Source organism: Pollicipes pollicipes, unplaced genomic scaffold (assembly GCF_011947565.3).
Source record: "Pollicipes pollicipes isolate AB1234 unplaced genomic scaffold, Ppol_2.1 Scaffold_4740;HRSCAF=5597_pilon_pilon_pilon, whole genome shotgun sequence".
NCBI classification, from domain to species: domain Eukaryota; kingdom Metazoa; phylum Arthropoda; class Thecostraca; order Pollicipedomorpha; family Pollicipedidae; genus Pollicipes; species Pollicipes pollicipes.
Window position 1 is genome coordinate 5,277,423 of NW_023596545.1, and position 69,344 is coordinate 5,346,766.

At 50.4% G+C, this 69,344-nt stretch overlaps 5 protein-coding genes across 20 annotated transcripts; 1 reads left to right on the forward strand and 4 right to left on the reverse strand.

Annotated features, from left to right (window-relative positions):
• Positions 1-1,235: 1,235 nt before the first annotated feature.
• On the reverse strand, positions 1,236-7,796 carry LOC119099471 (uncharacterized). Of its 3 annotated transcripts, none has more exons than XM_037222627.1 (4): positions 7,667-7,796; positions 6,630-6,686; positions 2,907-3,084; positions 1,236-2,036 (listed from the first exon to the last, which is right to left on the reverse strand). In XM_037222627.1, the coding sequence occupies exons 2-4, from the start codon at positions 6,672-6,674 to the stop codon at positions 1,972-1,974; spliced, it is 288 nt and encodes a 95-aa protein (XP_037078522.1). In that variant the 5' UTR covers positions 6,675-6,686; positions 7,667-7,796; the 3' UTR covers positions 1,236-1,971. The 3 variants fall into 3 exon arrangements, with proteins under 3 accessions (XP_037078522.1, XP_037078523.1, XP_037078521.1); XM_037222628.1 differs by lacking the exon at positions 7,667-7,796 and adding an exon at positions 7,484-7,625; XM_037222626.1 differs by lacking the exons at positions 6,630-6,686; positions 7,667-7,796 and adding an exon at positions 5,468-6,238.
• Positions 7,797-8,626: 830 nt separating this feature from the next.
• Positions 8,627-35,511, reverse strand: LOC119099096 (RNA-binding protein 39). Of its 8 annotated transcripts, none has more exons than XM_037222167.1 (12): positions 35,369-35,511; positions 17,137-17,205; positions 16,844-16,904; positions 15,281-15,336; positions 14,278-14,649; positions 13,556-13,688; positions 12,873-13,025; positions 12,359-12,574; positions 11,727-11,934; positions 11,036-11,174; positions 10,064-10,251; positions 8,627-9,590 (listed from the first exon to the last, which is right to left on the reverse strand). In XM_037222167.1, the coding sequence occupies exons 3-12, from the start codon at positions 16,895-16,897 to the stop codon at positions 9,478-9,480; spliced, it is 1,632 nt and encodes a 543-aa protein (XP_037078062.1). In that variant the 5' UTR covers positions 16,898-16,904; positions 17,137-17,205; positions 35,369-35,511; the 3' UTR covers positions 8,627-9,477. The 8 variants fall into 8 exon arrangements, with proteins under 8 accessions (XP_037078062.1, XP_037078061.1, XP_037078055.1 ...); XM_037222166.1 differs by having other exon boundaries at positions 14,278-14,652; XM_037222160.1 differs by having other exon boundaries at positions 14,278-14,655.
• Positions 35,512-42,275: 6,764 nt separating this feature from the next.
• Positions 42,276-49,355, reverse strand: LOC119099095 (uncharacterized). 2 transcript variants are annotated; one of them, XM_037222158.1, is made up of 3 exons: positions 48,943-49,355; positions 46,519-46,742; positions 42,276-44,196 (listed from the first exon to the last, which is right to left on the reverse strand). In XM_037222158.1, exons 1-3 carry the CDS (start codon positions 49,286-49,288, stop codon positions 42,757-42,759), a joined length of 2,010 nt encoding a protein of 669 aa, XP_037078053.1. In that variant the 5' UTR covers positions 49,289-49,355; the 3' UTR covers positions 42,276-42,756. The 2 variants fall into 2 exon arrangements, with proteins under 2 accessions (XP_037078053.1, XP_037078054.1); XM_037222159.1 differs by having other exon boundaries at positions 49,310-49,349.
• A 149-nt stretch (positions 49,356-49,504) lies between these two features.
• Kaz (E3 ubiquitin-protein transferase Katazuke) lies at positions 49,505-57,979 on the forward strand. Of its 6 annotated transcripts, none has more exons than XM_037222171.1 (9): positions 49,505-49,718; positions 51,027-51,095; positions 52,194-52,379; positions 52,680-52,922; positions 53,267-53,427; positions 55,069-55,160; positions 55,768-55,918; positions 56,634-56,826; positions 57,079-57,979. In XM_037222171.1, the coding sequence occupies exons 2-9, from the start codon at positions 51,030-51,032 to the stop codon at positions 57,178-57,180; spliced, it is 1,194 nt and encodes a 397-aa protein (XP_037078066.1). In that variant the 5' UTR covers positions 49,505-49,718; positions 51,027-51,029; the 3' UTR covers positions 57,181-57,979. The 6 variants fall into 6 exon arrangements, with proteins under 6 accessions (XP_037078066.1, XP_037078069.1, XP_037078067.1 ...); XM_037222174.1 differs by lacking the exon at positions 49,505-49,718 and adding an exon at positions 49,824-49,844; XM_037222172.1 differs by lacking the exon at positions 49,505-49,718 and adding an exon at positions 49,852-49,905.
• A 950-nt stretch (positions 57,980-58,929) lies between these two features.
• On the reverse strand, positions 58,930-61,360 carry LOC119099099 (uncharacterized). Its single transcript, XM_037222175.1, has 3 exons — positions 60,979-61,360; positions 59,871-60,117; positions 58,930-59,143 (listed from the first exon to the last, which is right to left on the reverse strand). The coding sequence occupies exons 1-3, from the start codon at positions 61,087-61,089 to the stop codon at positions 59,091-59,093; spliced, it is 411 nt and encodes a 136-aa protein (XP_037078070.1). The 5' UTR covers positions 61,090-61,360; the 3' UTR covers positions 58,930-59,090.
• Between the last annotated feature and the right edge of the window lie 7,984 nt (positions 61,361-69,344).

Genomic DNA, 69,344 nt, shown 5'->3' on the forward strand with positions numbered 1-69,344 from the left:
ATTTTTTCTTTTTGGACCGGATCCCAAACTTCAGGGGGTCCCACAATGTTGCGTGCCCCCCCCCCCCCCTTCCCCTGACGAAATCCTGGATCCGCCACTGACTGCATCTGCCATGTTTCGATGCCTTCCCGTTTTAGTTTCAGTTATGGAACATAAGAACTGAAATAAAACTGCAGCCTGCAGCACGACAAAAATAAACCTAACGAAATCGCATTCTATAAAAGCAAGCGGGCTAGCAGTAATTTTTCGGGTGGCGGACGCACGGCAAACGGCTTCAGCAATATGCTTAGGTCTGCTCATCGACCCGCCATCGGGCCGTCCAGGCGTGTATTGTAGAAGTCTCAAGACCCTCTGATTGCAATGGGGTCTTTTGTCCATCTTGGGGGCCTGTGGTCACCCCATGACCGTGAAACCGCTATGAAGCTGCGCGGCTGTCTCGGCGATCTATAGCACGGGGCCCCGGGATTACCTCACTGACGTCTGGCTGTCCTGGGGCCCTGAGGCTGTCTTGGGGTCCTGGCCTCATCCAAGGGACGTCTGATGCTGGGCTCCGTGGTCATGCCAGAGCGCTGTGCTCACTCTGGGGCCCCATAGTCGTCTCGGGGCCCCGTGGACGGATTCCTCAGACCTGTGGGGTTGGCCAAAGCATCAGGTGTTCCTTGACATTTTCAGGCTAACAAGGTGGCAATTCTACTTCCTGCCCTGTGGAGGAAGACCTATCGATCGTAATGCATACAGGCGAGTGTTACACGTTGCTGTACTTCAGTGTTACCCGTGGCTGTACGGTTATGGCCTGGAGCGGGGCTCGGCCTTTGCATTGCTTGGATACAGACACGGGTGCTGCTTTACAGGCATCCAAGCACGGTTGGCGCTGGCCGAGCCGCGTTATGGGGTCTTGGTCACACGGCGAAAAGGAGCGCGGAGCGATTGTTGCTGTTATCTTATACCCAATCTGTCTGCTGTCCTCCTCCGGATCTCAGCTGGATTGTTATAACGAAAACGCATCCTGAGTGTTGAGTTCGAATGTTTGCCATATACATGTATACACACAATTCATCATGTATGCTCTTGCGTGTGTATGATGCATGTTTCATGCTGAGATCATATCTGCCGTGTTGCAACGAGAAGGCAATCTTCTGTGCTGTCGTTCGTTCATTTGTTGCTGCACGTGCAATTGACGCGGACGACCGAAAATCGATCATATGGAGGGTCCTATACATGCATATCATGCATAATGAGTCGCATGTCAAGGCCAGGTGCCATACGAGACCTTTCCTTTTATTCCACACAGCCCCAACCGTGTTCATGCCACGCTCGCACTTCAAATGATATATTTGTAACTTAGCCTTGGGCGCGCTGCTCTCGCCAGGTGCACCCGACACGGTCGTACATCCGACGCTGACGACCGCGTCCGCAGTCTCCCTGGTGACAATCGGCCTACCGGACACCGCGTGCGAGTTCATCACGCACGCTGGGCTGTGCCTTAGCTAATGGCCTTGGCACACTGTCTCTGCATTCTGAAGTTAGCTAAATATGGCGGTGAATGCTGAATCCCTCCCATGGGGACCAGCAGGCGAGCGTCCCGTTGTCGTGGCGCACCCAGACATTTCTTATGGCGCATCACCGTCAGCTACGGAAACTGGAGCACGGACAATGGTTTCGAAAGGCGCATCTCATGCTGCACCCCGAACTAGCCACACGTCTACGGGCCGCGCAGTTATGATCATATACGTAGAACAAAACGCACAATTAACACTTCAAGTACGAAAATCCGACGCCAATGACGCGGTCTTGGCAGCACCAACCACCTCGGCTAAGCCAGGGCAAGCCAGTGGTGGGTTAAGACGCGGTCTGGTGGGCTATGCAGGCTCCCGAAGCTGGTATGTCTGACGCTGGTGGCGCGTCCACACAGAGCCCGATCGCGCGTCCCTGGACTCGGCCTGGTAGTCGTCGCGTTCATCCGAACGGCCGCTACTCGTCATCGTCGTCCCGCTTACCGCACAAGCAGAAAATGAGGCCGATCACGAAGATGATCACTGCGGAGAGCCGAGAAAGATAGTCAGTGGGGTCAGTGGGCCCATCGGCTGGCATGTCCTGGCTAGAGGGATCCTAGCGCGCGCTAGTCAGCATGTCCTGGCTGGAGGGATCCTAGCGCGCGCTAGTCAGACAGTGCGAAGGAAGAACGTGAGCCAGATGTGGTTCTCAAATCGTGCGAGATGCGCACAACTCTGGCGACGTGAAAACCACACAGGGCCTGCGCGTTTACGTCCGCACCACCCCACTTGGGCGCTCCTTATTATCTCCACTAGTTGACAGATGCATAATGCTAAGGCAGCACAACCTCATGAGCTCACAACGTGCATGCATGTCAAATTCGGATCAACACGCTAAGGAACCTAAATCAATAAGCGTGAACTAAATGGGCGAATAAAGCACAAGCGGCCCAACCAAAACGTCAGCTAAAACCTCGTGATGTCGAAGGATTGACAGTCTTACGAAATGGCAGCGTCCTCGCCAGCTGGCTATTATTGCGAGGCTCAGCAGCAGCGTCCGTCCACGACCAAAACGTAATGATGCAGCGATGGTTCAGAACAGAAAATACATTCAACTGTAGAACCAATAAACCGGGTTCATTAATCGCTCGCTGCGTAGTTCACCGCAGCCACCGACAGAAAACACCGGCCAGACCGAGTGGCGACGTCTGCTTTTTATCTGAAGCAGCTAGAAAATTTCGCTCCGTGCGGCGGATGGTACCACACGCCGTCCATGCGACACCACACGCCGTCCGGACGATACCACACGCCGTCCGGACGACACCACACGCCGTCCATGCGACACCACACGCCGTCCGGACGATACCACATGCCGTCCGGACGATACCACACGCCGTCCCGCTGTAGACTCACGCCCGATGACGAGCGCGACGGGTCCGACGAAGCCAGCGACGCCCATGTCCTGGATCATAACCATCAGGTAGCTGTCGGTAGGCGCGTAGGCCAGCACGGTCAGCACAAAGCCAGACACGAGCAGGGAGAAGCCCAGGTAGGTCAAGATGATGATGGGCACGGCGCCGATCCTCGAGAACTGACGGCAGATAAGGGGACATTAGAGGGGCAGCCAGACCGAGTTACCGGATCAGTCAGACAGGGCCACAGGGTCAGTCGGACTGATCACAGGGTCAGCCAAACCGGGTCACGGGGTCAGCCAGGCCGAGTCACAAAGTGAGTCGGACCGGGTCACACGGTCAGCCAAACCTGGTCACAAGGTCAGTTGGACCGAGACACAAAGTCAGCCAGATCGAGTCACAAAGTGAGTCGGGCCGGGTCACGCGGTCGGCCAAACCTGGTCACAAGGTCAGTTGGACCGAGACACAAAGTCAGCCAGACCAGGTCATAGGGCCAGCTGGGTTGGTCCAAACGGTTGATGCGGCCGGGTCATGGCGTCAATCGAACGCGGACACAAGGCTGGCCACAAATTAGGTGATAATTTTTTCCCGGAAAAGAGTCAGGTCTTACAGTAATTTCATCGGAAAAATTTCCTCGCCACTTTTTCAACACCTCCTTTGGGAACATGTCAAAGTATACGAGATGTAATGGTGGTAATGACAACCGATGGGTGTTATTCCATGATACAAACGTGTGCAAGTTAACAACATAGTAATCAGGTTTGCAGAACATAGCTTGCCCACCGGCGTACAACTTGTCAGAATAAACAGTCCCATTCCTTGCAATAAATGCTAATGAAAGCAATGATGATGTTCTTTACGCACGCTCTAACTCACACACTACAGTAAGAGATGGTAGGATCAAAACCTCAGTGGGAAGGTTGGATTCAATCTTCTGGTCAACTATTTTGGAAAAATTTGAACGTGCAATGCAACTCTGCGACGCGTCCGCCCCCGACCCACGTAGTTCAGCACAGTGGTCATATATTTGCAGGCGTGTCAGAATAGTCATGGTACCCTAACTGCTCTTGTACCCTTCTCGCAACTTCCGGTTCTGGTACCTTAGTCGTTCGCTAGAACTACGTTGGCTGTTCAGTGCATTATCGAGGAACATTATTCACGCAGATAAGACGGTAGTAATAGCCTTATTCCTCGCAGAAAAGCCAGGATAATCGAGATATAGTTGGGTTGATACTTCGGCGACATGCCTTTATCGAAACAACAGCAGAAGTGAATTCAAAATTGCCCGCCGATGATCCTACTCGATTTTTTTTTTAAACAGCATGCCACAGTTTTCACGGGACACACCATTGAGGGAACTAAGCAAAGAGTAATTGCCAACCATTACCACGATACAGTGTCTATCTAAGAATTAGATTACGCGAACACACGCGTACATGCAAACCAATTCAAGTGAATAGGCATCACGCATCACGCCCCATTCAAACATGCAAGCGAGTTGTAGTAAACAGGCATCACACATCGCACACCAAGTATACGATTTCAATCGCAAGCGATTTCAATTAAGCAGGCATCGCACATCACGCGTCAGGCACCACTTACGCATATAAACGATTTTAAGCTAGCACACATCACACATAAAAGCACATATCACGTTCGCATAAAAGGCATCACATTCGCATAATAGGCGACCAAACTTTTCATACAGGGCTCATTATGACTGATTACGCAAGCATGATATGCGCTTTATGCGTGATGTTTCCTAACTTAAAATCGTTTAAACGTGTAAGTGATGCCCGACGCGTGATGTGCGATGCCTGCTCAATTGAAGTCACGTGCAGTTGATGTGCAATTGATGCGCAATCACATCACACTTGCACACCATGTGCAATTGATGCGCGATGTGTGATGCCTGTTTACTTCACCTCGCTTGGATGTTTGAATGAAGCGTGATGCGTGATGCCCATTTACTTGAATTCGTTTGCAAGTGCACGTATATTCGAGTCTTATAATTCTTAGATAGGCACGGTATCGTGGTAATGGCTGGCAATCGCTCTTTGTTTATGTGGTGTCCACACATGGTTTGCTGTGACAAACTGTACTCTTAGTATCCACCTCTTAAAGCACTTACGGCTCCACCCATGCTCGGCCATCTTAAAGTGCAGTCCTACTTTGAAAACCCACGCGTATGACCTCGCCTGTAGTCCTGCCGGCTCGAGAACGCTATAGTTTAATCTGATGAATGTTGGTGTCCTGTAAAAGCAGTGGCTTGCCGCTTTAAAAAAAACTGAAAAATCAAGTAGGATCATTGATGGTCAATTTTGAATTCACTTCTGCAATTGTTTCGATAAAGGCATGTTGCCGAAATATCAACTCAACTATATCTCGATTCTCCTGGTTTTTCTCCGAGGAATAGGGCTATTACTACTGTCTTCACTGGAACTAGGCCAAATCCCTTCTGATTGCAATATTCACCCGTTCAATTTTAGAGATATGGCACAGACAAACATCACGGGCTCTGTCCGGGGGGGGGGGGGGGGGGGAGGGAAGGATGAAGCATACCGCAGTAGTCAGGATAATCCACACCACCTTCAGGCGCAGCGAGGCGTAGACATTTGCCATCACTCGATGCAGTCGAAATTTCAAATGGAAGTGAGGCATGTTTCACCTGTTTGACAGCTTCAATCTTCACATTCAATGGAAATACCTGAACAATTTTGCTCCAATGTTGGCATAAAAAGGCTTCCGTCAAAAGTCACATTGAGTTACCAAGGCTTGTCTGATGTCACTCTTGCGAGGGTGGCGTTTCTGATCATGCGTGACTCGCAGACGTTCAATCTGAGACGCATCATAAGATCTTGAAGCAAACTCTACACACTTTCACCACTTACAGCGTGACGAGATGGACGTAAAATTACTCATCGTGATTTAACGTCCAGGGTACGTTTTCTCCCACTTTTCAAGACTGAACCAACAGACGAAAAAACCTGATCATTTAGCTTAGGTTTTGTGATCATTCGTGCGGGTTTGTCTTCTTTTATTCATTCTTGCATGCCATGCATGTTGCATTCAAAGATCACAGACCGTTCGTATCGCCTTTAGTTTTGCGATGATTAGTAGCCGTGATCGCTTAGTGCAAGACCTGCTTGACAGCGACTCCACACTCTAGTGTCGCAAGAATAACGACTGCAGCGCGCAGGTATGGTTTAGCTAACTGCGTGGCCATTATGAAGACACTCGATAGACTGGCCCAGGGCCAAAAATTCAATTTCTATTAACCTGTTTTGCACACGACAGATCCAACCATTCTAACGCATTGGCATATACGTATGCAAATTCCTTGCATGCATCACCAAGTGACAGACCAATGCCACAAATGTTTGGTTTTTCACGTGAAGTTGATGCTTACGATCCGTCCATTTACCAGAGGTTTTGTGAATGACAAATGCCATAGACTTCGAGGCGACGACGAATCTATCTACACTGTTGATATTACCATCAAATCCGGTGCTGAAGCATGCTAGAATGAAGTGATTATGATTACAGTCTATCAGCTGTGCATGATTAATCAATATGGTTCAATCCTAAGGATCCCATTGCATTGTGAAGTAGGGTCCTGGTCGGACACCCGTGCTCTCCGGTCAACAATGAATCTTTAAAGTTGCCGTAAAAATAACTTATTTCGTAGATCCAGTTCATCAACGGCGCAATAGCGTCGGCTTACCGAGGACAGCGCTTCGAAATCCTCCTCATAGCCGCTGCGCTTCATTTTCCTTGTGATCTGTAAAGTACAACGCAGTTAGAGTTTGACAGGTCAGACTGTAATAAAGCGTCACTGGACATTCGTGTAAGGCGCTAAACAAGGAGAAATCAAGGCATTCGGCTCAGTGGTTTTACGGGCATTTTGAGAGAGGCATTGATACGAATGGACAACTGTTTGTACTATCGTCCTCGTCTGATGCGCTGGTATATACACAATGAACAGTTAACCCTCCGGCCGTTGTCAGGTGATGAAGTCTTCAGAAGGAGTGAATGATGTTCGGCATAAGGCATTGCAGGACCGAGGAAATGTCATCAGCGATTTTGACACAACTAGTAAGAGAGAACTAAACTACCTAAGAGGCGTACTACAGGAACGGCTTCCCGAAAGGCTTTATAGACCGGAAGCCCAAAAGACATGATTAACAAGCTGGGAAGCCAAATCCAAAGAAACAACCGACAATAACGGTACCAAAATCATGCAGCAAAGGTTTGTCAGAAAAGATCGGAAGGATCTGTGGACTATGCAACATCAGGACTGTCACAAATGTCATCAAGTTCTAACACCTGGGTAGCGTCATTTCCGGTTGGCCCAGTTGGTGGAACACTGGACTCGCCGTCAAGAGGTTCTCGGTTCGAATCATAACGATTCCAAGGAAAAAAATACGGGATGTGACGCGTGCGGCGCTAAGCCAACCGAGTCCATCATCCAGCCCGTTTGAACATTCAAGCACACGCCTCGGTAGCCAGACAATATCGAACAGTAACGGTCAGCAGATGCGGACACACCAGACAAGGGCGCTATTTCCCAGCAATTACTCGATTCTATTCTGCACGGCGCCGCTGTCGGATAATTTGGTGCAAAACACCACGCCCGTCTTCACGGGGTCGGGTCTAATGCTCAGCCGTCGGGCAGGGCAGGGCAGGACGCGGATCCCGCTCTCTCCACCCTCCACGCTCACGAGCCGCACCGACCCGCAGCGATGTCTCGCTGCCACTCACGAGACACTGGCTTCAGACGGATCGGCGGCGTCTGTTGCGCGACCGGCAAGTGCTGACAAAGCGACCTTCTTCGCGAGCGGCCACTTCCTTTGTCGTCGCACAGTTCTGCTGCCCGTCTGGCAATAGCGGCGACACGGCACCGTATCAGCACCACGGGCTGAGCCATAGCCGATAGTGCGGCCGATAGCGACGTATCTGCGCACCTTTTGAACACCCCCTCCCGCTGGTCGGACAAACGGCCTGCTCGCGACTGCCATGGCTGCATTCCTGCAGATACGGCTGTGCGGGGGTAGTGACGCGGAGGTGGTGGCGCTGCTACTGCTGCACTGGTGAAGCCATGCCGATGCCTCAAGATGTCTGATGCAGCGTGGAACACTGGCGGCGCCAACTCCCACGACTGAGCTCTGTCAGGTCTGGCCTCCCTCATCCCTCGTCCACTGTGCTCTGTTAGGCCTGGCCTCCCCCCCCCCCCCTGCCCTGGTCCACAGAGCGGGATCAGCCCGCGTACTCCCAGGTCGTCACTTTCCGGCGGGAGCCCGGGGCCGCGTAGCACCGCGACGCCCGCCCGATAGGCTATCAGGTACTTTGTTTGCTGTGACACAGACTGAGCAGCAGTCGGGGCCCGGAGGTGTGCAGAGGTGTTGAGACATGATGGGCCTTGGCGAACTTTGCAGAGCGCAGGACACAGCACGAGACGGAGCAGCTATGGACAGACAATTAAATGGGTCTCTATAGGATACCAGAAGACAAGTGGAATCAGTGGCAAATGGTGCAATTGGTGGCAGGAATGAGACGCAATTCTAGTTACGTGTGTCCGCTAATCATTCTTTGACTGAATCGATCTGGACTTACATACCCTTGCAAAATGCAGTGCACCGGGTACAGGGGTAAGCCGACCGCCTCCATTATCTCAGGAGCTTGTATGCAAACAATTGAATACATGTGAATTGCAAAGACACGTTGCTTTCCTTCAGTGTGATTTTATTCCACTCGTGTTTTTTCCACTTGCTAAGTAAAATAGCCTGAATATTCTACGGCAACTCCTGGCTTGAGCTTCATCCAAACGAATGACTTTTTCACAAAAGTTGCGAGAAAGAAACATCATTCGCGCAGCTAACATTTTGGCACTGTTTGGCAGCTTCAGGACGGAAAACCGGGGCAAGCAGCAGCAAGGACACCAGTCTGCGTGGCCTCATTTATTGAATACCATGTAAGATGACATATGAACGCTGCCGCCCACCGGTGCGCGGGACCGACCCTCATTCGCTCTGTCGTGCGCACCAGCAGCGATCTGCCTGCCGCCGAGAGCCACCGGCAGGCGGCGGCACTGCGACGGGAGGGCGTGACGCCCCGGCCCCAGCGACCCGTCCGGTCCCGCCGGGCCAAACATCGAGACTCTCACCCGGGGACGCGGTCACGGCCACAGCGGCTCGCGGGCAGCGCGTGGACCCGGTCACGAGCGGGCGTGGCCACGTCCCCCTTATGATGTACACGACCGCCACAGATTCGCGTGCCACGCCACCCCGCACATGGCGTCCAGGACTGTATACGTGGCGCGTCTTCGCGGTGCAGTTCGGCTTCCGGAAATGTCATCCGGCCCAGGACCGCGCCTACCGGACGTCACGCCGTCGCCAACACTGCGCGCAGGTCGTTCGCCAGGCACGGCACGTGGCAGGGCGATGTGATCCGCCGGCCGGCGCGTCGGCCGCCCGCAGCCCGTCCTCACGCCCGGCCGTCCCGGTGCGCGCTCAACGCCTGCCGCCGTGGCCAGGCCGAGCCGCCGCCCCGGCGCGCCGGCGGCAGACGCCCGCCTACATCATCCGCTGGGCCCGCAACGGCGCCAGCAGCGTCTGCGCTGTCATGGCGTCGGGGAAGAGGCTGTGGTAGTTGATGAGCGGCACGTACGCGGCCGTGATCACCTTGCCTGGGGAGAGAGGGGCGGACGTAAGACTGCGGTGACGACCGCCGGCTCGGCCCTCAGACCACGCAGCGTTGCGTCCGAAACGCGGGCGGTCTTCTAGCACACTGATGCAAGCCGGCTGCTGTTGGATGCTCTGGCATTCTTGGGCTTCATACCGCAGGGTGGTGTCTGACTGTGCGGCGAAAGTTAGAGTACCGGGTACAACATCCTGCTTTCAAAAGTATTGGAAAGTGACTGGCAGAGCCGTCGAGTAAAGGGGGACACAAACACTCCCAAAAAGATCCACTAACTGCCGATGAATCCGAATCACGGGTATTTCACAGGCCCTTTCCACAAGCCAAAGGCTGTCGACAGCAGAATACAACCAAACAATACTTGAAATCGGTATTGACAACCCCAGCACTGACAATCTCTCAGAAGGGGGTCCGGAGTGCCCACCCCCCACCGGCAGTGCTAGTCCCCGTGCAACTGCTCACCGGCGAACCAGCGTCCGTGCAGCGAGTTGACGGAGGCGGCAGCTGACGCGATGCTGGGACACTTGACGTAGACGTTGCCCTGCGGCGACTCCTTGTCCACGTAGATGTGCGTCAGGCCGCCGTGTTTGTTGCACTCCTCGACCACATCGTCCCGGATCTCGGAGTCGAAGGACGGGTTCTGGGCGACGCTGCAACACCGCGGTGTTGACTGTTGCGACTCTGACCGGGATGGGTCGCCCAGAGCCGCGGCGTCCCATCCCGCGGGGAGGGCGCCAGGGAGGGCGCACCGCGGCGGCGGGGTTCCCGCGAGGTGCGCTGGTTTCCGCCGGCGCGCGACTAATCATCACCAGTTGTGTCAGGACGCCCACACTGGTGAAATCACACAGTCGTCCCCCGACTGTTTGTGGGGGAGGGGGGGGGGGGCAGTGGGGGAGGGATTGAGGCACTGAGCGATATCATTATATAGAAGTCATGACAGGATCTGCTGAAGCAACATTGTAAGCCCCATGTAACTGAACCAAAGCTCCGACGATTATACCCCTCCTCATCCCCGAAGACAGAAAAAGGGCTCAGAGATCCATATTTCATACACATCACAACTAGCTAGCAACACGCAGCAGGGAGCAAGACGAGCACATGCAACGTCCGCGCTGAGCGGCAGGCAGACAACATTCGGCAGACAGTCGGCAGAGGCGGCTGCGGTTCGGGGCGGTCCATCGCAACCGGAGGGACGTCCCAGTCAGCTAGGCGCGCTAGGCGCCACTAGTTCCCACGCGAAGCCGACCCAAGCCGCGGTCTTCTCCCCATCAGTTACCCCACACATGGCGAACACGGCCTACTCAAACGGGCATCCACCCAACCGCAGTCGGCAGGCCGGTGGTGGCGACCATCCGCCCCGGCACGGACTGCCACCCTGAAGAAGTCCGCCCACGCCTGCACCCTGCCACGTCCGCTCGGCGTGTGCCCACTCACGTGTTGGCGTCGAACATATTGGAGAGCATAAAGCACTGCGTAGCGATGGGCGGCGCGATGCCTGAGTGGGCCGCGATGCCGCCCATCTGGTTGTGGTTGAGCGCATTGGCGGCGGCCGTCGGCAGCTGCATGCCGGTGCCTGCCGAACGCCAACCGTCGGTCACAGTCAGCGTGACGCGGCAGCGCCGTCGGCGGACGCCGACCGAGGCCCGGCCCCGGCCGGGCTACTCTGTGACGGCGAGCATGGGTGGGCGTCCATGTGGCGACACACTCCATGAGCGAATCACGAGTGGCAGTGGTGGTCACTACTGACGGCTACCGAGGCGGACCGCAGAACCGTGCCACCCCGCGATGTCCGGCAGCCCCACGTCCGCCACCGGCATGGGGACGATAGGGCCGAAGTCGCTGGTTTGAGCAGCGGGGTTCATCCCTGGCACCAGAGTAAGGCGGCGACTCTGTGGCTGATGCATGCACAGACACACCTTCCGACATCTGGCGGCATCTGCAGTTTACGGAGACCGCATCGACGGCTCCCAAGACAACAGCGCCAACAGAGAGGCCCTTGGAAACGGACACAGGTAGTTCACATCACGTACTGCTACACACATAGAATCGATGCATCAATACCCGCCCCCTGGAATCCCGCACCCGCCGGCCGCCGCCGGCCCGCGACGCCGCGCGCCTCACTCACCCTCGGCCAGCTTGGCCATCAGCTGGAGTCGGCCGGTGGCGCCAAGGTCGACGCCCGAGCGGTCCATCTCATCCGAGTCGAGCAGGTTGGGCCCGCCGGCGGCCACCTCCGAGCGCTCGGTCACGTGGCCCACCTTCATCGGCCGGCCAGCCAGCTCAAACCCGTTCAGCTTCTCCAGGGCCCGCTTGGCATCCTCGGCGTTGTGGAACTGGCGGCGGCGGCGGACGTCGGGTCATAACCGGCAATGAGTGCGCACCGTACCACATGCCGTGCCCCTTCCATGACGCCTAGGGCAGCGAGGCAGTCGAAACCAGTTGTGGTATATAGTTACATCGACCACACAAATACTGCAACATTTCCCGCTCACCACCAACTCAAGGCGAAATTAGATTTGGACATTGAAAGCAGGAGAGGTTCGCATGACACACAATCACGCTGGGCTGTCGGCAAATATTAATGACCACCAGCAATAGCCGTCCAGTGTCAACAGCCGCCGTCCCACGTGCCCTCCTCCCCTCCCTGGTACCAAGCCGACTCCCGGACTTGACCGTGGTCCACTTAACATCGGGGGCAGCCGGCACCGCGTCCCACCGCCAGTCCCGTGCGCGGCCGACCGGCGGCGCCGCGCTCACCGTGAGGAAGCCGTAGCCGCGCGAGCGACCCGTCTGCGAGTCCATGATCAGCTGGATGTCGTCAATCTTGCCGAACGGCTCGAAGATGCCCTTGAGCATGTCCTCGGTGATGTTGAAGTGCAGCGAGCCCACGTACAGTCGCATCGAGCCGCTGGCGTTGGGCCGAGGCGTGGAGCCAGCCGCGGCCGCTGCCGCCGCAGCTCGGTTCTTCTCCGCCTGGGAGGGCGAGCACAGGTGCGTCAGACGCGCGCCAACTCCCCGTTCGGGATCGTGTCACGTGTGTAGACAATGTAGGGCCAGGCCGCAGGATCGGGTTGACGAGATGCGCTGTTGCTGCGCTGAAAGGCCGCATCTGAACACTATGAATGCGTGTCCGACCCTGGCAGGAGCTGGGCAGGACGAGTCTGACCCTGGCAGGGGACGAGCAGGACGAGTCTGACCCTGGCAGTGGACGAGCAGGACGAGTCCGACCCCTGACAGATGACCAGCAGGACGAGTCTGCCGTGACACTTACCTGAGAGGGCTGCACCATGATGGGCACGCCCAGCAGCTTCTGGCCGGTCAGACCCATGGCCAGCGGTACCGACTCCACGTCCTTGAACTCGACGTACACGATGCCCTTGAAGCGGCGGGTCTTGTTGCACATGATCATGCGCACGTCCGTCACCTGTTGGAGGATTCGCATGAGAAGTTAGGACCAAAGACACACACTGGTAATTGTGAAAAAATGACAAAAAAAACACATACCCACCTGCGGGACAGGGACTGACCATGGATATGGAGGCAGAAGCAATTATACTGATCACATGCAAACAAAACCTGACAAAGGAGAAGAGAGAAAACACATCACTTACAAAATCATGGGCAAATGCATTGCCACTTACAAAACGAATTCTGCCACACCTGGACGCACATCATATACAACAGGCACAATATCATTAATTCCCCAGACCATACAATGCGCCAGGACATTGCAAAAACACCTCTTCTCCAGGCCTCACCAGCGCGTCACGCACGTGTGAGAACAGGGCGGGGGAGAAAGCCGGGCACCAAGTCCCGCCCATTCTTTACGAACGCTCAGCATTCACCTTAGGCGAAGCACGTACGCACACCACACCACCACAAAGCGGATGATTCCACATTCTCCTCGTGGTGTTCGTGCGTCGGGGCGCGCGGCCCACCACCGCCAACTCTCACCTTGCCCACCGATGAGAAGAACTCCTCGACGTCCCTGGTTTTGAGCCGCTGCGACACCTGCATGCAGAGCACGGTGCGCGCGTCGCGCTCCTCGGGCGTCATATCCACGCGTCCACGGCCGCCGCCACCACCCCTGCCGACCGCGCGCCGGCAGGCTGTCAGCCGGAGCACGCGGCGCCCCGGAGACGTCCCCCCCCCTCAGATGGCGCCGTGGGTCCAGCCAACACACGGCACGCTCACACAGCACGGAAAGAACCGACTCGGTGGGGCAACAACCAATGGCCTCTGGTGGGCACTTCAAGGGCACAAATACGCCGTGATGGCACTTGGCTGTCGATCGTTTAAGCAACATGCACGCTCCTTGCAACGTTTTCCCCAACAGGCTCCTTACAATGCAGCAGTTTTGTGCCGGAGGGCGACAGCCCTTCAGCCCACGCACGGCACGGTCGGCTCATGCCCAGCAGGGCCTAAACAAGTGAACACTGGTGCAGCATGAAGCAAGAGCTTAAGGACGTCTGATCAGCGCTTGGTTCTTGCACCGTAAATAATCCTTCCGTCGGAGTATGACGCATTTCACAGCGGCATTGGACACCACTGGCAGATCCCCTACCGTAGATCACAGCCTGATAAACCCACTTAAAGCTGATCGCAAAGTGCGAACCCACGACTCGGGGTTACCAGTCGAGCCTGCCGCCGCGGCGCCTGCCGGCCGCGCTACTCACCCTCTGCCGCTACTGTGTCGCGGCGAGCGGCCCTGCCAGCGGCCATGGCCACGGCCTCTGTCCCGATCTCGGTCTCGGTCTCGGTCTCGGTCTCGGTCCCGATCCCGGTCCCTGTCACGGTCCCGGTCCCGACTGCGGGAGCGGTGTCGCCGGCTGCGGTCCCGGTCCCGGTCCCGGTCCCTGTCCCGGTCCCGGCTGCCGTCCCGGCTGCGGCGCCGCTTGCTGTCCTTGTCTCTGTCCTTGTCTCTGTCTTTGTCCCTGTCTTTGTCCTTGTCTTTGTCCTTGTCCTTGTCTTTGTCCCTGTCCTTGTCCCTGCTGCGTCGCCGCCGGTCGCGGTCTCGGCTCCGACTTCGGCTTCGGTGACGGTGACTGCTGCTGCTGCGGCATAGGGCCGTCGCTTGGTGTCAACAGACTGCGCATGGTCTAGTGCATGTCATGCCGGTCAAACCGAGACGTATATTTCCCACACCTTCGCCAGCCAGGATAAGTCAAAGCACGTCATAAATCTGTTGCAGCCGGGTCCTCACTCGACAACACCAACCTACGGCAGTGCATGATTCGCGACAGCACGAATGATCCGCTGTAAAATAGTTAAGGATTTTGATTGCTGTTGTTGATTGGAGTTTTACCCTAGTCTCTTAACTGTCATGATGAGCTTCGAGGAATGCCCAACGTTGGCGTTTGTAAAGACCATCGATATCAGACAAAATATGCTAAGACATCCTTATATAATGCGACTATGCAGCTACGAAATGCAATTCGATGTTGGGGAAAGCAAATGTGAATCTTGAGCGCAAATCTATACCTCGAATTTCAACACATCCAACTTTCGTTTTTGAACAAGCGAAGGACATCGACATAAAACTTCATAAAACCCTTTTACGAACGGAGAGTGGAGTGCAGTCACGCTTCTTTGCTACACCAAGTGCCACGAACGGATCACTAAGCTGCGATAGCCACCGCCGACGGTCCAGTGCACGCGTCACGCCACAGCCGGCCTCACCTCTTGGTGTTGCCGCTGCTGCTGCGGCCGTTCTCGGCACCCTTGACGTCGACCTCCTACAGCAGGACAGCACGGTGAGCACGACGCGCGTGCGGGGAGGAGGAGCAAACAGATCAGCAGCGGGCGGCGGCGGCGGCCGCGCCCCACAACAGCCGGCAGAGAGCGCGGCGAGCGAGCGCGGCAGCGGCACACGCGCACTAAGTGGCGGTTACTCACGAGCCCCGGCCCCGCGCAATGCGCGGCGCGCCCCGTACAAACCTGGTAGTAACGCGCTTTCGCTAAACGCCGACGAAATGCAACACACAATCTGCAAAATATTCTCATTTCAGTACTGGGATGAGACATGACGAGCGAAACACACAACAAATCACACCACGTTATGTGGAGAGAAACAACACCATTTTGTTTTGAGCACGACCGTTCCAGACAGTCAAGGAGAGGGGCAGCACGAGTATACATGAAGTCATTTCAATTTATTATTTGGGCTTGATGAAGCTGCAGCTGCCTGGCCAGAGCATACAATCACTTTGTTTGCTGTCCAAAACAACTGAGACTCAACTGGGATCATCGTGTTCCGAGCCGGATGGAGCTAACTGGCGTTACTGTTGGTAATGGTGCCTGGGCCTTTCGTCGACCGACACACGCAATGAAAAGAGAGACTGGCATGCACGCTACATGGGGACACACGACAGGAGGTGGCGCCGGTCGCTATCTGCCGCCGCGGCCTCGGCCACCCGACAGCCTACGCTGATAGGGAACGGTCTTCATAATCCTCTACACTATTAACTCTCACAAGTGATCTGAAACACAGACGGAACGGGCGCGGCAGTAGGTGATTGTGACCCACGTCTGGTGGCACGTCCACTTCACACACGGGGCGACCGGCGCGAGCCAGAGCACGCGCCACCCAGCCGCGCCGCCAGCATGGCCACACGCCGAGCAACAAGTTCAAGTGGCAGGGTTAGCCTCCAAAATATAGCGACTTTGGCGCAAGCTGGACGGCCGATTTAACCAGGGGAGCTACAAACTCTATTTCCAGTAATTCAGTACTCCCCTGCGATATGACGCTCATAATATCTAACCTTCATAATTTATGAAAAATGAGTAACATAATATGAAACGTATGCTTGCATTTTCAAGCCAGAAATGGGATGCCTTGCCTTGCCATTCTAATGTTTGCTTACACCGCACTGGCAGCGTCGGAAAACGCGAGCAGTCCACAATTTTGTGACGTGCGTTATAAAATGGCATTACACCATGACACATCACCAATGTATCCCTAGACCAGCAATGACACTAATAGCATTCTGCTGTTCACGGCATAGGGGAATAGCTAACAAGCACCAACAATGCGCATTTCCGCGTGACGAGGGAACTGGAAGCAGACACGCTGTTGGAGTCGCATGCTTATCGTGAATTTGCATCTTTTCCAGTGCTGCAGAAACAGCCAGTGTACCCCTTCACTTCAACTGACAATGAGTCACTAACTTGTATTCAACAATGCAGGTCCAAGTCACAGCCATACAATGTACACAGAAAGATGGACCATCACAACGCACATACCTTTTTGGAGTACGGTGCCTCCAAAAGTTCGTGCACGTCGAGGTCGTCAGCCATCACTGGTCTGTTGAGATCAACAACAGAACAACTTTGTGAATGTTTTGCACAAACATCTATTAATCTGAACAGCAGGAATAATGGCCATATGTCATTCACCTGACCATTATGAAAATGTGATTTGAAATGGCAGGATAGTGCGTGAAAACTGCACATGGCAGGATATTAGAAAGTTACATGCTCATAGTTCACATATTTTAGTCTACTTTCATTTCACACTCTTTCAAGATACAACTTACCAAAGAAAATATGTACTGGACCGCTGGACTATTTTCACAGTTCTCCTTTATGACTGCTGGGCGAATCTCCTGCAAATGTTGTTGTTGTTAGCATGTGACAATAAAAATATGGTACCATATCCAAACTAAAAAATAAAAAGGGAGCCTTCAAAACTTCACAGACCCAGTGCATCCCATATGATTGGATGGAGTTCTGGGCATGTGTCAATCCGAGGCCTTGCTTGTTGAGTAACCCTGACTCCCCAATACATTATGACATTCTGAGTCAACGGCAACAGCATGTGGTGAAATCTTAACATATCACAATGCTCTGTATTGTTGTTGTTGGTTGGAGTTTCAGGGCGCGTCGACTACTGCGGTCATTTTGCGCCCATAACAGCCAAATGACTAGCCTCGGAGTGTGACTATGAAATGACTAAAAAATATGTATTATTCAGAAATATAAATGGCTGAGTTGTATCAGGAATGCGTCATCGATACGAAACTTTTGGCAGCCTAAAAACTTATTGGGCCACCTTGAGGAGAGAGCCATACTGTGCTGGACATGTTTGACTACTTGCTGACAACATTCACATTGACAGGCACAAGGCATTGTAAACCACCTGATGAGCAACAACACACCAGAATGTCATGCCTATGTGGTTTAACTGATTACATGGGCAAAAGTGGTGTTCTGGGTTCTGGGGTGCAAACAATATGAACTGCAGTGTTCAAACCATTCAATCAACTGGATCACTGCAGTTGTCAGGGCATGACATCCTGCCCAGTACCTGTTGCCATTGTCAGCACCCCTATTACTAATGTGAACATGGGCGTGAAAATGTGACCACATGCCTCCCAGTTACACATAAATCTATGATTTCAGAAGATATTGAGTTTCAAGAAAGCTGTTATTTCAGTGATGTTAAGCACAAATCTTTCATAGTTGTTATAACCATGTTTGACAAACATTTAGCTTGGTTCTAGTTACAATGTCTGCCTAAAATACAGATGCTTGGTTTTTACAGATAACTGCTTATGAAATGAAAATTTTCAGATTTCAGAAGGCACCTGAACATGTCACAAACCTCCATGTAACACTGCTCTGCCACAGGGACCCAGATGAAATGTCCCACTTCACAAACTGCAGGAGACCATACACCCTATTTTGCACCACCAAAGTGTCTTGTATGTGGCCAAGTACTGTGGGCACAAACCAAAACTATCCTTCAGGTTGAGAACCCCCCCAACTGGTAAACATAATGGCAGTGTGTGACTGACACCTACCCAGTGGTTTGAGCAGACTCTGCTCACATCCCTCCCTCCATGCCACATAATAATGACAGTGTGTGACTGACACCTACTCAGTGGTTTGAGCAGACTCTGCTCCTATGCTTCCCCCCATGCCACATCAATTGAATGGTGTGTTAATTTGCTTAAGTAGTGGGGAAAGGGGAGCCCTGCCTCACACCAGCCACAAAATCTGAAAACCACATTGCAGAGAACAAAATGTGATTGTTTGCTTCATCCCTTTTGATGGATGAGGTGGTGCTAGAGGTTATTCAATGGTCAATGCATTGTGACATGCCGGAACTGCTAAGCCAAGATAGAAGTGAAATGATGATGCCTCCACAAGTTCTGTTTCATGCCAGCATTTAAGCTGATGCCACCAACTCTTGCATCAGATATATCAACTCCATAGGTTAGGTGAGAACTTGCAACATATCATCCCCAGCATATTAAAAGATGGGCAGATCCAGCAATTCAGTCTCATGGAGCTAACTAGTTGGCCCTACTCCCTGATGCATCACTTACTGGAAATACCTTTGCCTGATGCAGCATGAAAACAGCAAAAAAAGAATGTGCATAAAATTAAGTTATATGTGGTGACAAGAGAGAAATTGATTGAAACAAAACTGAACTGTAACAGGGTCAGAAAGTTTGGGGTGAGATTAAGCTTGGATGCTCTGGCAAACCATGCTAAAGCCTTTAAAACTTACTACAACCTAAAAGAGAGGGGATAAGGAATATGGAACACAATCCCAAGCAGACAGCTGTTAGCTCTCCCAACAAACAGCACATTCTTATTTGTATTGTTGTTATAGCAGCTTTGTACATGGTTCATCTTCATGAATCATCAGCTGAGGTTATAAGGCATCATCTCTCTCTCACCCTAGTGCAGACATGATGTGCCACAGTGAGTCAGTACCTGCACATATGGTCCCATTTCTGTATGGCACCATTACCTTAATTAGAGGTCAACAGATATTACCTTCTTGAATCTTACACCAACATCCCACCAATAATGAGATGGGCTGGAGTCACTTTAGGTCCTTGCTCTTTGGCCAACTGAGACAACCTATTGCCATTGGCAACAGTTGCTTTAGAAGTCTGGTGACTGGCACAGGTAGGACAGACCAGTGGTGCATTGCCTTGTGCCTTGTGGTGCATTAAGTTTTTGCCACAACATTATGCTATTGAACAGAAATATCATGACTGAAATGTGGGGGATCAGGGATCTCACAAGCATTGTTTAAAATAAGCACTAATCCCAGAAACCCTTTCAATCAAAAGGGTTTAACTTGTTTTTTAATGCACCACTCAGCATGAGTCACCCCACACACTTCAGCTCTAAATAAATACTTGAGGCTCATTAGTAGCATTTTCCACACATCCTTAATTGTACAGCAGCCTAATTTGGTACAAAATCTGAAATGCCCAAAATACGATCAGCAGGAGCAGAACCACGGTTCATCATCAGGGTTGTCAAAATGCAGAGACGTTTCATCAATGCTTTTTAATTCTTTGTCTGTCAACTTTCTGCTCAGCTTTCATGTTTGAGGTACCTCAAAATGCAGTCTGATGCTACAAAGTACAAAATGTAAGTTGATGGGCCGACATGTTTAAACAAAAACAGCTCCAGGGTGAAAAATTTATAGGTTATTCTACAAAGCCCCACAAAAGGCAACTGGCTTTCCTACACTTACAATTGTGTTCCACACATCTCCAAATTTGGTGTGTTTGGAAATCAAAATAAGGAAGACCCCAAATAGGGTACATGCTGAATGAACTTAGCATGCAAATAGGTTCTTACATACCATTTATCAATTGGTCTGCACCACTAAAGAAAAGAAAAGAAAAACCAATGGAAAGGGCTAGATGCACTGGATATTGATGCAACAATGTTCTTTGAAGCAATGCAACAATGTTCAAAGCAACAAAGCAACAATGTTCTTTGAAACATTCCTAATGGCTGGTTAACTGCACATAACTTTTGTGGAGATGCTTTGTGCTTAACTTTGTGCTCACTTGTGACCTAGCCCACAGTTGCATTGACCTGAGACAAAGGTCAGGTGGAACTGTAAAACGCACTGAGGTGCATACGAAATTTTCAAATATCATTTTATACAGGCAGGCACAGCCTTGACGTAAAATACATCACATTTGTCTCAACTGGGCTGTATCTGTCTTATCTCTGCGATCTTATCACGCCTGGCCCTGGATGTGGCTGCTCATGCAACCCACCGTAAGTTCCGAGATCCACCAATCCATGTGGTGTGAGGTATTTTTTGCTTGCCAGCTTCCACTGCTTATGTTGAACAGGTGAACCAGCTACAAACAACCTGATGCACGGTGGAATACGGCCAGTACAAGGTTTCGTTTGGCTGGGTTAGGATAGGTCGGGTCATCTGAAACTGTGAAACTACGGTCTCGTCGTTGCGGGATGCTTGATACATTTTTCGAAAGCTGCAAATGTTGTTATGTTACTAAATGTTGCACAGTGGTAAATTGTAGATGCAGTGAAATTTCTCATGTTGAGCAGAGCACACGTGGTTAGTAATTTTACGTGTAAAAAAAGGTCGGGAAAATCTTGAGAGCCCCAAATCATAAAGGCTGTGGTGCGTATACACCCTCCAAGCCAGTCTTGAACAGAAACAAAAGCAAACATGCATAATCCCACGTTAAAAGTCAGCTCAATGCGTTCTATGCATAAAATGATCCCTAAATCCACCAACCCACTCTGAGCCAGTTCTTTTGATATTACGAATTATCGGCCACCGGGCCCGCACTGCCAGCGGGCAGATGGTTAACGCGCTGATCTTGCACGTAGTACACCCGTGTTCGAATCTCAAATATATTCGCTCTTAAGTAAATAGTCAAGTGGTCTATCGCTGTGGTATGGTGACATCAAATTGCTTCATTTCCGACGGGAATAAACTCCACCTTTGGCTTTCCACATCAGACAGAAGCGTAGTTTCTAATGCCTGGGGCTAGCGATATTGAGGATCTTGTAAACGCTGGCCGTAAATCTAAATGAGGCCAGCAGCTTGTATAAACATAGGGGTCCTATTTCATTTGCTAACACGCGCCACACAATAACACGCGCCATAACAATTTGACCCCCCTCCCCGAGATCTCGGGAGCTAAGAAAGCTAGAGACACCAAATTTACAGTACGCGTTGACCTGTACGTGAACTCACTTAAGTCAAAGTTTGAGGATCCTAGGTCATGACCTTCCGGTTAAATAATGTCAAATTACCGGTTCGTCTCCGAAGTGCCCCCAGATGCCAGGTCAGTGTGGGAAAAATCTGTTTCTTGGCGGATGTTGCACCAGGAAATTTTGTACTACAGGCTCTTGACTGGCAAGAATAACAATTTTTGTACTCCAGACAAACGCTGCAGTCCGCCCCACAAAGCACAGGCACCATTACAAATGTATGAGCCGAGTATAAGTACCAAGGCAGACAGTTTTGTTTTCTCGATAGCCAGGTGGGTGCATAAACTTTGTTTTCATCAAGTGAGTTATAACTTTTATTTGATTTCCAGAGACTAAACATATGGAGCACCAAGAAATGGAAACAAGCATCTGCAATCCTGCAGGAGCTGGCCAATCCAGGGTGTTCATGTCAATGTCCTTCATCATTGTATTACGTGGGTTAGATGCACTTGTACAAGCCTATGCCACTCCCGAAGGGTGATGACAACTCATGTGAGTTACTTCTGTGGAAATGAAATAAAATGAAATATGAAATGTGCTTGTTTTAAGTACCTACCGCTGCCACATACCTCACATGTCACCTGTGGGGAAAATATACGACGCTCCTGAGCAAGCAAGACCGCATTCTTCACGACGCACACACCTACCGGTGCCTTTTTCAAGAAACGGACAAACATCACGGCGCCGGCTCCCGCCACGCGACGAACCCATAGCCTCCCTTACCCGAAACTTGTGGCAGCCCACAGTCCTGCAACTGACGAGTGCATTCTCGAGCAGTGAAGGTCCGCGTCGGAACAAAAGGACACCTAGAACAATATTCGTTCGACCGGAAAACCACTAGCAGCACCAAAATCACCAATGGCTCATCTATTTCAACTAGATCATTCAAAGACTTGCAGAGCAGGAAGTCCAGGAAGCCAACTATGCTCTTAACTTACCTCATATTAAGAAAACATGTTGCGATTTTACCAAAGGGCGTGCATTTTGCAAACGGTTTGGTGTGAAAATTCCAAAATATTGCGGCAATGAACATCCTTTTCAAAGCGCTTGTTTCATTCCTGCTCCTGCCGAACCAACCACCAATCACCATCCAACTTGCAACTAAATTGAAAATCATAGCATTCAAACGCACCACATATCGGCACTTTTAAGACAGAATCATGACATTAAATGACATCTAAATATCACGTTTGTGGGCGGCACTTTTGGTGGTAACGGCTTCTTTTAGGTTCCTAAATGTCATCGGAAATTACATTCCCAAAATGGGAGTTTGTGGCATGCAGCATTCCAAAACTTATCGTTACTATTGCATAAATGATAGTAAGTCAACCACCTCTTACGAAATCGGTAAATGCCGGCCTTTGGATATTCGAGGATATCTTACTTATTTAACAACGGTATCACGTCTCCAGGCTCAACCAGTACCTGTACTTGTAAGACAGAGATGGTCCATAACCCGGTGGGAAAAAATCGCAGCACTTGGTTGCCCTTTTCACAATGGGGCCTATGAAGAGACCTGCGGAGAACAAGCCGGAGCACAAGCCGGAGAACAGCAAGTTTTTGGCAAGGCTAGCCAAATTTTATCAACAAATTTGCGGGTTTTGGTATCGCCCAGACACGAGCCTTCCTTAGAGGGTGCTGAAATGACGTGATATGCCTTAGAATGAGAAATATCTATCGATTTGTAGTACAGGTACTGCATTATCTCGGCGTTGTCTTGCGCGACCAGAAGATAAGATATATTTATAGGTGGCAAATTACAACTTGAAATGCATGGCTGTAAAGCTCTGTGATTTTTCAACCACGAACTTAACAATTTGTGTTGGTGCAACTGGATAAATGGCTTTTCTTAGACTATTCATCACAGCCTGTCATTTCAGGAACGACCAGCGGGACTTGTACTTGGTTGGCCCCTTGACGAGTGCTAGAATGCCATCACAATGTCTGGGAATGCGCCAGAACTCCTTGCGTGGCTTGGTTGTTCGTCTTGATGTGGTGGGAGTGAGGAGGCCGGAGGGTGAGTGCAGCTGCTTGGGATTATGTGCATCGTGGTTGCGAGTTTGAGTTATTCAGTGAGGCAAATTGGAATTGGCTGCCTTCAATTTTCACACAGCATGCATCCACACTTCTAAAGTTGCTTGGGATTTAGTTTTGGACCGCTTTAAGTCATTCCAAAAAAGGTAAATAAGTACCTGGGAGCTGATCTACAAATGTTTACCACTGCAGGCCGATGCAAAATCACCTTGTTATAACCTGCCCTACCTACAGCGTGGTGGGTAGGTAGATAGGTACTAAGGTATCTATATACAACATTAATGCTAGGTTTGGGTTTCCCATGTGGGATCAAATATGAGGCTGACCTGTTTTCAGCCTGTGGTTATATTGCTGTAACATGACAGGTGGCAATGCTGCCATGTTCCTTGCTGTCAGGCATAAGGTCCTGCAGTGACACTGTTAAAATTTTCTCTGCATAGGATCATAGGGGACTTGGAGAAGAGGAGAGGGATAACAGGAGGTGCAGGAAGAGAGGAGGAATGGAAGGAGAAGAGTGACAGAAAGAGCAGAGGAGGAAATGAAAGAGGAGAAGAGCAGAAAGAGGATAATAGGAAGAGGAACACTTTTGGTATGTTTATATTAATTCTGTAAATGCCTCAAGGACTACATGTTAGTGATGTCACATACATAAGGCTTTCATAATCGGTTGCAGCTGCCTAAGAGTTATTAAAAAACCAGGGTGGCATGCAAAGTGTCTGTCCACAACTCAGTTTATCAGTAAGCAGAGATGCATCTGATTTATCATTTTGATATTGTGTAAGTTTGCATGTAGATGGGTAATGATATGTAAATGAGCTTTGTATGATGCACATGTGAATGTATATGCATAAAGTTTTGTTGTTAACCTCTCTTACTGTATACTTCTCATTAACACATACCCTTGATCAATATTTGCGTGTATAGGCGAGCTAGTAGCACTACCCAGATATGGATGGGATCAGCGCGGCGCCCTCATTCACAAGAAGTGCTCTGTTCCACTGAAATGCAGAATGGCATGCTGACACTAATTTTGGCCAGAAAAACACTGGGAAAATGTTGATGCATTAAAGGCAGTGTGTAATGTACTCCAACCAAGGCCCATTGTGCAGACACTCATTCCACATCAGACAGACTTCTGCTTGCAGACAAATTTGTACTCCGACCGCGAAAATTTTTGTACTCCGCCACCAGCAAAAAAAAATTTAAATTTCCCACCCTGTGTCAGGTAACTGTTTCCACGCAATCACATGCTCAGTTAACGTCAGTGACCTTGTTTGACCTTTCAAAGTCCTAGTGACCAAAATCATACAAGACCACCCTGAGTTTTGCATTTGAATAAAGGACAAACATTACGCTAAGCAGTATGTTCCTAAAAATAAAATGCTAACCCGGGTCATTTTATGACAATGACCTATTGTGACCTCCAAGACGTCCATGTAAGATGTATAATGCGGTTCCTGCTATCAATTCATTCAAAATGAGCACCAGAAACTATCCCATACAGCAAGTCCTAGAGTAGTCAAACAGGTTGGTTTTGACCTTGGTCTGACCTTTATACCTGACCCTAGGTGAACGTAATTTGCTCATTCAATATTTGTGTTGCCTAAGAAAGCATCTCAGATATGTATGGCTTCGTCTAATACTGCGCTGTTGCTTCAGATTGAACGATTACACAGAAATTGACTTTGCTGAAAACATGGCCTGGCTTTGACCTGCCATAGGTCAGTAAACTTACAGGGAACATCTAAATTTCTGATGCCAAACGATCCGCCATTCAACTGTCTAAAGCTATGCAAAATTTGGCGTGGTTACACCGCGCCGTTCGGAAACCATTCTGGAAAAACCTTCGGGGGATCAGTTTGACCCCCACCCCAGCGCGTGTTAATGTTCAACCGCAGGTCGAAATCAATCAGTAAAAAGTTAGGTGCCCACTACCCTTCCCAGCAATTGCTGAAGGGAATGTCCCACATTTGTAGGGGGTTTTGAACTGAAATAGGCATCTTGGGGACCTTTTGATGCAGTTCACGGCCATGTCCTTTTTAAGACCCAAAAGGCTCTGATTTGAGTTACCTGAGCGCAAGGTCACTCTCCCGAATGCCATGGAAAAAGAAAATGTGACAGCAGGTCTGTCTTTTTCCCCTGTTGGCGTTTTTTTCATTTTCTTTGGCCTATTTCTCACAGACAACCCGGTTGGCGCCTTGTGCGCCGGGGAAAAAAACCTTGCACGGGTTGATAGGTTAATGAGGGATTACAACATTAGGACAGCATTACACGATATATATACATATATATATATATATATATATATATATATATATATATATATATATATATATATATATTACTAAATACTCCACACAGATTGTACAACTTTAAACCTTGAACCAAAAATTGTGTCCTACAAATACAACCTCTTCAGCTGCATTACCATGAATCCCCGTTGGGACTTTGTCTTGGACAATGTGCTCGCGAAGTTTGTTCTTCACGGCGAGAACGTTGTATTAGTGTTCTTCAAATCTAAATCTAACCCCTAAAATGTGATGTATTCATACCTGCCTTTATCTTCAGGCTTAGCGTTTCAGCATGACAAGGTAACGATGTTGGCAAGCTGAAAGAAACACTTGCACCCATGCTGCAGAGGTGTTGAAATGAGACTTGCTATTTCATTATCATCTTACCACCATTTTTAACTTATTGAGGCACTACAGCTGGCAATTACACCATTGCATGCCATTGCATTAGCAATTCATTTTGGCAGTAGTGGCAAGTCTGTGCAGCGCATTAATGCAAGTTTAGTATAAGCTTGCATGATGCGGCTCTGCCAAATTTATTTCCCTTAAGAATTCTGGAAATATAATGATGCTTTATTATATCTGAACATACCACTGCCTTCACAAATTTTGTATGCAGGCAAGCATTGCTTGTGAGTCATCACTTGCATGGTCACTGCAACTTGTATGAAATGCTTGGTGCTGGGAAAGGTGGCAAAGTATTGCTGTTGGTTTGGATGCGTATTGAAACGTCCAGAGTTCACGAAGTTCAGTGGTCAAAAAGTCCCGAATCGCAGCATCCAGCGCTCATAAGAAGCAGAAAACGTCCAAAACCCCTGGACGGAGGAGAATCATAAAGTCCAGTGTTCATAAAATCCAGTGTTCGCAAAGGCCAGTGTTCATAAAGTTCAGTGTCCATAAAGTCCAGCGTGCGCGAGATCCACGGTTTGGGATATTGTCCACTTCCTCGCAACCTTCCACATAATGGTTCGGATATTGCCCGATAGAGGGCTACCGGAGTCCATTTCGCCCGCCCCAGCCGACGAGTGACGTCATGCGGTGCAGTGCTGCCCAGTTCAACCACTGTGCGTGGATGTGGACAAGGTTTTGTTTGTGGGATATTGATTGTATGTTGTAAGATATAGATAAGATTCTCCGCGGTATTTGGTTCCCTTATCAACTGTATGTGTTGGTGATATTTCTCATGTTTTTGAAGGAACTGATGTCTGATGCGTAAAGCCGACTGATTTGATGTCTTCTCCCGGTAGGCGCGCATATATATCCCCAGCTCCTGTCACGTTTACCTATATTGTTAGTGATTTTATTTGCCCCCCCCCCCCCTCCCCCAATTGCAAATTCTTTCACGCGCTCCTGCAAACGGGACTTATTCTGAATTCTACATGCCTTTACTCTCAAAGAGAGGGGATGGGGGCTATCTCATCAGGTGAATCCACATACTGCTCCCTGGTGAGACACGTTCAATGGCCCAGACTGCCTGTTCCTTCGATTAAATACGTCTTAAACGGAAGCATGGTTTACCTAAGTCAGTTGGTTGGATGAGTGATGAAAATACAACGAAGAGTACCGTGATAATATGCCAACGAATTGGTCTCTATCCGAATTTGGCTCACTTTCTCACAAATCTGAAGGCTGCGACCCAAGTCACGGCGGGGGGTGAAACCCCTGCAACTGAAAAGGGAACCGCACTCCTGGTTTCAAGTAAATAGGAAGCAAAAAAGCAAACGTTGAATGTGAATGTGTTGAACTGCCTGCCAAACGTCACGCAAAATACTACGCACGTGCCGCGCTTAAAGGCGCTGTTGATTCACCATCTGAACAGCGGAGCAGAGTGTATGCCACTGAGCTGGTTCGCGATAGATAAGCTGAATGAATGGGGAGAGCCGTGAGCTTGTATTCGCCATCTACCTCATCAATCGTGACGCGCTTTTTCCTTCCACGCTTCAGAACCTCTTTAGTATAGAATTTGAGGTCCAGCAACACCAGTTTGGAGTTTATCGAGACGGGTGCAGTTCGCGTCGCAGAGGGGCGATGGCGGCATGGTGGATGGTGGCTGGTGTGCTCATCTCTGGGCTTTTCTATCCTGGGATGGAGTCCTGGCCACATCATTACCGCATCCCACGTACCTAATGCCTGATCAATGCGTAATAGAGGCGTTCCGCCTCGAAATAGCCATAGCAACCGGTGAGGCGTAAAGCCCCAATCGATATTACAGCCCGTCCCGACAACCAAGCCGCCGCCCGCTAAATTCGCAGACAATGTTTCCGCTCAATCACTGTATATATGTGGGAATAATGATGTGCAATCGGTTGGACGCGGAGCTTGGACACAGAGGCCAGCCCAGAGGCTGCCCAGCTCGACGGTCCGGCTGGCAGCCACGCCCGCGGCGGGCCGGCGGACGAGGCAGCCCAGCCGCTTGAACGCATTCAAGCGCGCACCGTCCCCCGCCCAGCACCGAACCCCGCCACACGCGCGCGGGGCCCTCCGTGGGGCAGCCCATCTGCGGCCGAAACGCTGCCAGCTCAGTCGGGCACGCCGCCATTTTCTCGTCAAAGCCCGAGGCCCCAGATTCGGTTTCACTGGGTTCGCCGCGGTACACATCCCGGCCGACCGGACATCCGGACGTGTCGGAGATCTCAGGATCTCGCTCGTGCTGGACCGGAACGGCCAGACCCCGCCCCCCTCCTCCTCCTTGACGGACGCCTTAATGGAAGAGCCTCATGTCCGTCAAGAACCAGCACCGGACAAGGTCCCTCTCCCATTTTCTCTAGGGCCCAAATGCGTCGAACTAGGATCCCTGTGCTATTTATTAAACCCGCTACTCTTGGGATCTTTTTGAAACGGTGAATGGCCCCGCGTTGGTGCAAGGTCAACCATCCCGGTCAGAGGGCCTTCGGCGTCAGAGAGGGCAACAATGTATCATGTGTGGTAATAGTAACTGATTGGACAACTGAAAGGGGACGGAAAGGCCCTTCAGCCCCAATCAAGAAATGCATGGGATCTCAAGTCTTGGCTGAAAACTATTGAAGTCTGGCTGTTGAAGGGGCGGGGGGGGGGGGGGGAGACGGGCGAGGAGTCCAGGAGAACCTCTTGGGAGGAGCCCCTTTCGGAACCATGAAATCCAAAAAATGGCCATACTGAGTGAGACGAGCAAAAATATTGCCAAATACAAATTATGAAAATACCGTAGCAGCGTCTAGCAGTCCAAGACGCAGTCACTGATAAACTCGTGGACCTCCTCTGGCCGCTCAGTCGGGACATGCGGTTAAGTCATGCATCAGATTTCGCGCCAGGTAGTGATTACGAATCGGCCAAGACAAAGGGCCATTGTAGGTTAATTCGATCGGATTTGTTATCGAAAATTAGCTTTAATGCGCGTTCCCGTTCACTCACGACAGTTCCATGGCAGGGCAATGTGAATACACCTTCAAAAATATTTACGTCTCAAAAACACTGCCACGCCAAATGCTCACATGCATCATGTATGTTTTCGTGATTGACGGTGACAAGTTGTTTAGATGATGACTCTTTCGGTGAAAGTGAGAGCGTATCATGCAATTTTCTGTCACTTGTGAAGATTGTCTAGCCTCCGGAATATCTGGCCGAATTATGATCAGAGTGACATAACGGGAGAGCTTTGGCACCCACAGATCGGGGTGCAAAAATGTGGATTCATGTAATGTTACGCTCAGGAAATATGTGGCTGATAGTGATATCCCTTCTCCATGAGCGTTGTGCGTATGCTTAGGCACCTATGCTCGCTGTATGTCTTAACCATCGCCCTGATTCGCCGTTTTGCATAACACAGGCTGATAGGGGATGGGGTGTTGATGCGACCCTCTCCGGCGTTTCCAAGCTTGTAAAGATGGAGCTTACCGAGAACAGCAGTATATTGTTATGAACACGATCACACGATTGGTACTAGTTTTTATGTTGTTGACAGATCAAAGGTCGAATTTCACAGAAAACCGCACTTTGTAACTTTATTTTATGTTTACGAGAACAAGCCTTGTAGTGACACGCGCCTTAAATTGGCGTGTCTTGTTCAATTCTGTGTACATTCTGTAGGGCAGTTCTCTTGCCGCCCGCCGCCTGAGCGAGCCATAGATCGCCGTCGAGTGCTCATCACAAACTGCCGCTGCTCGGAAGCCAGAAAATCTAGAAACACGTTTTGGTATCAAAACGCGCGCCATAATCACCGCCTATCATGGCGAGGGTTAAACGTCTTGCTTATGTTTTGCAAACTTCTTGCTCATTTTGCTAATAACTGAAGCCATAGCGGGCGAAACAGAAAAAAATCATGCTTGCTTCCTTCCATAATTACTTGCTCCTAGCTTGACCTCACGCTGACCCCGTCTCAAAAGACCAAGTATCTCGCAACACGTTGTGCTCTGTCCATGGGCTGGCACCGAAAGGTCCCGATGCTCGCGAAACATTCCCCGTCCAAACAACAAAAACATCTTCATTGACGTGCCAGACTGTTCGCACGCGCTTGGCGAAAGGCAGGTTGGTGCGAATGAAAATGGCGCGAACGATAAATGATGGACCAAGACAACCGATCGTTGTTATCGCGTAAGAGGAACTGCAGTAAACGCATACGCATCGAAGGAAATATGCCAAAGATACGGGTATGTAATTTGAATATGATCTAATAGTTCTCAATGTGTTCAGCTCCTTTCATCGTTTCGCAGTCTCTGATGATGGATGTAGGAGCACAGAGTGCGTTTACGGCAAGCCCAGTGCGTGGGGCATGCTACAAATGCTCTTGAAACGGGAAAAATGTAGGGGTTAGGCAACAAACGGCCGAGCGCATATAGGAACACCGACACAAATGTCAGAGCATCATGTTATTGTCGGTATTTAGCGGATACGTGGCCGGTAGGCAGTAGGGTTGCGGCAGGCTCTAATGTTCAATTTGATGTTTTCCGCCATTTCATGCGGAGGCAGATTTTCTCTGATGCATGTCTCGATTAAGATGACAGCATACCGTGCATTTGTGTTTCTTCTCACATTTTTCTAGTCTCCGTAATATCATGCCTAGCAGTGAACGGAATTATATAACGGGATATATGTGTCATCAGAATTAGAGCGCCAATGTGTAAATTCATATGATGTAATGCTTAGAAATATGCGCTTGATGGTGATATCCCTTCTGCATGTGTTATGTCGTACGCATGTGTAAGTACCTACTCTCGCTGTCTTACACATTATCTTATTGCTGCATTGGATATCGGCAATGATGTTTCGTGAAAAGCTGATCCCCTTTTGTCGACAATTGCAACCATGTGAGGCAAGAATGTTTGTTTACTTCCATATTTACTTGCTCCTTGTTTCATCTCACACTGCTCCCGCCTCCGAAAACCAACTCCCACGTGACAAGTCGCGATCTGTCCGGGGTCCGGTGCTAGACGACTACGGCGCTTGAGAAACTCAAAGCGCGAAACGTCCCCGTCCGGGCGATTATGAATGCCGTTGGAACATTTTCAACCACGCGCCGAACTTCACGTGCTTGACAACAGGCAGGCTGGCGCAGATGAAAATGGCGCAAACGATCAGCTGATCGGCCACGGCAACCAATGGCCGTAACCGCCTAAGTCAGAAGTCAGCGAACCAGACTTCGTATAAGGCCAAGGGAAATACAACCACGATACAAGTATGCATGCATACATACATACATACATACATACATACATACATACATACATACATACATACATACATATATACTATATATATATATATATATATATATATATATCCATCTATCTATCTATATCTATATCTATCTATCTATCTATCTATCTTGGAATATTTGGGCAGAATTCTTTCTTTGACACATGTTTGATAAAAAATAACTGCTGACTCAGCATTGACGAGCTTTCTGATGCATCGTTCTAATTGCATGCAGTACACATGTCTCGGAGATAGAATTGGGTTTTGCAGTCACAAACACAACGCGGTATATATTCAGATCCACACCAGTGACATAAACGGGGGTTACGCGAGGAGCCGAATGGCGAATTAGGAAAAGATAACGGGCTACGCTTTGAGGCGATGAGGCCATGAGGTATGTCTTGTCAACCGACCCTGACCAATGGGGGATCCAGAGTGGTAGGGGGTGGGGGTTGGATGGGCCTATGCCCCCTGTCTCTTGGGGTGAGGGGGCAACGTTGCGTTGCGTTGCGTTGACGAGCTTTTTGAAGCATCGTTTTAATGCATCGTTTGACTTGGCGTCAAATGCAGAGAGCATTTGACGCCAAGTCAAAGCCCCGAAAACTAGAACGATGCAACAAAAAGCTCGTCAATGCTGAGTCAGCGGTTATTTTTAATCAAACATATATCTATACATATATATATATATATATATATATATATATATATATATATATATGATGTGATAACTATAGTTTTTAACACGCAAATCGCTTCATTGTTTTGCTACACCCTTGGTAGTGGAGGTAGGAACACCGCGTGCTCGGGCAAGGGCAGCAGAGAGCACTTTCAACGGTGCTTATTGCAAATGCTCTTGAAACGGGATGGGCGATGCAATATGCAGCAGGCATCTAGCAGCGGGCCGTATGTAGCAACACAGCGTGCGTACTTGTTCGCGTGCGTACCTGAACCGCTTGTGCTTATCTGTTGACTTAATGGAAACATGCCCTTAGAGCCTGCGTGGGGAGAGTTTAGAAGCAGCATGGCCCAGTACACATGTCTCGTGCGAAGGAGGCGTCAGCTATATAGCATGTACAAACAACACTTTTCGGAGACAGAATTGGGTTTTGCAGTCACAAACACAACACGGTATATATTCAGATCCACACCAGTGACATAAACGGGGGTTACGCGAAGAGCCGAATGGCGAATTAGGAAGAAATAGCGGGCTACGCTTTGAGGCGATGAGGCCATGAGGTATGTCTTGTCAACCGACCTTCACCAATGGCGGATCCAGAGTGGTAGGGGGTGGGGGTTGGATGGGGCTATGCCCCCTGTCTCTTGGGGTGAGGGGGCAACACAATATTTTGGTGAAGGGGCAGCAAAATCTTCATTTGGTATCCACATAACCTTCATTTTCAAAAGGTCCCAGGATTTCACTGGCACTACAAATGACCACAAATATTTATTTTCGATAGGCACTGAAATCCGGGTACACCATAACCGGCTCAAACCTTTCATTTCCCGGGGGCACCAAATTTCAGGGATACAGCAGTAATGTGCCTCCTACCCTGACGAAATCCTGGACTGGCCCTATCTAAATGGACAATTCAAATTTCCCAAAGCGCTGGTTTTAAACAGCGTTCAGAATCCATGGACATGGCAATATCTATGCCTTTCACCCTTGCAAAATTCTCGATCTTCCTGTTCCACGAGAGAGCACCAAAAAAAACTTAATTACCGGGTACCTTAGCTTTGATTTCCAGGGGCACACAATTCCTGAGGCACCACAAAGTGGGGGCGGGTTCAGAGGTGGAGGGACCATGGGGTTATTCCTCTCCCCCTTGGGCCCAATGAGGTTTGGACGTCTTGAAGAGGCACCAAATCTCATCGCAAAGGGGCCACAATACCTTCATTTCGGAACCACATCACCGAGATTCTCATCTGACACCAAATTGCAGGGGCACCACGACGTTCGTGCTGTGGTCTCGACGAAGCTCTGCGTCGGCCCATGCGGTCAGGGAGCACCAAATCCTTCATTTCGGGGCAACATAACCTGTATTTTCAAGAAGCACCCAATTCCAGAGAGTACCAGAAATGGCCCTAACTAACCTTTTGCTCTGAAAGAGCCATTAATTCCAGTAGCATAACTGTGTTGAGCTTTCCGCCCCGATAAAATCCAGGATCGAACCCATGGGTAAGGCGGCACAATCAACTTGACTATCACATCTAACTAAAAATGTAGGTTTACATTGGTACCTGATGTTAGAAAAGACCATTGTATGTCAATCATCATTTATGAGACAGAACATGTTGTCAACAATCATGAAATGGGTACATCTATACCCTTGCCTTCAAACCTAAATAATTACAACAAGCATCCCAGCGCTGCAAACACTCAGCAACTGCGACCCCAGTGCCACTGCTATGTTAGCTATATGAAGTGGGTTGTTTAAGGACTTAGTATTAATGAATTTCAAGACCAAGGGTCCAGATGGCCTGATCTGACCTGACCTGACCTCGCCTACCATAACATAACCTAGTCTCAACTGACCTTGCCTAGCCCGCCTACCTTGCCTGTGTCCGGCATTGTTATCAAAATTATCATATTTTGAGGGCAATGTGCCAAGTTGTCCATGAAATGCTCCTGTTTTATGACTATTTATGGCCTCTTATATCTTAAAAACATAAATTGGTAGACAATCTAATATTGCAATGCCAGTAATACTATGCATAATACATCCAATAATACTAAGTCATTAGTAGTATTGGTTGAACTGTCATTAAAATAAATACAGTAATGCTACATCCCTAATGATCCCACTTCATGCAACTCCAATGATGCATGATCATCAACTTATGAGATATATAAGAAGCATATTTCATCACATTTCTGTTGCCTTGGCCCTAGCATCTGAGATTTGGTTTGGGCTCTTGGGGGAGAGAACAAAAATACTAAAACCACAGCTTGTAGTGAAAACAAAATATCCCAAGTAAATTTGCACTGCATTCACAGCTGACACTTAAGGACATTCTTTGGCAGCAGATGACAGCAAACACCATGCCCTAGCAGGCCCCAGTGATTGCCAAAGACCATTATAAATCAGCTGCTTGCAATTCCTAAATTTTCTGACTTTCTATGTAAGTGCTTCCTTCCTAAGTTTATGCTTGCACCTGCAATATCTTTTTAAGCTATTGAGCTGATGAAAAGTTGTGGACATTGATAATTGTTTTGTAAAGGCATCAGTCCCAATAAGGGCTGACAGAAGCAGATGCCTAAAATGTTGTGCACCTGTTGCACCATTCTCCAGAGCACATAGTGCTACATTTATGATTGAAATGTCATGCAAGCCACAATATAAATAGGAGCATCTGGGGCATGGCAGTTAGCACATTTACATCCTAGCCAAGGTACAATCTTTCTCACCCAGAGGAAAGATGCTGGGGCAATGTGATACCTGCCTAGGCTTTTACTGACCTAGATGTACTTAATTTGGGAACAAGTGTGTAAAGTGTAGTCTATTTATCTGGATAGAATGAAGCCCCCTACCCAATTTTGAGGAAAAAACTTCATAAAAATCAGGCAGACCATGGTTTGCACCATTTCTTTGGGGTAAGAGATTTCTCTGCTCACCTGCTCCACAAAGTTATGTACAAAACTTCACCACCGTCGGGCTGTTGAGTGATCGGGGCTCGGAGGCCAACGCAGTAGGGACGGATGAACTATTTTCTCCTCACAGAGCAATCCAGCCGCATGGTCAGCGTCACTACATCTACTCACCGGCGTTGAGTCTGATATAATACTTTTCTCAGTGTATGACAATGAGCTAAATCCGTATATGAGCTAAATTCATATGCTGCCTCTGTCTACACCACCAACCAGTCTCGCCACCACCACTCCTCGCGCGGCCCCCCCAAAGCAAGGTCCTTAGGCTACATAAATGGCGCGCACGCAATAGCAGTCTTCAACGGAAGGGTCGCTCTAGGTTATATATCAGTTGTGATATTGCTTTACAGGACCCAAGTGGTTTTGTAAAAAAAAATACTGGTTTACAAAACCCGGCTCAAATGAAAGTTAGATCTCAAAAGACACAAAAAATCATATAAATGCACCAGTAAGAGCTACGCTCAACGGAGAACAAGAAACCCTGCTTTATCTTTATACTCAGATCATGATCCCGTGGCGACGCTCTGTAGATCGATAGAAAACAATTCTATGCTTTTGTTGTATGACCCTGTTAGGCATTTTCATCACGTATTCAGCTCGCATTTCGTGGAGCAGAATATGCCTTCTCTTCAATGCTAAATCCTCCCCAAAAGCCGGAGACTCTCTGAACAATGGTTTTCCGCGTGCCCAAGCGAGTGTTTGGGATGGTGTTTGACGTCACCATTATACGTTCCATATAATACCAATTTTTGATAGTTTCAAATGCAACGTCAATAGAAGTGTTAGTTACAAAGAATACAAAATAATTTAATTATTAATATATGTTAATTCACTCTATATTTAGAGGTATATGTAAGTGTAACATCATATACTTTCGTATTAATTTGTCTTGTGTTACAATGATTTCTACGTGCAACCCAGAAACATTAAACCGTACCGTGTACGAGGTACTCTCTGCGCTTCCCCCTGGTCCGTCAAGAGACGCTGTCGTTGTTTTAGGTGCGGGCTCGGGCCCGGTGTATGAGCGCGTCGGTGTCGTTATTGGACGGTAGGTGGATTAAACATGTGCTGGTGAGCAGGAGCAGACCTGGGCACTGAATGTATTGCAAGGAAAGATTATGTGTGATATGGTAGAGAGATTCGGCTGTAACCCGCAAGCACTATTCGTCGTTCAGCCGTGAGTGCGGCGCGTGATGCTGTCGAAGTTGCATGAAGAGCTTGCCTCCATCACTCATAGAACAATTTTTACATTCTTTCCAGTGCATATTTGTGGGGGACAAAATGTCTTGGGGCTAAAAACACCAGGAAACACCCAAGTTTCAGACACTGTTTTGCCCCCCCCCCCCCCCGTGCATTTAATGGTTCTTGATGCGCGGCAGTGTGACCTCGCACCAACAACGTAGCAGTGGCGATGGGGACGTGGCTGCCATGTGTTTGCAGCGCTCGGACGTTTGATATCATTTTTATTTAAGTGCGACGGTAAGAGCTTAGATGTACCTGTTCGATAATTATTTACAATATCTTCTGCCTTAAAAACGACGACTGACATACAATGCTCTCTTGTAACATCAGGTACTAATGTATATCATTACCTAACTAAAAACCATGCAGTAGGCCCGACCAGCTGCAGACAGTAACCCATCACACGGCGCAAATTGCCTGCCCCGTAACCAGTGTTTAATGAAAAACAATCATGGGAAAACTCGCCCAGCGGCGCGGCGCTTTGCACGACTGCAACTCATGCGCACCACATCCCGTCAACAACTTGAGAGCATTCAATTCGACGTTGAGTACCCGATGCAAGTCCCTATAACCCGGTATGCTATAACCCGGTGACCATTTTAAATGCCTATGTGAGGCGGATTATTTACATATCCCCGCTGGCTGGAGCACCCTTAGAAGGCCAATGACCAAGGCCCTAGAACAAAGTCCCAGGCCAATGGCGAAATCTAGCAAGGCCTGCGCGCTACCCGGGACTTATTTCAAAACGGTGGTGAGACTTGCTTACGCAATTTTCACCTAAATTGGGGCAGCTGACACCAGATTTTGAACGTGGCGATTAGACGGAAGATCTTGATTCCCCGTCTTTTGCCAGGTGTCGCAGTGATCAAGCCGAAGCACCGGACTGGATTGGCCTGGTTGGGAAAGGGCAAAACTGGACAAAATAAAAAAAACTGATCCTGGTAACACAGGACAGAACACAGCCGAAGAGAACAAGTAGGGCAGGCTAGGACAGAAGCAGAACAAGACTGGATGCACAGAGGGCGAGACAAGAACACGTGTATTGACATTTCTCATTGCTGAAATGCCAGCCAACCAGCCAGCTACTGCAATGACTGGCAAACATGCCGCACAATTGAAGTATGAGGTTATAAATGTCCATTAGCCAGTCTCAGCTCTTGTCTCCCTTTACAGCAGTAAACACCGTTCGATGTTCAAATGTTCGTATTCACTGTCTTTGCACACACAATTACGTCTCTTCACACAATCGCTGTCTCTCCACCCACTGTCTTTCCCGTCTCATCTCGCCAACACAAGAACGAAATGTCCCCACCGCTCGACAGTTCGCAGCGCACCTCCCCGCCTCACCTCTCTCTCGCCACTGTCGCCGGGCGTGGCATGGCGCCGCCGCGCCGGGCGTCCCCCCGCCCGTCGCCTCCCCGGCGTCAGGCTTCAGTGGGGACGGGCTGGCGCCGGCTCCGCGACGGCCGCTGAACCCGTCCTGGACCGCACCACATGCACTGTGCTATACATACATAACACGCCTCCGTATATCACATCACAATTAAGTTACATCGGCAAAGCGGAGCCAAAAAAGAGAAATAGCTAAATACCAAAGCATCAAACAACCGGAAACACTTTGTATTCTCTTCCGGGGCTTAATCCAACGGAACTCAACGCTCACTAATCTCAAATTTAAAGGGCTCCTTGCACTCTTCACCAGCTGTGGTTGTGGGAGCTTGAGGGAGAACCTAACGGGCCGTTTCCTCCCAGATTGCCCCTGTTTTGAAGTGATGCATTCCGAACTTTTGGATTAAATAAGCTTTGTCACCCGAAGCTTCTTTCGATATACTGACTCCGACAAGCTTAGCATCGTGCTCTGTGGAGGCCTAGGCGTAGGAACGTTTCAAAAGGGGGGGGGGGCAAGCTCAGGGTGTACTTCAGAACTTCTTCTGGAAAGCAAGCCCGATAACCGGGGGGGGGGGGGGGGCGAGATAGAGTTTGTCATCGCTCTTTATTCAAGTGTCACGGCTGCTATGCTAAATGTGCATCTGAAGCTGTTCTTTATTGGTGCACATTCTTGCCCATTGGACTCATCTGTCATTCTGCAAATAAAGCTACCCAGTTTCCCAAGATTATTCGTCCATTTTAACAATGTCTTTTCTGGGAAGGAGAAATTCCACGAGCGGGTGGGCATTTTGGGTCGTAAAGGAGACATCTGCCTCACAGGGTAGATGCCAAAATACGGCCTGGACATAGGCTGGTGAGAATTACGAAAGTGAATCGATGGTTCACACTGCGACATATTTTTTATGCGCCTGGATTTCGCCGGCTTCTTTTGAAAAGATGATACTTGTCGCATTATTTTAGGCGAAAACAAATTCGAAAGCTTGACATTTCCAAAAACAATGTGAAAAATCATAGAACTGGAGGTTCTCTTAAAGAAAACTAAGCCACATAATGAAGGCCCTTATGTCATAATTGCTTATCTGGGCCCTGCTCCCATCCGCCGTCGGCGGCCACTGCCCCGGCCCGGCTGTCTCCCGCGTGACTGGCTGTGAACTGATGGCATGACTGCTTTATTACATATTCCTGGATCAGCATTACTGCTAACTGGTGCGCGACACATGTGTTGGACACTTGCAGCAATATTTTTTTTCTGAACTATCTTCCTCCACGCACACTACAGCAGAACAATAGCCTTCTGGAAGCTGCCTACCTTAGATATGAATTGGCCCCACGGACATTTCATTTCCCATCGTTCAACGTATACGGCTTTCTTAACCGATAGAATTCAGAAGCTTTGTCATAATTTTTTATCCGGGTTCGACAGACATTAAGGACATCGCGAAGGTAAATTAGATCGATACGTTCGATTAAAATTTGAAGATGTAAATTTGATTGTGGATCGAGTGGTCAACAGTGTGTATTAACATGGCCAAGCCATGCTTGTCTCGAAATGTTCACCATTCAGTCAGAATTGTTAAGTGATGCAATTCATGTAACTTGGTTTTTCAACATGCGCGCCCGCAAATCTTAACAAAAACCTCCATTCCAGGCGTTGCAGCCTCCATAGTCCGCGGAGTGTCAGCCCGGCCCCTAGCTTTTAACCTTGGCCCACCAGTGGACGAAAATGACGACACTTCTGAAACATTTACCTTTTAACGCATTACCCGATTAGTAATACAAGTTATGTGACATAATTTTAAGCATACTCACCCGAAAATCTTAGAAACAAAAACCTCGACCCTAGGCGTTGTAGTCTCCGTAGGCCGCGCAGTATCGGTCCAGCCGCTCATGAGCCGCGGTCAACGTGCGGACGAAAATGATTACGCTTCTGAAAGCAGTATCTTTGAACGCTTAATAAAATCAAATATTACATTTAGAAGGCAATCTGGAGTCATATGTCACGTGTTCGATTTTCAGACTGATCATAAGAACGGATTGGCAATTGGATAGCGGATCGTTTGGCATCAGAAATTTATATTTACCTTGTAAGGTCGCTGACCTGTGGAAGATAAAAGTGAGATCGTGCTTTCAGCCGTCAATTTCCAGGGAATCATCCGATCTGATGCAATAACGGAGTGCTGTACAAAGCCATACTTCACTGAGATGCTTTCTCAGGCAACACAAATATTGAATGTGAAAATTACGTTGACCTAAGGTCGTGTATAAAGGTCAGACCAAGGTCAAAACCAACCTGTTTGATTACTCTAGGGCTTGCTGTATGGGATAGTTTCTGGCGCTCATTTCGTATTTATTGATGGCAGGAACCACATTATACATCTTCCATCGACTTCTTAGAGGTCAGAACAGGTCATTGACCTACAATCACCCGGGTCAACACGTTGTTAGTAAGATGCTGCCTAGCATAACATTTGTCGCTTATTCAAATGCAAAACTCGGAGCAGCCTCATATAATTTTGGTTACCTTGGCCTTCAAAAGGTCAAACAAGATCACTGACCTTAAATAACCATGTGACCTTTTGTTCAGAAGCAGTCATCTAGGTTCTGGGGCACTTTGGAGACCAACATGGAAGTTGACTTGTTTGACCTTATTTGACCCAAAGATCATGACCTAGGAACCTCAAACTTGACCAAAGTTCGTTCACGTACAGGTTAGCACATCAATTTCTGACCTATCACACCCCGTAAATTTGGTGCGTCTACCTTTCTCAGTTCGAGATCTCAGGAGGGTCAAATTGACCCTCACCCGCATCCCTACCCGAGCGAAGAGCATCCAGCCGGCCACGCGGGCGCGGGTTAAAGCACCGCGAAGTGGGGCTGGTATCTGGTGGTTGAACTGGAAGAGTAAAGGTAGAATCTCCATCTTTCGAGCTTCTGTGATTATAAATCTGTCCAGAAGACAGATCAACACGGCGCCCGTCGTTTGGTGGCATTTGCAGTGGCCGAATCTTTTCGGTTTTGCGGAAGCTGCAGCCCAAGTCATCGATGTTCTCGAGGCAGCGGGCAGGCATGTTCAAACCTTTTGAGTTTATTTGTTTTACTCATCCATTCCGAAAAAAATGGACGTTTTGAGGCAAACGTGGGATGGCTTTGTTCGCTTTAAGTTCATTTCGACCCACCTCATTCAACCATAAAGAGACCCCCAATCTACTCAACAATAATGAGACCCCTTATTTCCTTCCGGGCAAGGGGTCCTTGGAGTAGAATACCAGAGGTACATTACCCTTTCCGGTCAAGAGCTGAGGGGCCATTCCGTCTGATCGCAAAGCGTCTTCTGGCTTTCGTTCTGGCGACAGGGAGCAGGATCCCTTGACCGACCCGGAGACCAGAAGGATATATCACATGATATTGTTGAGAAGGCCTTCCTGACACGGGAGGCCTGACCCGCGCAGTTGGCCCCGGATCAGCACAAGAACCCTCACTGACGTAACAACACATCTGATGGCCGCAGGTGGTCCAACAATTGGCACACAGACTCCAGATCCGTGTTTTTCTGTGTTCTGCAGGAATATTGATGACCCCTGAACGCATATTGTAGATGAGGGGGTCCCAAATTTGTAACAACATGGCTAATCCACGTTCACCTTAAAATGTCCAAGATTCAGTCAGAATTCATTACCGATAAAAAACTATGCAACATGGTTTTGTTCATACGCGCCCGCAATTTGCAGCAACAGCAGCCTCGACGCCCGGCATTGCAGTCTCCATGGGCCGCGCAGCGTCGTCCTTACGGCTGTGACATTGAGCGATGGCCAATGAGCGGACGAAAAAGATGACACCTTGAGGAAGATGACCGGTGAAATTCGTCAATCGCCAAGTATGTTTAATGTAGTGCAAAGGAAAGCTAAGCACAACCGTAATCTGAAAAGTGTGGGGGGGGGGGCAGTTAGCACTGCTGCGCCCCCCCCCCCCACCTTGAAAAGTGGGGGGGGGGCAAGGCCCCCCCCCCTGACTCCCCTGTTCCTACACCCATGCATGGAGGTGGTGGAAGTATTTGCAATAGAACCGAAGTTGCCAAAGTTCTCAAGTATGTGTCGATCAAAACAAGACGATCCCAAAGCTGGAGTGCTGAAAACCGCGGCCAGCGGACCGAACATATGATAGCGACGCCCGCAGAAAGCCGTCTTAAACACAATGCGGCTGATGTAGTGCGAGATAGGCGACGATGTGTGTTTGTGCGTTATTGGGGCTTTACGACGCACTCAGCTACTGAGGCTATACGGCGTCGCCTGCCTCTCACCCTGGCAGGAAGGGCGGGCACCGCGGGGAATAGGTGATGATCAGATCATCAGACAACATATTTTACTTCGCGCGATTTATACATTCATTACTCTCGATTTCAATAATTCAGTTACAGGAAAGTGCTTTTATTTAGACCTCATTGTGCTGACCGATCTAACCGCTTTTACATGCCTTGTGTTATGTCCGATTTCAGACCAGGCACGTGCCACGTTAGTTGCTAACATTTTTGCGGGTCGAAGACCCTATTGTGACGCTTTTTAACGCAGGACATGTACACGCGCGATTAATACTAAACAAGAGGCTATCAAGCGCGAATTAGGAAATTACAACGCACCAGAAGGCAAGACATAGCTTCTCTAAGCAGGTTATTATATAAAATGCTGAACTTAAGCCCATGTCTTCCACGGCAGGAGCGTAAGGCGAGGCTGTTCAAGAAACTAATCCACATATCCGAAACTTCAAACGCACTCTCACAGACACAAAATGGCGTGCGTGCCGCCAATGCAGTAAGTCAGTAAGCTGGCGTGGTAGTGGAGTTTCTGCTTTCCGGCGACATACTCCTTGGTTCCGGTTCAGAAAGTCAGTTCCGCTGCAGGCTTATGCTTGCGAGGCCGCCCGCGCTTCCTTTTTCCATCCGGAGTATCCGGCAGCGCGTTCCACACGGACTGTGGCAGTTCAAAGAGGCTGTAAGCCGCTCCAATCGCCAAGACGTGTTCGCACATCTTTCGCTGCAAGTAAGTGGGACACGTGCAACGGAGTTGTGAGAGGTCCGACTTATCAGCCAGGTCGACAACCTTCCAGAGCGACATCCTCAACGCAATGAAGGCGTCAAACGAGTCCGCGTCACCGTGCATTTGCGTCTCGAATGTGGCCACTTCGTCCACGGTCACAAGCGTGCGGTCTCCGGACGGGATGTAGATGGCGTTTCCGTCGTTCACCATCGTCTTCTGCCGCTTCTGTAGCTGGCAAGCCGCTTTCAGAAGACCTTCATCAGCCTCCACAGTCCTGACGAGCTCTCCGGTTTGCCGTGCTCGAACGGACCATTCTCTGACCAGCGCCACGGCGAGGTGTAGAAACCGCTCAAGCGGAAGCTGCTCCCTGAACGTATGCCGATTTCTCACTTCGTTAGTGATTGAAGCCAGCTTTTTGTTTGTGCTGTATGACACGTCGTCGAACCCCTCGAACCAGGTGGCATTGTCGGCCAGAAAATGTTCTTCGAAGAAGTCGATGAATCCCGACGTCGGCCACTGCCGACGCCACTTCTCCAGCATCAGCAGCGAGCTGACTTCGAACTGTTGCTGGTCACAAGAGAGCTGCAACGCGGCGATGTCTTTTTCGAAAGACGACTGAGCCTCCCTTTCGTGGCGTCTGAGTTGAGTCGCGATTTCCTTCCTGGTGTGCAGCCAGCAGACACGGCGTCTGGTTTCCGGAAACACTTCCCCCATGGCTTTGTTAAGAAGTACGTCACCGTTTCCCACGTAAGTAAGAGGCCGAAACTCTGAGCTTGTGATCGCTTCAACGCATCGCTTCAGGGTCTTAAGAAGCTGCACATAGTTAGCATTTGTCTCGGAGCTCAGCACGGAGAACATCACCGGAAAGAACTCTCCGCGGGCGTCACTGACTCCCACAAACAGGACTGAAGAACCATGCCACTTGAGTTTGCAAGATGTGTCCACATTGATCGTGAGCGCCTGCGCGGCGAATTTCAGCAGACGTCTCGAACTCAAGAAAAAGGCGAACCCGCCGGTCTGCACGCTGATATTGTGGTCCATGACATACACGTTGTCCAGATCTCCGTCGAGCGCGGCATCAGGTTGAGTGACCGAGTGCGCACTGCACCACGTTTGCAGATCATTGATTATGGATGTCACCGGTGCCTGCAAATTCTTCCTCAGCTTTCCAAGGAAGCACACAAGCTGTCTGTGCTTGAAGTCAGTGATGGTTTTGCTCTTCAGAGCCCTTTCAATTGCCCTTGGCTTTCTGATTCCCGCTTCCCAGAGTTGAACCACCTCCTGAAATATGCGACAGCGTGTCATTCCTACACCGCACGCAAAGGCTTTTTGTTCACGAGCAAACGATCCACCCTGCGTGGAATGCGAGGGTTGCGACGAATTTAGGAAACGGTGACAGCGATAAGACAGAAGATGAGACACTGCTGCACTAAGCAAGGACCTGGTCTGATCTCGGACAGGTAGGGATGGTGAAGTCACGGTGTCGGTACCTCGGGTATCCACGGTCATCCCTCGGTGAATACACACATCGCGGTATTTTAATGACCACCATTTCTGTTACGCATTTCTCGCAAACGAACCAACTGTCCATTTCAGTAGGAAATGTTCATCTCAATTCCAAAAAAACCGAACTGCATCCCGATTATGTCAGAACCAGGCGTTAGACTTACGGAAGGCGCGGCACGCCTATTAAACTAGGTCACTGCCAATTTGGTCGCGCAACGCCATCTTTTGGTACAACATAAGCACACCTAGAATGTGAGAGAGTCATCCACCACGGCGACATCAGCAGTAAAGACCAGGAATGCAGAGTTCAGACTACGCAGCATCGCCCGCAGCATATCACAAAGTTCAGCCGGCAACTGACAGCATCTAGATCCTGGCAGGGGTTCCTCGTATCACAGCTTCTGATCACACAATTTTTCTTAACACGCGCAAGGGTGGGGGTGGGTCCAATTGACCCCCGAAGGTTTTTCCAGAATGGTTTTCGAACGGCGCGGCGCAGCCGCGCCAACTTTTGCATGGCTACAGGCAATTAAATAGCGGATCGTTTGGCATCAAAAATTTAGATGCACCTGGCAAGGTCGCTGACCTATGGCGATCAGTCAGGCCACGGTTTCACCGAAGTCAATTTCTAGGGAATTGTTCAATCTGATGCAACAACGAAGTGTTAGAGGAAGCCATACATCTCTGAGATGCTTGCTTAGGCAACACCAATATTGAATGAGCAAATTACGTTGACCTAAGGTTAGGTACAAAGGCCAGACCAAGGTCAAAACCACCCTATTTTTTAATCTAGGGCTTGCAGTATGAGATAGTTTCTGGTGTCCATTTCGGATTTATTGATAGCAGGAATCGCATTATACATCTTCCATGGACTTCTGAGAGGTCAGTATAGGTCATTGACCTAAAATGACCCAGGTCAACATTTTGTTTTTGGAAACATACTGCCCAGCGTAATCTTTGTCGCCTATTCAAATGCAAAACTCAGCAGTCTTAAATGATTTTGGTCGCTATGACTTTTTAAAGGTAAAAAAGGTCACTGACCTTAACTGAATGTGAACTTTTGCTTATGAACAGCTATTTAGGTTCTGGGGGCACTTTGGAGACCAACCTGGAAGCTGACCTTTTTGAACTTATTTGACCCGGAGGTCACAACCTAGGATCATTAAGGTTTTAGGGCACGCCGACTTCCGGGGTCATTTTGCGCCCAACCTCAAACTTGGACCTAAGTGAGTTCACGTACGGGTCAACACATCCTGTGAATTTGATGCCTTTAGCTTTCTTAGTTCCCGATATCTCAGGGGGTCAAACTGACCCCCCTCCCTTCACCTGAGCGAAGCGTATCTAGCCGGCTACCAGGGCGCGTGTTAACGTTCAGCCATTTAGATGAACATTGGTTGCAGAGCATTCATTTTTTCCTTGTAGCAAACTTAAATGATCCAGTAAGCATGAACACCTCTAGTCAGGGGCGCGGAAGCCACAGGGGAAAGAGAGTGTGTGTGGGGGGGGGGGGGGGGCAGGGGTTAGTCCTTGGCTATTTGGGCTTACGGGTGCATCGATTGCACGGTCACACAACGCCCATGACAAAATGATCATCAGAACTTCAGCAGCTTGAAAAGTTTGTGCACGAGGTATGAACTCCTAAGGTGGGTATAAAGAAAGCATACAACTTAATGCGCGATGTAAATTTGAACGGGGGGGGGGGGGGGCAGGGGGAGGACTGAACCTCAAACTTTTCACGAACCCAATGAGCGTTGAATGGAAAAATAGCAAAAAATGTGTATCCCCAACGTGGAAAAAAATTCAGTGCCCATGTCACGAGCAGAATATGCATTGAAATGCCATACATCTATAAACAGTGTAGAGCTATACAACAATCCCAAATACACACTTGCGTATATTACCGACGAAACAAAGCATGCGATTTCATACACTGCAGTACCACAACGCCATAACGTCCAATGTCGGGGGGGGGGGGGGGGACAAGCCCGATTCTAGTTGTCAGGCTTGAACCCACGATCATGGATAAAATCTCTACCAAGTGAGCTCAGACATCGCCAAATTTTATCTCACCGTAACGCGCCACTGGTCATCTGTTACCTTTTTGGTTGAAGGTGACAAGCCCCATTCGCGCCGAAGAGCCTCTTCTGAATGAACATGATCCTTGCAATTGAATGACACGTGCACCTCGTCGCTGTTGTTCGCATAGAGCACTTCCAGTTCTGAGCTGCAGCCCTGTATGTTGCAGAGGTAGTACCTCTTTCGGCCGGCCTTGGTCGTCGTACACCGCTTCTTGGCCCATCTGGCGGGCTTTATCTCCGCCTCTGCGAACACAAGAAGCATCGTGAAATACGCTGTTGGCGGCTCTTGCCTGCTAACCGCTCCAATGTGCTACATCGAAGAACATCAGCCGTCGACGCGCCACCCATGAAACACACGTTCACTAACGAGGAGACATGTGAAGACGGGAAATCACAAAGCACAGAAAGTCATTCTTAGTCATGCTCATACGACAGAACAGATAAATGTGGGCTAGCATAGACACGACACGCCACTCGCTGCGGACGCTCGCATAGCAATCTCAGCATGAAATGTGCCATGATTAATTGTGTGTGTAACAGAACCATTGGACACCTCCAAAGATTTTGCGCAAAAGGACAGGGCCCATACATTCTAAAATGCAACTCTTATGCGGCAAGGCATACGGCCTTCTCGAAAATCCTACCATGCACACCTTTAACCCGATGGGCACATCTCGCGCTTCGGTCCGCGTGCCAGTTCGACAGATACTTCCTAAAGACGGGTTGCAAAAAAGGACTGCAAGTGAAACAGCCAAAGTATTCAGTTCCATGGTTCATCCGTTTATTCATCTTTTTATCGATTGTATCGGCTGATACGGCGCATAAATATATAACTAATGGATGCCGCACGAATACTCCAAGTCCCAGTGCATTGCTAATCGCCGTCTTGGCCCCGAGCGGCCGCATGACAGTGCCGTGGACAAGACACAGTTCCAATACGAGTGCCAGGCCGGGCCATAGTGGTACAAACTCTGCCACTAGAGGATTATATGAACTACCAGGGGCTACTCAATACCCACAGCCACCAGCATGTGCAAGCAGCCCACAAGAGCGCACAGCCATCCCACGCCAGATTCATACACTTACTAATTATGTGCAAGAAGTCACCTTGGGGTTGCTCATGCACCTTCCTAACATTTTATTTGAGGGGCAGAAAAGGGCCAAATGCACTCATCAGGCCTGACACCATATGAAATGACCTGTTTTGGAGATAATTGTTCTATGCTGCTCCTAAACCCTGCTAGCACCACCATTTTTAAAAGTTTAATCCATACCTTTTGAATAGATGGATTTCTTGGATCAGAGCTCACATTAAGCATCACTTGTGTGAGCCACACCCTCTATGATCCATGGTGCAATTCTAAGGCAACCACAGAATTTGGTGGCAAAGAAATTTGTTAACATGCCATTAAGTTGTACAGTGCCACAAAGCTCAGCGTGGTACACCTGGTCCTCTGATGTCAGCTGACCTTAAGCATGGCTGCTGCCACCTCTGCAGGTCATACCTATCAAGAAAATACTGCTGCAGATGATACCTGTCAAACAAATACCTAACCAGCCCAGTGCACAACCTTGACCACCTGTGGATGGATCAGGTGGATCAAAGGGCAGGCACACTAACCCAGCAATGCAGAGGGATGCCTGTACCAGCCTGTACCAATTGTAACACATCTTCCTCCCTGCGTGCTCCTCTCCTAGATGTCTAGTGCCAAATCACTGACTCCTTAGAATTTGCATTGTGATTGTGTTTGACACCATTCATCCTATCTTTTAGTGCCCATGTAAAACATGAGGAAATCGGCTGAACTTTATAAAGCTACATGACCTATGATGGAGATGTTAATGTTAATAGGATAATGTGTAGAATCAGCTCACAAAACTGCACTTAAAGACACTCAGACATGACATGTTCTGAACATATCCCAAAATGACATGACGGTGATGACACAAGGTGTGCACGAAACTAATACAACTGAGAATGGGCCACAGCAGTCATGATTAAATCTACAAGTCCCAGCATGCCCACATCAGCCATAACACACTGATATAAAAATGAATTAAGCAAGACCTTATGCATAGTTCAAACACTAGGCTAGCACAACTCAGCTCCCATGGTGAGACAGTCACAAAACAACAGTAAAAGAACCACATCATGACCTTTTATAACCCTAGCACAGCTTATGTGCACAACACACATTGCTTGAAAATAGGAGTAGAGTGAAGTGGTTGAATGACACAAACATATATGGGAAGTCATGCACACACCACAAATTTTATTTTGCATCATCATGGAAAACCCTGTGCAATTGGGCAGTATGCTGGGGTCAGGGAGGCAGCATGCACCTCAGAGACCCTCCATCCCACTGCCCCTGCCCCTGATGATGCGCAACATGACCTTTATGGGAAATATGTTGATTGCCAGAATACATGCATATCAACTGACCATTTTCCAAGAGCCACTTTTGAAATGCAGCTGGGGACTTGAGACTACATATCTCTCTCCAGTCCTGCCCCTTTTGCCTGTAGCGTCTCTTTGCTTTTGGCCCGCTCGCAGGCTCATTATCCTCGAAACCTTCTATCTCTATATCCTCAAAAGTAACTATCTCTTCTTGCGTCGGTGACGGCGAACGAGATACGCAAGGTGGGCACTTCGGCTTCTGACGCCCGGGTCTGATCCGCGACGCTCCATCCCCCAACGAAACTCCCGGGGCATCTACTGGCGTCAGAACAATACTCAAAGTAGCCGCTGTTCCTGGATCTAGGTTCGCTCCTTCTTTATAGTCACTCATACTTATTATAAAGGTACGCACTGCTTTCAGCGCAACGGCGCCAACTGCACCCGCCCCTATTTTCGGGTTTTAATCACTAATCACGCATGATTCTGCCACCAAGGACTTGACTTTTGTGTCCGCTAAAGTGCTGCAGTACTACCATAACTATCAGTTTGAAAAGTACTTGCTGAAATTTTCCCTCACGGGCCCTGTTTTTTTACTGACATATTCAGCTTATTGCCACTATCCATTTGCAGAATTTCCCGCAATTTCTGCTGCGATATTGCTGTGTGGTGATGCCGTCAAGACGTGAAGGCTGCTAATTGCCGGTGCCACGATTGCTTACTAATTCACTTATTTCATGAATACACCTCGTGCAATCGTGCTTAAATATCGCAGTCCTCAAAATTTGACTGTCTGGTTATAAGTGTGGCCCGGTTTTTTGCTTGTAAGTTTGTGTATTTAAAGCTTTTTGTCTCGTTGGGATTGTAAGTTTTAATATGGTAGTATTTTTCGGTATACGCTGTGCGCACCTAATACTCCCGTTGTTCTCTAAGCTCCCTCCAGTTGTGTTGTGGGTTGCGTGAGCCCTGAAGGCGTGTTGTTTGTGGATGGGGTCGAGGACGTGTGTATAGGTGGATTGGGCTGCTTATGGTTAGGAATGGGTTTTCATATCAGATTGTGATAATTATCACCTATGGCTCTTGAATGTAGAAGAAGAACGTTATCTGCTACAACATTTATGAGACAACTGCAGAGGTCATGGTAATCGATTATGATTGGAATATAAAGTTAGCGGCAAAACGTGCACTTAAATTCTGAGGCTTTCACAATGTAAGCCATGTCTCTTTCAGGCTTTCATGCCTTATTTTCCTAAATAGTGCATTGTAATTATGAAAGAACAGTATTGTTGCGGCCACATGTCTTGCGAACGCTTGTGATCGCACCATGCTATAATGCTGTAACAACAATTGAGTTTGAGTGGGTTGGTCAAGCTAGTAATAAATTGCAATATCAAATGATGTTTCAAATCTAGTAAGGTTGGCAATATCATTGGGTTTAACCTACTTTGAACCTAACCTTACATGTCCTAGCCCCTATCTCAACCCAACCCAGCCCAATTCAACCCTGCCTTGCCTTCCCTTACCTTTTGTTTAGCATGAGCCTAGCTGTCTGTACTCCATGTTTAGCTGACTTGATGGTTCAATGATAAACACTATATTCTAATTATTCTATGCCTTGTAGATGCTATTGGCAGTGGATGGTCAAATTATTCCATTTTTATCAGTAAGATCATGCAATTTTGATGTTATCTGGCAAATGTAGGTATGATTCAGGTCCTTGCAGACCTTTTCTCCCCAAACATTTTTTCTGTTCTTTTCTATGATGTGGTGTAAAGAAGCTGTGTTATATAAACAGCTTTATTCTGAATAGAGGTGCTGCTTTATTCTGAAAGGAGGTATGTGTTTCAATTATTACCTGTATGGCTGAAGAAGCCCTTTTCCTCTCCCCCCCCCTCCATCAAGGTGGTCAGAGAATAGAAGTGGTTTTCTTAAAGGGAGAGGCAAAGAGTATGGAGTGCAATGTAAAAAATCTAGCTCTTTTCTGTATGCATTGCATTTCAAACTTGCCTGTTTTCCTACTCAAATATTTGATGCTTGATTTTGCCCTTCATAAGCAAGCTGTTTCTGTTGTGGTCTTTACATTGATTTCCATTGTTTGGCTTAGTGACACAAGTGTGATTTTATGGTTTCAGACAATGGGTGACAGAAGAGATAACATGAGGCTTGCTGAGGTGAAAGTTTTGGAGCATCCTACTTTAAAGGTAATAAAACAGCAAAAACAAAACAACAGCTGGAATGGGATCAATATAAAGATATCATATTTTCTTTGCAATATCATTAAGCATTATCTTGAGAGGATTCATCAGCATAATAAAATAAAAAACACCTCAATAGGACATAACAATTTTTCAGCCTTTCATTGGACACTTTGTGCTTGGCCTGGACTTGGGGGATTACAGCAGGGTCACAAACATTGCTTTTCCATGTCATGATGTCCTTTTCTGTCCAAACTTATCCCTTGTTAGGTTAGAAGTCTTCAGAGCCCTTTGAAAGGCCCTTCAAAAATGAGTTTTGAGTCATGGGTTCCATTTCAGGAGTTTTTCAACATTGACATGCCCTCTGAAATTCTTAAGGTCCAATCCTTCATGGATGAAAGATGATGACCTCATTGTTGAAGTCATAGTGGGTGTTTTTCAGCTGTTGCATGATTCCTTCCTGTTGGAATAACATGCTGTGGCCATTGTAATAAATATTTGACTTGGATGAACTGATTTTGCCATATGTGAGTGACATCCATTAATTAACAACTATTGGTGCATGGTTCAGGGTGCAAGGTGTTAAAAATGTTGCATTTTTCATGACTATCATACAAAACCGTGAAGCATTTCTGGGAAAGGATAATGTGCTGAAAGCTACTTTTGATATATATATATATATATATATATATATATATATATATATATATATATATATATATATATATATATATATATATATGTATATATATATACAGCTATGTGTGTATGTATTGTGTTATGTATTTATGTATATTTGCACATTACATACAGTGACACACATGTATTTAGTCTGTGTACATTTGTGTCAGACACTTGCAGTTATAATCATTGCCTGAACACAGGCCAGGAAAATAGTTATTTGTTTGCTTCATATGTCTGCATTCAAAGGCAAAAAATGATGTGTTATACTTTGAGACAATTGGACACTAGCCTCTGTGGTCTGCGAATGATGGATGTGTAATAGTAGCCTCTGGCCACTCTTTTAATACACTTGACATGATGACCTACAGACATCTTAAGATAACCATGTTCATCTGAATGCAACCATATGCATTTCTCCAGGTGCCTTATGAGATACTGAACAAGAAGTTCCGGAGCTCACAGAAGACGCTGGACCGCGAGCTGGCCCACTTCTGCTCAGCTGCCAATGAGCTGGAGACCAGTCTGCACCGCACCTCCGTCACGGTGGACGACGTGACGCGGCTGCTGGGCACCGTCACAGACCGGTTACGCGCGCTTAAGCGCAAGGTGGGCGCGGACCCGCCGAGGACTGGCCGACTTCGGCTGTCTTTCCGCGGAGGCGGTGGCAGTCCGGAGGTGCGGGCTGAGCCCCTCCCCCCCCCCATCCGAGATGATCTTTGATGTGCTCCATCCATGTCCCAGCTGACACAGGTGGGGGCACTCACGTTGATGCTGCGATGGGAAGACTAGGTCCCTGACGAGTCCTGTGCATCACTGATAAACATTGTGTTTTTGTACAGATGCTTGTAGCACTGGCAGATGAGTGTGGCACCTGACGAGTCGATCGGCACCTGTTTTGATCTACAGTCGGAGGAGTCTATCACTGACGAGCTAGAGTCAGCGGACCTGTGCAAGCGACGCCTCAAGCACCTGATGGAATACAATACTGACAGTCCGGGCGTCGTGTCCCAATGGAAGCGCAAGCGACTCGACCGCCTTCTTGTCGACCACTTTGTGCGCTGCGGCTTCTACGAGCTGGCAATGAGCCTGGCGCGCCAGTCGCACATTGAGGAGCTGACCAACATTGACATATTCCTGGTGGCCAAGGAGGTACGGCGTTACCGATGATGGAATGGTGGCCACGCGCGTGGCACTCACTGCGGTCACGTCCTCCATGCAGACTGCAGCTGGGCCTGTCTGTCGCTATGGTATGTCCCAGTTGTCTGCTGCCAGGCACATGTCAGCGCCTGGACTGCCGAGATTCGCCATTCCCATACGCGAGGCAGGTCTAATGTCCCGTTATTCTCTTGTGGTGTTGTTTGGAACGGTGCTCATCGTCTAACGCACGGCGTCTAGATGAGTGACCGATGAGGGCCGGGTGTTTGCATGGTCTGTTGTCGGCTGAGGGGGGCCGGCTGCGGCGGCGTCACAGCCTCAGCCCGTCTGGCTGCCAGGTAGAGGAGAGTCTGCTGCGCAAGGACACGGGCCCGGCGCTGGCCTGGTGCCACGACAACAAGTCGAAGCTGCGCAAGAGCCGCTCCAAGCTGGAGCTCTACCTGCGGCAGCAGGAGTTCGTCGAGCTGGTTAAGGCTGACCGGCGCATGGAGGCTGTGCTGTGAGTGACTTGCCATGCTGTGACCTGCGGCTGGCTATTCTGCGGGTGGATTGCCACGCTATGGCCTGTGGGTAGCTGGCCACACTGTGGCCTGTGGTTAGCTGTCCATCCTGGCCAGTGGGTGGTTCACCACACTGACTTGTCGGTGGCTCACCATGCTGTGGCCTATGGGAGGCTCGCCATGCAGTGGCCTGTGGATGACTCCTCATGTTCTGGGCGGCTCCCTGCGTTGTTAGTGGTTTCGCGTTCTGCGAGCGGCTAGTAGCGCAGGCCACGTCCGTATGCAGGTGTTGTCAGTGTCTGACCTCATCCAAGGTTATACTCTTGTCAGCAGCGATGCTAAGCGTTTTCACATGCGTGATGTATCATTTACGATCAATAGCAAAGGTCCCCGGGGTGGAGCAACCCACTAACTTTGAGAACTTGTAGCACGGCCCCATTGCTGTAGACCAGACGTTGGGACAAAGTCAGGCGTAGAGCTTCAGGGCCGAATCCCAAACCAATAGTGGCATGGAGTCGAAATCGAGGCGAAAGTCGGTCGCTTATATTTTGAGTTCGCGAGGTCGAAGTTGAAGCCAGTTACCTCGTGTTTGTAAAATGTGACGCGGAATTCAGAGCCAGTGACTTGGAACTTTGTACACGTAAACCGAAGCCGACGTCAGAGGTTTCGAACTAAGGAACGTGAAAAATGTTGAATTTTAGTTTACGAAGCCAAAGCCGAGCTAAACGTAGTGTACAAAGTTGACTTGTGAAAACAAGCCATTTTTGCAACTGCTAGAACTGTCTGGGAGCAGAAAATATTAGGGTATTGCAGGGTGATTGAGACGCGGTATTGATATTGCAGATGAAACATGTTTTGAACTATTGTCCTGGTCTTTTGTGTCAAGTGTCTTATAGTCTTACTTGTTAAACACAATGTTTCGAGGAGGTAAATTTTCATCCGACATTAGGGATGAATTAGTGCTGGGAACGACCGGCTGGTTCTGGGTTTCGGCTATGCGTGCGTCGCAGCCTCCAAAAGTTTCATGGTATATCGGGGCGAAGAAAGACAAGACTGTTCATAGATGATCTAGTCACGTTGTCAGTGAAAAAAATCACTATAACATAGCTGAAGCCAGAAATTGAAGATCGCATGAGGCCGGAGCCGGAACTATAGTTCAAAAGTTTTTTTTTCAAAGCTGGCTGAAGCCTGCGCCGAAGCCAGTGTTAAGAATGACAAAGCGAAATCCGCAGCCGTGGGCGATTGTTCAAAATGGTACGAAGCTAAAGCCGAAGCCAGTTGTGAAAATCTCTGAAAGTCGAACCCGGAGCCAAAGGAGCACTACCAGGGCTTCGTAAAGTTGTAGCCGAATTGGGCTTCGTCCTTTGGCCACAAGATAAGCTCACTTTCGCCCATGATGCTCTATGGTTAAGTGTGTCTAAGAATGCGCTGCTCTGCGCACCTTCCCAGAACGTATTCCGCGTCTGGTCGCGGCAGCGAAACGTCATCTCTCCAGTCCACCATGCTGTGTCGCATCACGCACATGATCAGCACTACCCATCAAGTGTACAAAGTGACGGCCGTGTTGGCCGTAACCAATTACTCCCGTGTGAGTGAGTGTTGACCCATGACCACCCGTTAACTCTGGCGGTGCTGGGCAGGCATGCAAGGAAGTACCTGTCCAACATGGATGAGTATCAGTGCGAGGATATCCAGAGCTGCATGGCTCTGCTGGCCTTCCCCGTTGACACGGGTAAGGAGGCTGTGAACGAAGGGCTGCACTGTGGTGGTTACACACGAGCTTTGTCGGGACAGCGCGGGCGGATGCCGGTCAGCGCTGCCAATCACAGCTGGCACGTAGAATTACCAGGATCGGTCAATTTCAATTGAATGCTGATTTGTGGATGAATGAATTAAACAAACCACTCCTCAGGTCATTGAGGCTTTACGAGGCGTTCAGGTGCTGAGCCTATAATGGTGGCATCCGCCTCTCAGCGTCGCAGGAAGCGCAGGTACCGCTATACTCTAAGTGGTCACCACATTTTACATGTTCTTTGATCTAGGTACACCCCCAGTTTCGATAGGCGTTAGGTCTAATGGCTTCGTCACTATTCTGAGCGTTGATTCGTGTTAGTTTGGAGTGCTTAAATGTCCTTTCACTCTGCTTATACTTTACAGAACGTGTAAGTGCCCAAAGGTCGTCCTTAAGTTTTGTTCGTCCATTACGCGCACGTTGTAAAACGTGTGACGTTGCCGTTGACACGGCGGCCTGTGCGCCTTACGCTGGGAGGCTGGGTCGAAGGTGCGCGCGACCGGCGGCCGGCGGAGAGGGCTGACCGAGCGGCCCTCCCCGTCCGCAGATATCGAGCCCTACTGTGCCATGTTCGCCGAAAGTCGCTGGCAGCTGCTCATCATGGAGTTCCGCGAGGAGAACTTCCGCATCTACCAGCTGTCGTCAGTGTCCGTATTCAACACGGTGCTGCAGGACGGCCTTGCCACGCTCAAGACGCAGTACGTGAGGCAGGACGGGTGGCCCCCACGGCCGGGCAAGGAACGCACGAGAGGCGCGTTCCCATACTTTGCCAGAAGGTGGCAGGTGCAAGGGCTGGAGACGCACCAAGTGTAGTACCTACTGCAGATGTAACCCTGGTGTTTTGCGACGTCCTCTATTTGAATATTGGTCTTTGTAATAAGGTATGGTCACCGAGGACTCGAGTCTCCAAACAGTCCTTGTGAAACACTCGGTCAAAGTTTCTGTTAAATGCTGTCCTTTGTATTGGAATATCATGAAAATTGTCTGGTGTCGGTGTGCGTCTCGTGCTGTGGGTTCAAAGCACAGGAAGCTAACGTCAGCGTGCAAGGCATGGTATTCTCTTGCAACAGGACATGCCATGTGTTTTTTATGCATGAGATTATTAGCGTATCGTTCGTAGCGTGGTACACGATGAACCGGTGTCCGGGCGCATCGTAACAAAGCTACTGTTGTCAGTTAACATAGCGTGAACGCGTTACCTGGAGGCCGGTGGGAGCTGTAGTCATTTTCGATACATCGATGACGTTGTCCACCTTGAACTCATGGCATCTTGAAGTGAATTTCGCTCAAGGTTGGGCGACCACCGTGCTGCCGCATCAGCACTAAGGCCTTATCCACCCCGCTCTTTCAGCGCACATCACGAGTGGATCTGTGACGCTCGGCTCCCCCCCCCCCCCCCCCGCCATGTTGCAGTCAGTGCTACCGGCATGATGGCCAGGGCAACCCGGACTGTCCGGTGTGTCAAATGCCGCTGAACGAGCTGGCCCGGCCGCTGCCGTTCTCGCACTGCACGCAGTCGCGGCTCATGTGCGCCCTCTCCGGCAAGCCCATCGACGAGCACAACCCGCCCATGGCACTGCCCAACGGTAACGTCTACGGCAAGCTGGTGAGTGTGGCGCCGCCTGGCGGGGCCTTTTGGAATGGAAGTGGGGGAGGGGAGTGGAGAGATGGCGGTTCGGGTGGCGTAACTGGCGCGGGTAGGTGCGCCGCTGTGACGCTTGCACGGCTGCTCCAATATCCGCCGCGTGGTTTGTGTGACCGGTGCCATCTACGCTGCGACTGTTGCGGCCGGCGCGGGAACCGAGCAACGTCCCGTGCGGCGCGCCGGACTGACGCCGCGCCTCCGCGCCCACCGCAGGCGCTCCAGAGTCTGGCGGTCGAGATGAAGGGACGCGTCGTGTGCCCGCGCACCCAGGAGGTGTTCGGCGAGTCGCAGCTGGAGAAGGTGTTCGTCATGTGATGGGCGCCGCCCGGAGGCAGGACGCGGCGGCGGCCGGTGACGGTGGCAAGGGGCGCGCAGGGCTGGGCCAGGGCCGTGCGGAGTAGCCGGACGGGTGTTAGGAAGAGCGTAGTGTGTCAGTGGGGGCCTATGCGTTTGTAGCTGCCTTTGAGTCACGGCTGCTGTTTGGTTCCCGGAAAGAAGGTCGACTCCCGTTTGAAATAAATTTCGAGGCAAAACATCATCTGAGAGCCCCGTGAAGGTCCGTTCGGATGCTACCTATTCCTTTGTACGGCTAAGAATTGCCAGTCGGGAGCTGGCGACTTTTTAGCGGGTGCAAAGTTTGCACATAGCAGCTATCCAGTCTAAGTGGCGTGCTCTTGTAATGTCATGCCAGCAGCCTACATGTTTGGAAAATCAATATTGATTTCCCTCTCTTGATAATCGGATCAAAAACGAAAACATTCAACCGAAGGGCAGCAGCGGGAGAGACTGGTGAAAGAGTGGGCCGCCAGTATTCAACGTCATTATTGTCTTCTTGATACGTCCTAGTGCGGTTGGAACTTTGGTCTCGCCAGGTGCGAACTGGCTGTTTGTCATTGCCTTGCTATGGTCTTCCCATGCCGTGGCGATCCTGGGTTGTGCGAATGGCTTGGTGTTTTGTATGATCGCCGAATGACCCGTATCTATGTGTGTGCCCTATGTTGCCATTCGCAATATTGGTGCGGAGAAGCCTCAGATTTGGTTTAGCCGCACAATATCACTGTATATATTGCCTTGTGATAACCGAAAATACAGGGACAGGAATGTCCGGCGCGTCTGTGCGCGTTTGTCACGAGGTGGTCCTGGTGGTGGCCTGACTGGTGACAGCCGTACCGCCGCGCGCCGGATCTCCCAGCGCGCCGTCAGCTGAGCTTCGTGCGACGTCATTGGCGAGCGACAATGGCAGCTGGCTCGGATCACGCGCTGGACCGGCAGTGTCCAGTCGTGGTCCGGGGGGACGAGTGCGACTCCCATTGGAGCGACAGACATGGTGTGAGAGATCAACATAGCTTCAAATCTGGTGGTGGGTATAAAACAACACCTTGACACGGAAACAATCCAGCTAGCCATGTCACACGGGTGCTCCGGCTCGTGCCTTGCCTGCATGCTGTAGTCTCTTAATCTACCTCGCACGTAGTCGTCAGTAGCTTATTGCACACGTTTGTGTCGTGTCGTGCGCAGGAGGGCCGACGAAATACGCATGTTACGAGCAGCTTGAACGACAGCCTGCCTGGGGTCTTGGGCGTGGCTGGCGTTTTTTTCCACCCGCAGGCGAGTTGTCTGCTGAGATTGCTACGGGATGTCCGGAACCGCTGGCGTAGAGCGGTCAGTGCAAGTACTGGGCAGCTGCTCTGTTCCCACCCACCCACATCGCTGACACCTGTAGTGTAGGCCCCGCGCTAACATCACGGGATTGAGAATAGGACACGGCGGCTGCTAGGTCACGGTCGTTGGTATCTAAGTCCGCGCATGTGACATGCATTCCAATGTGTGCATGCAGATATCCCGTATCAATGAGCTAGTTTGGCTCGGGGTCAAAGGTTTTACGGCGCGTAGAACACCAGTCGCCCACACCGTCATCGGCAAGGCCACCTGCCACTGGGCATTCGCGCGAACGGCAATGTAGACACCCTGTCCTGCGGTGCCGGGCAGACAACGGGGTCATGTCATCGCCATGGAGGCCCGCACTGGAGCTCCACTGCTGCCGACCGTCTAATAGAAATAAGCAGCAAAACAAGAAGTGTATTGACCGATTGGTTGTAAAACAAAGAGACAAGACACTAGACACTAGGGAGTTCAATGCATCTCGTTATAATACAAATTGCTGCAAATTACACGCTCCTCGAAGGACTCTCGTCCTCTGATGTAAGACACACATCGCCTCGAAATCAGCATTCGTCGTCGTCGTCATCGTCGTCTTCTTCTTCTTCCTCCTGTGGACCTGCAATCACAGGGGATACAAGTTTCAGTCTGCAATAGTGAATGAGCGAGTGAGTCATTTGAGGTTTTACCATGCGCTCAGCTGCTGGGGCTATATGGCGTCGCCCGCCTTTCACCCTGGCAGGAGGCGCGTGCGCCGCGAGGAATCGAACCCCGCACTTTTAGTTTCCCAGATGAACAGCGGTTGATGCGGACGTGTTAACCGCTACACTATCACCACCTTAGTCTGCAACAGTCTGCTGTCACAGTCATTTACAGCAGCGACTGTGACTGTCGGACAGCCCGTCCAACAGTCCACATTTCTAGAAATGCGCAACCCTCCGCCGATGCCGGCCATCTAGTAGGTGCGAGATGAGCGACAACGCAGAGCAGAGCGGCGTGAAAGGTGCCGCGCCCGGCTATCTAGTAGGTGCGAGATGAGCGACAACGCAGAGCAGCGCGGCGTGGGAGGTGTCGCGCCCAGCCATCTAGTGAGCGCGGCGTGGGAAGTGCCGCGCCCAGCCATCTAGTAGGTGCGAGATGAGCGACAACGCAGAGCAGCGCGGCGTGGGAGGTGTCGCGCCCAGCCATCTAGTGAGCGCGGCGTGGGAGGTGCCGCGCCCGGCTATCTAGTAGGTGCGAGATGAGCGACAACGCAGAGCAGCGCGGCGTGGGAGACACCATGCCTTTTGCACCGAGCGGGCTGGGGGGAGGGGCAGTCACGAGCGCAGCCCTCGGTGCTGTACTACCTCCGTAGCTGGCGGAGGGCACGGTCAACTCCAGCAGCGGCCGGTAGCTGATGCCAGCGGTCGGCAGAGGATCGGCGGCCACCGGGGGCCGCTGGCAGTCGCCGGAGCAGTGGCCGCCGGCGGCGGGCGACGGTGGCGCGTCGCCGGTCGCCGGCCGCGGCCGCTGCACGGTGCTCGTCTGGCACATGGCCCGTGCCGCCTGCATGGAGCGCTGTCGCATCTCGGCCATCAGAATCAGCTCCTCCACCTGTAGGTGGATGGAAGCAGTTGAGGGGAGGGCCCGGGCTGGCCACACGCAGCCAAGCATCCTGCTTGAACCAGCTGTGTGTCAGTGTCGACAGGCCAGTTTGTTGATAATGAAAGGGATATCTGTTTGGGGTGCCCATATTGTCCCAGGGATCCACAATTGGTGAAGAAGACATGTTGGCTGACATTTGCGACCATAGCCATACAGGCCAGGATGACCTGCAGCCTTTCAACCCTTGCTGCCATTCAGCCTTCCTATCAGGCCATTGATCTTCAGTCTTGAAGGACACATCATCCCTCTTTGAGCACTCTCAAACACTCCCTAACCAATTCAGGAGCCCTTGTCAGCAATGGAACACTGGTTAGGTGCCTGCTGAGCCAATGAGGGGCCCCTGGCTGATATTATGGCCCCTGGCCATTTTTATTATTTCAGTATGTTAATTGTTCAATATAGAGATTTTTGAGGGGTGTATCACTGTGTAGGCCCAATGCAGTCTTCCCCCATTTAGGAGGGTGTATAAGCCCCACACATAGCTGGTGGTTACACATCTGGCTTTGCACTCATTTTGGAGGGCATATGAGCCCAATATGTAACTACCCTCCAATTTTGAGGGTGTGTACAAAGTGTGCCAAAGGGGTTCGGTGTGAGGGTGCGCTGAAGTTAGTTAAGGCAGTCAGGTCAGTATCCCAAACACAGCCTATTACTTTACGCTTATTCAACTTTTCTTGAAAGAAAAACATTGAAAGACAATCTACAAATAGACTGAGGACAATCTGACTTCATCAGAACACAACACAAGGGTAACTAATACAGCTAGGTGGAAGCCCAGCAAACTGCCACAAATGCCACTCTGCAACTTACCTTCAGTTTGTTTTTTAAGCCCTGTAGCTTAGAAATTGCAGCCATGAGCTCAGTTTCCTCATCCTGGGCCTTCTTAAATGCACATGTTAGAACTGTGCAGCTATCCCTCATACCGAACCTTTGTATACTTAAACTGCCTTATCTACACTGAACCGTTTGCATGGAACCGAATATTCGCCTCAATCGCGCACAAATAGTCTTCTTATCAACAAAAAGACCGGCTCTGTACAACCACAAAAAGACACTAAACACTTCGACACGCAACACAAATAATGATTTGTATCACAACACACAACGCGTCCTCGAGCCTAGTTAGTACAAGCCTAGTTAGTACGGAGTACTCGGTGTTGTATTGCCCTGAGTACGGACTGTCCTCTGTCGAACAAATCCTCCAGAATATCTAGTACGAACTCTTGATAAGAGGGGAACCATGGTTATTACCGACTGAGTGGCGGCGTCTAGTACGTATAGATACTAAACAGAGCACCCCCGGTAACCCAAGGCTGAACAGAGGAAATGAGGTTGTTTCGAGGTGAAAGTCGTGAATTTCTTTTCGTTCGGTGGGAGTGGAAAACCTTCCCCATTTTAAAATCCCAATTCCATTGACAGTGCGTATACACCCTCCAAAACAGAGGGCGGTTACGCACCGGGCCTATGCACCCTCTAAGTCTTTCAGATGGTTGTACGTGTCAACCATACGCGGATGGGCAGCCTTGGAGGGAAGAAAATGCAGAAATGCAGAATCCCGTGCGATAAGTCCGTTCTATGCGTGATGGATATCAAACGATCGCGAAATCCATCCGCTCACTCTGAACCATTTCTATTCTAATCACAAATTTTCGGCCGTCGGCCTCGAATCTCCAGAGAATGGATGGTTAGCGTGCTGGTCTCGCACGCGGTAAGCCCCGGCTCGAATCTCGACGACAGCCGCTGTTAAGTGGGTGGCTCAATGGTATATCGGCGTGACGTGATGATGCCAACACGCTTCACTTCTAAGCAGAATGAACCCTAAATAGTGTTTTTTCATTTCGGACAGCACCGTAGTTTCTAATGCTAGGGGGAGGGAGTCCACACCCTGCAGAGATACTGAGGATCCCGTGAAGGTTGACCATATATCTAAATGGGTGTGACACACTGAATAGCCAGTGGAAATGACGCATACGACGGCGGAGGCATGCAGAATGACGTTCGGCAATTGTGCGTAAAAATTCATCAGCGCGTATTTGACTGCTGCTCAAAGGCGAAGGCACCAAGGCCAATAGCGACGGAACCTGAACGGTCATGGGTGCCGCAGGAGACCAACACAGTGGCTCCCGTCAACAAGTAGGGTCCTCAGAGCAGGCAAAAGGAACTCAAGACCAACGTGGTGGGTCAATAAGCGATCGGTAATGCCTCGACAGGCTGACCTATGAAGCCCCGGTCATAGCAGAGGACCCTGCGAGCAAAGGGGAATTATTCAAGACCATAAATAAATATCCCTGTGCAATCAAGAGTGCACGGGCAGGTTGCACGAGTCTCACAACAACACGAGTCTCGATAGGAGTGAAAAGTCAGCCGCAAATGAGACCAAAGGGAGAGACCCCTCGATCAAAGTGGAGGGCCCCTGAGCATCGAGCGTCTCCGTGCCTTACCTTATAAGAGCTCTAGCAACGGCACAAGGCCCTTCAAGCAAGTAGAAAGTACCTGATATTTATATGAAGGGCCCCTGAGCAACTGGGTGTACTCTGGCATATGCGGCCCCGGAAAAAGTGAAGCCCCAAAATTCCCCCAAGCAACACTCTTTCAATCAGCGACGAATGAACTTTGTTGCCATATGACCAACATAGTCGGTGCGCCCCAAAGCCCATATCATCACCATCATCACGAATGAACTTCGTTTACTTATGAACTTTTTACTTTTGCTAGCAATGGTTCTTGGCCATCTGTAGGCCCAAATGCATCCAATTTTGTTGTGCTTTTGTTGTAAGGAAACTGCGCCCGTCCGGCCGGCTATGGGTCTTTTGGAGCCTTTAGGTTCCCTCGGCATGGTCCATGGGACATGGTCCTGTGCGCCCCCCCCCCCCGCCCCTCTGCGTACGCCACCGGCCAGAGCAGCTGAATAATTGGGGCCTGCTAAGAACATAGAGCCATCCATCCAAATAAAAAATACTCGCGACGCAATGTGTAGGGCTCTGAACGATCGAGTGCGCCAGAACAGGTTAGCATATAGGGCCCCCGTCAAGAGCTTGGGGTCCTCCATTGAAAAAGGAAATATTTAAGACCCAATGTAGAGGCCCCCGAATGATCGAGTGTGCCCGAGCAGGTTAACAGATAAGGTTCCGAAAAAGAGCGCAGAACCCTCCATTCAAATAGAAAGCATTCAAGACCCAATGCAGAGGACCCTCGAATGATCTAGTATATCAGAGCAAGTAAGCATATAGGGCCCGGTCAAAAGCGTAGGGCCCTCCATTCAAATAGGAAACACCCAAGACCCAATGCAGAGGGCCCCCGAATGATCGAGTATGCCCGAGCAGGTTAACAAATAGAGCTCCCAAGAGCGTAAGGCCCTCCATTCGAATGGCAAGCACTGAAGATCCTAAGTAAATGACCCCAAAATGATGGATCATGCCCGAGTAGCGTATCAGAAGGAGCCCGACAAGAGTGCGGGGCCCTTCATTCAAATAAGAAGTACTCAAAACCCAGTGCGGAGGGCCCCCGAGAGATGGAGTATACCCGAGCAGATTATCAGGTGACCCAGACAGGAGTGTAGGGCCCTAAATTCAAACACCAAGACCCAATATATAGGGCACCCGAACAATCCAATGTGCCCGAAGCGGCGAACAGATAGGGTCCCTGACAAGTGCGTAGGTCCCTCCAATCAGATAGGAAGTACCCAAGACACAATGTGGAGGGCCCCCGGATATTCGAGTGTGCCCGGGTAGGTTAACAGATGGGGCACCGGCAAGAGCGTAGAGCCTTCCGTTCAAACATGAATTACCCACGGCACGATGTAGAAAACCCCGAATAGCCGAGTGCGCCACAGCAGGCTAACAGATAGGGCCCCCGAAAAGAGCGAAGGGCACTCCATTAGAAAAGGAAGTACCCAAAACCAGACGTAGCGGCCCCCACGATCGAATGGGGCAGAGCATCTTATCAAATGGGGGCCCCGACAGGAGCTTAAGGCCCTCCATTCAAATAAGAAGTACCTAAAACTCCATGCGGAGGGCCCCGAAAGATCGGGTGTACCCGAACAGGTTATCAGATGACCCCGATACGACAGAGGGCCCTAAATTCAAACACCGAGAAACAGGGGAACAGGCGCAGGGCTCACTAGCAATCCAGTGTGACCGAGGAGGCGTACAGAGGGGGCCCCAGACAAGTGCGTAGGGCCCATTCAAACGGCACGTGCCTAAGGCCCAATATAGAGGGGGCCCCGAACGATTGAATGTGCCCGCGCAGGTTGTCAGATAGCCCCCCCCCCCCCCACAGAAGCGTAGGCTCCTCATTCAGAAAATATTACCAAACACCCAGTAGACGGCCCCCGAACAACTGAGTGTGCCCAAGGAGGTCATTAGATGGCCCCCCGACAAGAGTGTAGGGCCCTAAGCAAGTGACAGAGAATTGAAAACGCCCTAGACCAATGTAGAGGACCCATGGGCATATCGCGAGTGTCGGTAGGTTAACCGATACCCACGTAAAGGGCCCCTGAGCAACCGAGAATACCCCGGCGGGTTAAGGTATGGAACTCTGGCTACCACTCACAGAGCCTTTCTGACGAATGGAAATAATTAGTGGAAGGGCCCGTGATTGACAAGAGTTCCCCGGCACACTAACAGGAAGGGCCCCAACAACAGCGCAGGGGCCTCTGAGCAAATGCAAAGAAATGAAAGACAACGTGGAATGCTCCTAAACGACTGAAACGGACCTGCAAGGCACATATAAGTCCCCCGAAAGCAGCATGAGCCTTAGACGGCGTAATGGGGCTTAAAATTTCCAGTTCACAACTTTTCCGATCATTGAGTAATTTTTGGGACTTCACATAGGTCCTCCACTTTCGCTTACAACTGTTGTTGGTGGCCTGAAAGTCCAAAGATGCCCAGTTTTGTTGCGTTTTGTGTTAAAAAAAAAACTGCACGTGTTCGGCCGCCTATGGGCCCTCCCGGAGCCAATGGGCCCATTTGGGGCCCAAGGGGGCATGCCCCGTGGCCCAACTCTCTGGATCCGCCCCGGATTGTTACGGTACGCTTTTGGGGGATACTTTTAGTTTTTCCACTTTTTTTGCTGCTCGCCCGAATTCAGTTTGCCATTGATGTCAGACTGTTGTGGGAAGAATGCGACTGATCCTAAGCCTGAAGTGTTATTCAGGTGACCACCACAAAATCTCAAATGGGAACATCGAAAATCCGACATGGGACCCGAAGGGCTGGCTAAAGGTCATTGAGGGGGTGCGGGTCGGGCCCTCAAATATCAGCCAGAGGGCCCGTTGCACCGACTGGGCCCCGGCCTGGGTCCGGGAGCCCATTTCCCAAGCAGAGACAAGGCCAGGACCCGCGATTTACATTGGTCAGTGCACCCCGAGCCAATGAGGGGCCCTTGTGTCGGCCAGGAGCACATAGCGCCTAACCGGAGGTCCAGTGTTGACAAGGGCCCCCGAGTTGGTCAGGGAATGTTCGAGGGTGCCTGAAGAGGGACCGATGTGCCCTTCAAGACTGACGATAAACAGACCGATGGGAAGGCCGAATGGCCGTAAGGGTCAAAAGGCTGCAGGTCATCCTGGCCTGTATGGCTGTGATCCCAAATGTCAGCCAATATGCCTCTTTCGCCGATTGCGGACCCCTGGGACAGTACGGGCACCTATTTCGGCCGGAGACCACAACACCGAATAGTTGACTCCGTGTTGTTGTAAGCCCTGGGGCCCCATTTCTCTAGCAGGAACGAAACCGAGGCCCGCGATTGCATTGGTCGGAGTCCCTACAATGAGCGGTCTTTAGACGGGCGGTCTCTCAGAGCGTCCAACAGAGAGCCCTGTGGCGGAAGGAGTCCCGAGTCGGCCAGAGGTGACCCGGGGCTCTTGCGGGAGCCTTCACCCCGTTTAAGCCAAGGGTCCGTTGGCCAAACATGGGTCTCTGTGCCAGTTATTGGATCGCCTGCGGTTATCAGAGATCTTGTTGCCCCAATGAGGGCTCCTGCACCTATTCCGGGTCAAATGCCCCGGCCAGAAGCCGCCAAAGGGCCTTCCGCGCCAGAGAGGGCACCAATGTAGGACGCACATCCGTGAGGGCCTCAGGACGAACTCATCAGGCGAACCCACCTCAATGTCGCCAGAATGGCAGCTGGTAGACATCCCGGGCTGGGACGGAATGATCTTTGAGCATTCGCTAACTCTTCACTAATGTCTACACATTTTACACATTACATTACACATAATGCTTACACATTACTTACTTTCAATTAATGTTTGCACAATTTGCCAGCCTCATTTAGACTCACGGTCAACTTTCACGGGATCCTCAATATCTCTGTATGGTGTGGGCCCCATCCCCTTGGAAGGACGGAGTCCTCTTTATCTTTAGTCCTCCCTCTGGTATTAGAAACTACGCTGCCGTCCGGTATGAAAAGCCCAAATTAGAATTCATCCCGCTTAGAAGTGAAGCGAGTTGGGATCATCACGCCACGCCGATATACCATTAGGCCATCCACTTAACAGAGGCCATCGCCGAGGTTGGAACCCGGGGTTACCACGTGGGAGACAAGCATGCTAACCATCCATCCACTGGACACGCGGGCCCGCTCGCCCAAAATTTGTGGTTAGAATAGGACTGGTTCAGTGAGTTGGTGAAATTCGTGATCGTTTGATGTCCATCACGCATAGAACCGACTTTTCGCACGGGATTCTACATATTTGCACTTGCTCACCTCTAAGTGTGGCAATCCGCGTATGGTTGGCATGCACAACCACCTTGTGATGTCTATGGAGCTGGATCAACTCGCGTATGGTTTGGTTCGGTGCAAACACTAAACACTAGCCCGGGAGGGTATGATCATACAGGGGAATGTGGATGATTTTCATTTCGACGTTACATAGACACTACATCCCTTCCCTTCTTCAGATGATTGCTTACACATAGTCCTTCATCCACGCGGGCTGGCGCCGCGCGCGGTGACGCATGGTCGGGGAACACACTGGCGCCGGGGACGACGTCGTGGCGTGGGAGGACGCGGTAGCGGCGCGGAGAGTAGGGGTGTGGCGCCGCATGGACTCGAGGATGTCATTCATCGCCTGTTCTTCGTCCTCTTCTTCACGGCTGTGTCCGTCCCGCGGAGCTTTCTATCCTCCGGATGTGTCGTCATCGGAGACGGCACCATGATCTTCACTGTGCGACCGTACAGTAGTTCAGCCGGGCTCTTCTGAGAAGTGGTGTGCGGTGTCGGTCGGTAGTTTCGTAGAAACTTATTCATTTCCTGCTTGATCGGGCGTTTCTCGACGATAGCAGCTTTCACAGCTTTTGATAGCGTTCTCATGAAACGTTCCGCCTCTCCGTTAGCTCTTGGCCACAACGGGGTGATCTTGCAGTGCTTGAAGCCGATGTAGTCGCGAACTGGGCGAACTCATGCCTGTAATGTTCTGAAGGGAAACTGCTGCCACCGGTCAGGCTGTCCACGTGGCGGCGCTAGTGCTGCCCCCCGCCTGATTTGAGGCAATACAGTTCTAAGCCCGGATCCGCCGTGTATGGACGCTCCGCCGAGCCGTGTACCGACAGAGCACGGACCGAGAACATAACATGGCGCGGTCGGTCTGTGACTTGTGTACTGTAACGTGTCGGTCTGTAACGTGTGGACAACGGTGATCGGCGTTGGTAAGCGTCAGTGAGTGGACAGATAAGACGTGCTTGTGATACTGATTGTGCTGTTACGGCATCCGGCGACAGGATGAGCAGCGTCTCCAGCAACGGGGGCGGGGAGCGGAAGCCGTCGGAAGTGCAGCTCCTGATCGACCTGTTCAACCGTCAGATGGAGGCATGGCAGCAGCGGGAGGAGCGCCTCATCCAGCTTCTGGAGCGGATGGGCCCATCGTCAGCGCGGCATTCAACAGGCGACGACGGCGCGACTGGTGGCGATGGCGGCGTGCCCGCTCAGCGTGCGCCTCTGCTGGCCGCCTCGTGGCAGGATCTACCCAGCCCGAGAGGTCATCAGAGAGGTGACGGCGACCCGACGCTGAGTGCGCCGCTGCCACCCAGCTTAGCGGGTTCCCCGAGAGGTCACGGCGGGCTGATCACTCCGGGGCAGGATCCGCTCACACCGGCCGGTCACCCGAGTGGCGAGGGCGGCGTGACCCACCCCGGCCCGGCGCTGCATACGCCTCTGCCGCCCGGCCCGGCCGGTCCGGGCCCGGTGCCGCGAGGACCCCAGCCGCCCGCCCCAGGGCACGTGCGGTGCGTGCCGGCCGGCTACGACCCGGTGGGCGGTGACCGGGGCGACCGTGAGCCCGACCGGGCGAGGTCACGGTCGCGGCTCCCAGCAGCGGCGACACCAGCCCCGCAGCTAATTGCGTCTGCTTCGTTGAAGGAGTTTGAGGCGCCGCCAGCGCAACATCATCGTCGATCGTCATGACTTCAACACGCGCGTGCAGCAGCAGGGCGAGACATTCGACGAGTTTCTCTGCGCGCTGAGGGAGACAGCGTCGTTCTGCGACTCCTGCACGTTCTGCATCGATGACCGGCTCCGAGGCCGGCTGGTGGTCGGCGTTCGAGATGAAGACGCCAGGCGCCGGATGCTGGAGATGCCGGAGCTGACGCTGCAGTCGGCAGCCGACATCTGCCGTGCGTCTGAGAACGCCAGCAGCAGCACGTCAGCCATCCGGCAGCCGGTGACGTCATCGCTGGCCAAGCTATCTCGATACCAGCGAGATAAGCGATCGTCGTCAGCGGTAAAGTCTGGGGAGAAGTGCGCCCGCTGCGGCGGAGCGGCTCACCGGGATGAGCAGAGGTGTCCGGCGGTTGGGCGCCCATGCTTTCGCTGCCAGGAGCAGGGACACTTCGCGGCTGTTTGCCGGCGCCAGCATGCTGAACCACAGAGGCGCGACAGGAGCAACAGCCGGCGCCGTCAGGACCGCCGAAGCGGTTCACGCGTCCAGTCGCCGGTCCAGGTTGTGCAGCAGGTGACGGCAGCGCTGGCCCAGGGCGTCAGACGGGTTCCCGACGTCCGTGTACGAGGCGTCTCGGCGCGCTGTTCGCCACGGGTCGAGCTGCAGCTTCCTCGACCGGACGGAGGCGGAACGGCCACGACCTACTGAACGCCCGACACCGAAGCTGAGACGTCGGCTGTGTCGCTGCGGTATGCCGAGAGGTTCGGCATCAGGCGGAGCAATCTGACGCCACCGACAACCA

Bases quoted from the DNA above. Each gene is read 5' to 3' on its own strand.
- Kaz (XM_037222169.1), top strand. The intron at 52,923-53,266 runs GTACGGCGTTAC...TCTGGCTGCCAG, and splicing joins TATTCCTGGTGGCCAAGGAG to GTAGAGGAGAGTCTGCTGCG. The intron at 53,428-55,068 runs GTGAGTGACTTG...GGTGCTGGGCAG, and splicing joins CGGCGCATGGAGGCTGTGCT to GCATGCAAGGAAGTACCTGT.
- LOC119099096 (XM_037222160.1), bottom strand. From the start codon at position 16,897: ATGGCTGACGACCTCGACGTGCACGAACTTTTGGAGGCACCGTACTCC. The intron at 11,175-11,726 runs GTGAGTGAGGCG...GGCGTTCGGCAG, and splicing joins GATGGCCAAGCTGGCCGAGG to GCACCGGCATGCAGCTGCCG. The intron at 10,252-11,035 runs GTGAGTGGGCAC...GCGGTGTTGCAG, and splicing joins AATATGTTCGACGCCAACAC to CGTCGCCCAGAACCCGTCCT.
- LOC119099471 (XM_037222626.1), bottom strand. From the start codon at position 5,566: ATGCCTCACTTCCATTTGAAATTTCGACTGCATCGAGTGATGGCAAAT. The intron at 3,085-5,467 runs GTATGCTTCATC...ATCTGCCGTCAG, and splicing joins GGATTATCCTGACTACTGCG to TTCTCGAGGATCGGCGCCGT. The intron at 2,037-2,906 runs GTGAGTCTACAG...GGCTCTCCGCAG, and splicing joins CGTCGCGCTCGTCATCGGGC to TGATCATCTTCGTGATCGGC.
- LOC119099095 (XM_037222158.1), bottom strand. From the start codon at position 49,288: ATGAGTGACTATAAAGAAGGAGCGAACCTAGATCCAGGAACAGCGGCT. The intron at 46,743-48,942 runs GTCAGTTGATAT...TTGTGTTCGCAG, and splicing joins AAAGTGGCTCTTGGAAAATG to AGGCGGAGATAAAGCCCGCC. The intron at 44,197-46,518 runs GTAACAGATGAC...CGCATATTTCAG, and splicing joins TGTCACCTTCAACCAAAAAG to GAGGTGGTTCAACTCTGGGA.
- LOC119099099 (XM_037222175.1), bottom strand. From the start codon at position 61,089: ATGAGGGATAGCTGCACAGTTCTAACATGTGCATTTAAGAAGGCCCAG. The intron at 60,118-60,978 runs GTAAGTTGCAGA...ATCCACCTACAG, and splicing joins GCTTAAAAAACAAACTGAAG to GTGGAGGAGCTGATTCTGAT. The intron at 59,144-59,870 runs GTAGTACAGCAC...CTGTGATTGCAG, and splicing joins GCCCTCCGCCAGCTACGGAG to GTCCACAGGAGGAAGAAGAA.